This window comes from Podarcis bocagei (genome assembly GCF_964188305.1).
Source record: "Podarcis bocagei genome assembly, contig: HAP1_SCAFFOLD_209, whole genome shotgun sequence".
NCBI classification, from domain to species: Eukaryota; Metazoa; Chordata; class Lepidosauria; order Squamata; family Lacertidae; genus Podarcis; species Podarcis bocagei.
Genome location: NW_027670239.1, coordinates 9,185 through 79,526, shown reverse-complemented (window position 1 = coordinate 79,526; position 70,342 = coordinate 9,185). Strand labels below are relative to the sequence as shown.

Sequence of the window (70,342 nt, the reverse complement as noted above, 5' to 3'; positions counted from 1 at the left end):
TTCACCACTTGAGAGGCAGCAAGCAATCCCTCCCTATTGCTGCACGCCAACCCAATCTCCGTGGTGCGAGAGTCCACGGGTTCCAGGCATTCACCCAGGGTTTGTGTTTACTTTTGGGATTGAGGGGCAGCGGAGACGGTGATCTCTTGAGGATCTATGGTTTATTTACACATCTATGCAACCTGAGCCTATGATGGAGGGGTTCACACCATTGACACCCCAAGAGGGTCTTGCGTCTCCCGTAGTTGCAGAGTGTCAGGCTGGAGCAGCAAGAAGAAGGTGTTTGGGTTGGTGTGCAACAAGGGGTAGGAATTGCTTGCTGCAACTCAAGTGGTGAAAGGAAAGGCACTTTGCATATGTTCAGAGGCCTCCTTGCCTTCATTAGTTCTCCTGTCCTAAGACTGAGATTCTTTAGGGCTGAAAACACATTCTGGGGCTAAGCAACGGCAACTCCTGGAGCAAATTGAATCCAAACTTTATGGAATCTTACTATCATGATGGGCTGTTATTTGGCCAACCCCACAATTTATTTTATTCTTTTAGGGAATAAAATACACCACCCTTCGTCAAAAAAAGGAACGTATCCGGGGCAGTTCAATAACAATCTGTCAGAATGAAGGTGAGCAACCAGAGGCAGCCAGTTTGAATGCGCAGGAGTTATTTTACCTGATATTCTCCTTCGCCTCTTTGTGATCTGTAATCTTCAGGGGGCAAAAGGAAATAAAAACTCTCTGATAATGTGGCTCCTCCTCACCAGCGTTGCTAGGGGCCCCCAAGCCCCTGGAGACATGAGGTCACAGCATTATTTATGGCAACATCAGGCGTGCAATGATGTCAGTGGAAAGGAGACCTCTTGCTCACCTGGCCTGGGACAATGGGCCAGGTGTGTGCAGGTGTGGCCTTGCAGTTTCACTGCGGTCCCCCTGGGTTTTGCTGAATCCAAAAGCCATGTGAGATTTTTTGGCCAAGCAGGTCAAGGCAATATCATTATTATATTTATTAAAGTAAAATAAATTCATCAGATTTCTATGACACCCTTCATCCGAGGGTCATATGCCTGTTTCACCTCCGCACTCTAAGTTATGGGTGGCCTTCCTCTCTTGCCAGCATTCTATATAGGGATGAAAAATGCCTGGCTTGAATTTATTATTAGAATGATCACATATTTATTTTCCTGACGGGGACTCAAGGCAGCTCACGGATGAAGATAAGGCAAGCTAAAAATATTGGGGCCAGGTGGGAAAATCAACAATTAAAAAGCAATTAAACACTGGTTGAATTACAACTGTGTGTTGTTGCTGTTGTTTAGTCGTTTAGTCATGTCTTACTCTTCATGACCCCTACGCACCAGAGCACGCCAGGCACTCCTGTCTTCCACTGCCTCCCGCAGTTTGGGCAAACTAATGCTGGTAGCTTCGAGAACACTGTCCAACCATCTGGTCCTCTGCGTCCCCTTCTCCTTGTGCCCGCCATCTTTCCCAATTTCAGGGTCTTTTCCAGGGAGTCTTGTCTTCTCATGAGGTGGCCAAAGTCTTGGAGCCTCAGCTTCAGGATCTGTCCTTCCAGTGAGCACTCAGGGCTGATTTCCTTCAGAATGGAGAGGTTGGATCTTCTTGCAGTCCATGGGACTCTCAAGAGTCTCTCTCCTCCAACACCAGAATTCAAAAGCATCAATTCTTCGGCGATCAGCCTTCTTTATGGTCCAGCTCTCACTTCCATACATCACTACTGGAAAAACCATAGCTTTAACTATACAGTGGTACCTCGGGTTAAGTACTTAATTTGTTCTGGAGGTCCGTTCTTAACCTGAAACTGTTCTTAACCTGAAGCACCACTTTAGCTAATGGGGCCTCCTGCTGCCACCGCGCTGCTGGAGCACGATTTCGGTTCTCATCCTGAAGCAAAGTTCTTAACTCAAGGAACTATTTCTGGGTTGGCAGAGTCTGTAACCTGAAGCGTCTGTAACCCGAGGTACCACTGTATGGACCTTTGTCGGCAAGGTGATGTGTCTGCTTTTCAGATGCTGTCTAGGTTTGTCATTGCTTTTCTCCCAAGAAGCAGGCGTCTTGTAATTTTGTGACTGCTGTCAGCATCTGCCATGATCATGGAGCCCAAGAAAATAATATCTCTCACTGCCTCCATTTAGGCCCTTCTGTAGGGGGAGGAATGGAGAGCAGGCACTACGGCTCCCAGAAGGCAATGGGAGAGCTGGCTCCACCTCCTCCTCCTCGCTTTCTCCCCCCGCCCATTCCGAGTCCTCCCCATTGGCCGGCTCCTCCGACAACACTTTGCTTGCGCCGTATCTGGGCAAAGCCCAGGCCCCATCAGCCAATCGCAGGTCAGAGTCAGGCGTGCGGGGCGTGGCAGGTCGGATGCTGGGAGTGGCGGTTGTTTCAAGATGGCGGTTGTGGCTGCTCATTGGGCTGTGTCTTTACCTCAGGAGGGACTCGAGGTCGCGGGGTGGCGAGAGGAGAAGGGATAGCAGGGGGCGGAAAGGATCTCTTTCAGCTTCTGCCTTCTGGAAGAAGGTCCAGGGTTATAAAGACCAGGACTAGCCGCCTGAGAAACAGTTTCTAGCCAAATGCGATTTTGGTTTTAAAGGCAGTGTAAGGAGTTTCTGTGGGAGTATATTGTATTTAATTATGGGGTATCAGAGTTTTTAGGGGGCTAACCAGGCTGGGATAGCTGGGATAACAGGCTTGTTGGTTTCTGAATGTCTGGTGTAGATTTCTTCAATTTCGTTGTTCTGTATGGGACAATGACAATAAAGATTATCGTATCATATCGTATCGTAATTTGACGGCGGGCCGGTGATAAAACGATGGCAAAGGCTGCCGTGTTTCCTGAGCATGTGCAGAGAGCCGCCTCCATTGCCTCAGGAAAGACGCCCCGCCGAGTGCAGAGCCAGGCCCGGGGGTTACGGGGGAAGCCCCCACTCCCGGGGACCTTGGCCTGCCAGCCTCGCTCTCTCTCTCGCCCCTTGCCCTACTCTGCAGGGCTGTTGTGAGGGGCCGGGGAGCATCGCTTAAGATGAGTGAATGGATTTTAGTTCATGAACGATGTGAGCGTGAAGATATCAAAGGGAGAACAACAGCATATTGTATATACTGTTACGCAAACTTAAACTGGTAGTTTGTTTACATCACATGATGTGAGTAGCTGTGGGAAAGAATTTTCCCGGAAGTTCACAGGCTTGAAAACATATGGTAGCAGACGGAGGTCGATGGATCGTAAACGTATACATGAATCACAGAGGAAAGGAGTAGTGTACTGTATAAGGAACAGTATATGAAAGTAATTGCATAAACATGTGCTGTTTTGTTTTCCATGTAATCATTATCTGCATATGCTGTTCCTTACTGTCATCCTCATATACTTTCTTCTTTCCCAAGATTCATGTATATATAACCTGCTGTTGATTTCTGTTTGGTACTAATAGGCTCACATCTTTTTTGAACTAATTTGCATACATAGGTCTTCGGCTGATGTATTTAAACTAAATCTTTCCAACTAGATTTTAGTCTCTGTTTGGTTGGCCCCCTCTGGCCATGGGAGCAGAGCAAGAGCCTTCCTTTCAGCATCTAGAAGAGATGGGGTGCAAAGAACAACTTCTTGGAACGACTTTGGAGCAACGGGTTAAAATGAGATTGAGTGTCTGTTTGTAACTTTGGAAAGAGGGCTAGAAGTAAAAGAGTTCAAATGATAACTTAGGGATACAACTGTTTCAGGTCCTTTAGGGGGGCTGGAAAAATCATGGCATGCTTTTAGGCACTACCATCTCATTTTCACAGGTTCACAGCCAGCCTTTAGGTGCTCCTCCTAGAGCTAGAGAAATGGTTTAAAGCTGCCATTTAGCGTCATTTGATCTCTAGCTGCTCATATTTACATGTTTATTTACTTGCACTTAACCTTCTCTTCCATCATGGAGCCCAAAGTAGCGTGCATGCATCTGTGGTTCTCAGGCAGTCTCCCACCCAGCACTAGCCAGACCTAGACCTGCTCAGCTTCCAATAGGTCATGGCATCATGTTCCTTCTGGCCGTACCCTGGGAGTAGATCAAACAGTGAATAATTTCATTGTACGCACTGACTTCCTGACAAATTAGATGCGGGCTTTTGAGTTTCATTTGCCTGTCTGGCCAACTCCCAATTGACCCTTCCTTACTCAGAGGTATCAGAGAATAGAAGGCAGAGTATGTTGGCCTACTTTGACCTGATTTTATATTCTGTTTTTACTTAAAAAAAATATTGTCATGGATAATTTTAACAAGATAACACAGCTGACAGCAAGTCCAACGTGCTTTCTGCTCCCATTATATATATACTTTATTTACATTACAGTGGTACCCCGCAAGACGAACGCCTCGCAAGACGGAAAACCCGCTAGACGAAAGGGTTTTCCGTTTTGGAGGCGCTTCGCAAAACGAATTTCCCTATGGGCATGCTTCGCAAGAAGTCCTCCGCTGTCCCGGGGTTTTTTAAAATGCTGGGGGTGGGAAGAAAAGCCCTTGCCCCCCCCCCAGCCTTCAGAAGAGGTCGGGGGACAGACTGTCCCCGGACCTGGTCTGAAGGCGGTTTCCATAGGAACGCATTAATTGATTTTCAATGCATTCCTATGGGAAACCGTGCATCGCAAGACGAAAAACTCGCAAGACAAAGAGACTTGCAGAACGAATTAATTTCGTCTTGCGAGGCACCACTGTATATTTGCTGATTTATGATCCGGCAAACCTTCACTGAAGATGAACCAAGAAACTGTTAATGGATTGAATTTACTATTGGATTACAATTGTAAATGGAATGTAACAGGGACTTTACAAGAACTTTAGAATCTACCTATGGAGTTCTTCAAACGAAAGAATGTGTAAAATACTGTGAGGTTTTGTGGCACTGTCTCCTATGGAGAGCATTAATTTGGATTTATAATTCCTTTGGTGAGACATCAGCTTGTTAAAAATGATGGGAAGATTAAAGAACAAAGAGCTGAATGTCAGCCCTACGCCATGGCCTGATGGCAGTATACTTTTGGCTCAGATAAACAAGATGGCGATGGTTCTGACGCAGTTTGGAAAAACAGCTCTTCAAGGGAGACAACCCGCAAGAAGGACAATGGATTATAACAGGAAAGGGATTACAAAGGAAAAATAATTTACACAGAAAACTACAGGTGTTAAATCCCTCTTGCAAGTTAACGGAGAAGGATTTTTTGAAATCATTACACCAGTGGCTGCAAAAACAGAAGAAGAAGAAGAGTTTGGATTTGATATCCCGCCTTTCAAACCCTTTAAGGAGTCTCAAAGCAGCTAACATTCTCCTTTCCCTTCCTCCCCCACAACAAACACTCTGTGAGGTGTGTGGGGCTGAGAGACTTCAAAGAAGTGTGACTGGCCCAAGGTCACCCAGCAGCTGCATGTGGAGGAGCGGAGATGCGAACCCGGTTCCCCAGATTACGAGACTACCGCTCTTAACCACTACACCACACTGGCTGAGAAGAAAGGATCAAGATCGGAATTGGTGTATTTGGATTATATATGAGATTCTGTGCAGGATTTAGGAATAATGATCTCTGGATGATCAGAACATGGGAAGTCACCCAATTTGTTTAATTCGGAATGTATAATTGGCTTTATAAATTGTATTATGATTTGGCATGATTTGATATTGTAATAATGTGGCTCATAGGTAAAAGGTAAAGGTACCCCTGCCTGTACGGGCCAGTCGTGTCCGACTGTAGGGTTGTGCGCCCATCTTACTTAAGAGGCCGGGGGCCAGCGCTGTCCGGAGACACTTCCGGGTCACGTGGCCAGCGTGATGAAGCTGCTCTGGCGAGCCAGCACCAGCGCAGCACACGGAAATGCCGTTTACCTTCCCGCTATAAAGTGGTACCTATTTATCTACTTGCACTTAGGGGTGCTTTCGAACTTCTAGGTGGGCAGGAGCTGGGACCGAAAGACGGGAGCTCACCCCGCCGCGGGGATTCGAACCGCCGACCATACGATCGGCAAGTCCTAGGTACTGAGGTTTTACCCACAGCTCCACCCGCGTCCCCTGTGGCTCATATTGGTTATTAATGAAAAATTAATTAAAATATATATTTAAAATAAAATAAAATGTTCTATTTGGAGCTGTATAGCTGAGTCCAGGGTGTCGTACATTGTTCTGGGCAAAGGTGGTTGGGATTCCAGGGTAAATATTAGGCTCAACATCATTTTCTGGCATTGCAAGTTTTTGCACGCAGTGATCTCTAGGATAAGCCAGTCATGTGTTGCACTGGTACCTATAGCACTGTGTTTAGGGGTAAACTACAGTTCCCATGATTTGGGGGGGAGAGTCATGTGCTGTAATGTTACAGCATGTCCACAGCCATTGACAACAACCAAAATGAATAGTTTCTGGTGAATTTTCCTTAAATCGTCTTGTCTCAATTTTATTTTTAGGGTTTATCATTGCAATGGTGAGCTAGATACTGCAGTTTTTGGTTGTGGTGACCTGCTATTAATTATAATTAGTTAAAGTTGTTTCTATATGTAACAACAGCAGCTAAGATTCTGTATGCGCAGAAATGGAAGGAAAAAGAAGTTCCAAAGAATGGATAAGTAAGATAATGGACTATGCAGAACTGGCAAAATTATCAGAAAAATTAAGAGAATCTAATGATGAGTGTTTTGTGGCCTTTTTCACATTATAGTACGCTGAACTCGTGAGCAGGATTTTAGCTATGAGCAGCAGAAGTAATTAGATTATAATATTGTGATTATGATTTGACAGATAGAAGAAGGGATTGAGCAGGAGAGAAACAACTCCATGGAAAACAGGGTAGGAAGTCGACAAAAAATAAGAGAAAAGACAACATTGTCTTTTGGCTATACAGTGGACGCTCGGGTTGCGAACGTGATCTGTGCGAGATGCACGTTCGCAACCTGCAGCGTTCGCAACCCACGGCTGCGTGGGTTGCAATTCGCCACTTCTGTGCATACGCAAAGTGTGATTTAGCGCTTCCGATTTTCGGCGGTCCGTAACCTGCGAAAACGCAACCTGAAGCATCTGTAACCCGAGGTATGACTGTATATGTTTAAAATATTGAAACAATAAAATATAATTTTAAAAATAGTTATAACCGCTCGAGCTACTGGGCAGGTAACCTCAATGGCTTGTAAAAAGAACCCAGCTTTGGCAGAGGCCACTGTGACTTCAGAGCCAGCCCATAATAGACCTTCCAGCAGATGGAACCTGGGCTCTGTTCCGGCACCTCAGACGTCGAAGAGGTCAGCTCAAGCCCTGCTGTTTCAGAGGACTGGCAACTAATCTCAGGGCTGTGGGTTTTTGCCCCACATCCAGCAAAAGTTTTCTGCACTGAATGAGCCTCGTGGTTCCTTCCAACTCTACAATTTTATGCAAGAAGGAAGGAAGGAAGGAAGGGTGGAGAGAACAGATTGCAGATCTGGCTGCTGCTTAATTGCCTTGTTACCCTTTAACCAGGCATCAGTCAGGGCTGTCAGGTGGAGACAGGCTGCGAAGGGGAGGACAGTGACTCGCTTCAGAGTGCGCCACCAGGAGTTATGACATCTGCCTTCCCAACAGGGACTGAATCGCTTGCCTGTCGGCGACCAAGATGCTGAAGAAAGTCATCAGCTGGCTGACAATCCGAAATGAAACCATCTGGCAGGGGCTGGCAGAGGCTCTGTCCACCTTCATCCTGATGGTGAGCAGGTCAGGGGTGGAGGGTGCAGGGGTCATTCGAGGAGGGGGAGAGGGTGGCAAAGGCTGGGGCATGCACCCCCCTTCTTGTTCCTGAAAAGGTGATGTGTGTGGGTGAGGAAAGAGACAGGAAGGGGACCCAGTCTGCATCAGAAGCAGAATTCACCAAGTTTGCAAAACATTAGCGGAACCAAAACAGGCACCCCTCAAAATGTGCACATATCTAAATTTTGAGATACTATTCTCCAATCTGTCAGTGTGTGTGCAAAAATGCATCTGTTAGGTCTGATCCTGCCTCGGGGCTCTTCTGAACACTGCAGTGTTGTGTGTGCCAACTATATCTTTAAAGCACATTCAAAGAACATTCCCCTCCGCTCAAAGAATTCTGGATACAGTGGTACCTTGGGTTAAAAACTTAATTTGTTCTGGAGGTCCGTCCTTAACCTGAAACTGTTCTTAACCTGAAGCACCACTTTAGTTAATAGGGCCTCCTGCTGCCGCTGCCACGCGATTTCTGTTCTCATCCTGAAGCAAAGTTCTTAACCCAAGGTACTATTTCTGGGTTAGCGGAGTCTATAACCTGAAGCATCTGTAACCCGAGGTACCGCTGTACTGTAGTTTGTTAAAGGTTGCTGAGAACTGTCACTTTGTGAGGGGCAAACTACAGGGCCCAGAATTCTTTGAGGGAAAGGATAGGCTTCAAAGGTGCTTTAAAGGCATACAGAGTCGGCAACGGTCATCTCCACCCCTTGTTCTGGACACGAAGGATCAATGTCTCCCACACACAGGCTGTGACTCGCCGACCTGAGCACTGCTCATTAACCATGTTTAGTGATCCACCTGAAGATCAGCAAACCTTTCATATGCTAAACAGTATATTTGGAATAGCAAACAACAACCCGACTCAAAGATGATATTATGGGAGAAAACGGGGGAGGACATTTTGTACTGAACTTCAATTTGCATTAGGTATCTGGTTGTATTAACTGGTTATGGATTGGAACCCATTGTTTCATGATTTGGAGGAAGCATCTGACAAAAGCACCATTACACCCAACTTAATGAGGAACATTTCTTCAAGAACAGCTCATGCAATGCTATTTTTATTTTTTTAAGCATCTAACTGGCTAAAAATATCGTATTATTATTCCAAGGGCTGTTTAATCCATTACCACCACTGTTCAATTCAGTATTAGACACTTGGGGATTAGGCAGGGTTAGTGGCATTAGAATCTGGAAGGAAAATAATATGCTTTTGACCTGGGAGCCCAGTCTTCACATCCCCACTCAGCCCCGAAGCTCATTGGGTGACGTCAGGCCAGTCTCTCAGCCTTACGGGAGTGTTGTGGGGATGAGGAGGAGAACTATGTAGACGGCCTTGAGGTCCTTGGAAGAAAGGGTGGTCTGTAAATGTCATACATTGATGTCAGCCTGGACAGCTCAGTGGGTTAGAGCTCTTCTTTGGCAATCCCTCATAGCCAAGTAAGATTGTTTCCCATGTTAATGGAGTGTGCAGAACTGGAGAAAATGGCAGGAAGGATTCGAAACCTGTGGGACCAGAGATTTACAGAAGATTGGAAGAAGTATATGAATTATTTGAAGAGCAACTGCAATCAACAAATTACACTAGTAGGTCTAAAAGAAGTTTTGTAAGGAGAAATAGACGAAGTGTTACAAAGTAGAAAAAGATAGAGAAATTGGTTATGAGTTTGAAATGTAATAGGGAAAATAAGAAATGCATACTAAGTGATTAGACTGGAGAATTTTCAGACAGGACTGATGGAAGTCAAAAGAATTGAATAAGATGTAAAAGTATGTTTAATTATTGTTTAAAATGATATGTTAAAAAACATATATATATATATATATATATATATATATATATATATATATATATATATATATGCAGGTTTTGGTGTCTTCGGGTGTCTTCCCGTGTAAGAGTTGGGGTGTCTAGGCGACGTTTCGACGAGGTCTCACTCGTCATCTTCAGGCTGGTGCTTTCGGCTTCTTGTTACTGGAACAGAGCAAGATCTCAGTGTTTGAGTTCCTATAAATACTGTTGAGGGAGTATTTATAGGAACTCAAACACTGAGATCTTGCTGTGTTCCAGTAACAAGAAGCCGAAAGCACCAGCCTGAAGATGACGAGTGAGACCTCGTCGAAACGTCGCCTAGACACCCCAACTCTTACACGGGAAGACACCCGAAGACACCAAAACCTGCATTCTTGTACCCGTGAAAATCTACGAAAGCATATATATATATATATATATATATATATATATATATATATATATATATGTCTTCCATGATTCCATGAACACGGTTTTAACAGTGAGTCCGTAAGTGACTGTGGAGGCCAATTCTGGATCCACACGTCCTTCCATAGTGGGGACATTGGTTTCTGGGCAGGAGTTGATCACAGTGAGAGTTTGCCTAGCATGTCTTCCTCTTAGCACGTTTCTCCCTTTCATCCTGAGTTTGAGCGTCTTCAAAGCCTCATGACACCTTTGGTAAAGGCTGTTCTCCAACTGGAGCACAGGCCAGTGTTTCCCAGTTATCAGTGCCTATACTACATTTTTAAAGATTTGCTTTGAGAGTGTCTTTAAACCTCTTTTGTTGACGACCGTTATTTCACTTTCCATTCTTAAATTGTGAATAGAGTAGTTGCTTTGGAAGACGATAATCAGGCATCAGTACAACTTGACCAGTCCAATGAAGTTGAAGCTGAAAAATCATCGCTTCAACACTGGTGATCTTTGCACCGGTGATGTCCTGCTACCATGACGATGGATACCTTGACACTTCTTCCCCCTTCCCCCACAGGTTATTGGACAGGGCTCTGTTGCCCAGGTGGTAATAGGAAAGAATAGCTTTGGGGACTTTCTGAGCATCAATCTGGGATTTGGATTCGGTGTCATGTTGGGAATTCACGTAGCTGGTGGAATCTCAGGTGAGTCTGGTAGATAATGTGCCTGGAAGATCTCCCTTTTAATATCAACTGTGCAGTTTCAATCCGTTTAGATCTGGGCATAAATTGCTTTAATCCACCCCTTGCTAGTTTCTAAAAGGTTGATTTCTATATTATCTTAGTGCTTCTCCTTCTTTCCTTTTGCTGTTCCAGAGAGGTTCTGTGTTTCATAACATTTTCTGCCGGGATGGTTTTACTGCAGGCTTCCCCAACCTGGTGCCCTTCAGAGGTTTTAGACTGCGAAACCTAGCCCAGGAGAAAGCAGATAGAGAAAAGTTTTTTTGGGTTTTTTGTTTTTTATTCAAAATTATAACAAGACATATTATCCAAAAACATATTATCCTTGTCCCCCCCCATTTTTCCTCCCTCCCCCCTCCCACACAAATTCCCATTCATCCTTAAAGTCACAGTTATCCTTGTCCCATAGCTTATATGTCAGTTTTACCAGTTCTGCATAGTCCATCAATTTTTCTTGCCATGATTCTTTAGTTGGGGTTTCTTCAGTCTTCCATCCTTGTGCTACCAGAACTCTCGCGGTCATTGTCGCATACATGAAGATGTTTTTCAACTTTTTTGGCAGGTCTTTCCCTACAATCCCCAACAAAAATGCCTCGGGTTTTTTAACAAATGTTAAATGGAAAATTTTCTTCAATTCGTTGTATATCATTTCCCAAATTTTTTTAATTACCTTACAATCCCACCACATATGATAAAATGTCCCCTCCTTTTCCTTACACTTCCAACATATATTTGAACTAGTTCTGTACATTTTCCCTAACTGCACTGGTGTTGTGTACCATCTGTACATCATCTTCATGTAATTCTCCTTCAATAGGGAACAATCTGTAAATTTTAAGTCAGTTTTCCATAATTTAACCCAATCTTCCATCATAACGTTGTGACCTACATCTTGTGCCCATTTAATCATAACTGATTTTACCTCTTCGAGAAAAGTTTTTACCCCTCTTTCATGGCGCTAGAACTCATGGACATTCAAGGAAGCTTGTTTGGGACAGATAAAGGAAAGTGTGGAACTCTCTCCTGCAGGAGGCAGTGACGGCCACCAACATAGATGGCTCCAAGAGAGAGCATTAGACAAGTTCATGAGGACAAGAGGGCAATCGATGGCTATGTTGCAGGAATGTATGTATAGGTTGGGGGGGGGGATGCGCCTCCAGCAGATATCAGGCACGTGCAGCCCACTACCAAAACCAGCACAATCACTTTTGTGACTTTTGTGATTTGTCCCCACAAAACACTTCATCACAGTTTCTTCCCATCTATACAAAGGGCCTCTGCTGCACAATACCAAAGGTAAAAATTCCCTGATAAATGTGTCTCTGAACTGGCTCACAGGGAAAACTACGTATCTGAAGAAGTGTGCATGCACACGAAAGCTTATACCAAGAACTAACTTAGTTGGTCTTTAAGGTGCTACAGGAAGGAATTTTTTTATTTTGACTATGGCAGACCAACACGGCTACCTATCTGTAAAGGGAAAACTTCAGAAATTCATATAGACATGTGAGCTCAGCTACTCAGCCTGAGTGATAATTCCTGGCCTCCTAATACCTGAGTGCCAGACAGGTAGCCATTCCAGAAATAACAAACCCAGATGAAGACAAAAGGGTGTGATTAACTTGGCTGGGAAACAGGGAAATGTAAATATCTCTTTTGTTACACTTGATGGGTGTTTGGTGGAGGGCAAGGAGAACCATGGGGCAGGGTCCAGGATGCTCAGATTACTGCCACCAGACCTTCCCTTTCATGATGTAACCATGATGTATGAGTGATGTAGTTTTTTTGGGGGGGGGGTGTAACATGGGGATTAGTAGCTAATAAAAGTTTGGGGGCTCTTTTGTTTGGGGCTTCCATCTTGTTCCACCTGGTGGCAGGTGGGAGTCCTGTTGCGACAGTTTCAATAAAGACCAAGCCGACTGGCTGTTGTTTTGCTCTGGTATTCCTGGCTGGTGTCCTTGTTTTTTGTCCAAGGGAGCCCTCAGATTTCTCCGTTAACAGCTACTAGTCATGATGGTTATGTGCTGCCTCTACAGCTGGAGGAAGCAATGCTTTTGAACTGCAGTTTCTGGAAACCGCAAGGAAAGTGTGCCCTTGCACTCAGGGCCTGATTTTGGGCTTCCCACAGGAGCACCTGATTGGTCACTGTGAAAGAGGGTGCTGGACTAGACGGGCAAGTGATCCAGCAGGGTTCTTCTTACATCCTTAGTCGTTTATACAGCTGTAGACCCAAAGCACTGGAGGGCATGAGCACTGGTACCAACTCTAGGGGGCCTTCAGTGTCAGGGCACTCACAGTTTTTGTGTGTGGGTGCTCAGCACCCACACTGTGAGGCTCCGACGCAACCTCAAAGGCCCTACGAAGTCTTGGAAGTGACTTCCAGTAGAAACCGGATGTAGACGATGTCATGATGTCACGTTATGTCGTGGTTGTCATTGGGCACCCATCATCTGGGCACAAGCTTGAGGAAAGCTGTTTTCATCTTTGTGTTACATCCCTGTTTTATACGGATTTCTGTAAAGGATCTGGAGAACTTCCACACACCGGAGATCTAGAAACGTACAGATTCAGCCTTGACGCAGCCTTGAGGTTATCTCTACACTCACAGAACCACGGTTCTCAGGATTAAGAAGGAGATCCCAACACCCATTCCATGATGCGTAGAACAACTTCCATCTTCCATAATCTGGGGGCCACCTTGCTGAGACTTGCCTCCAGCAGCTGAGGGGGTGGAATAGAAGTGCGGAACTGGCTTGTTTTGCTTTTTTTATTGTTTTATTTTTTATTGATAATGTTCAGCATACAATACCATCAAAAACAAACTAATCTAAATGAAAAGGAAAACAGCCAAAAAAGAGAAAGTGCCCCTTTAGCTTTCCCATCACTTAGCATTTCCCTATGTTGTGTTTTTAGCAAACGCTCTCAGAATTGGTCTTCGTTGTGGTTTTGTCTTTGCAAAGATTGCCCTTCTAAGAATTGGCAAGGTGGAGGGGTGGCTTGCAAATGCTGTAATTGCTACTATTACTACTATTATCATCATTTACTCTCGCATTCCTGCCATTTCTTTTGCCCCTGGAAGGTGCTCACATGAACGCAGCAATTACATTTGCAAACTGTGTCGTGGGGAATCTGCCATGGTGCAAGCTTCCGGTGTATGTGATTGGCCAGTTCGTGGGATCCTTCTTGGCTTCTGCTACGACGTTTTCACTGTATTATGGTATGCTACTTCCCTTGACCCCCAACCCCGCACAAAGCCACTAGAATAGCTGGGGAGGAAGAAGAACTACCTGATTTTTTGGTTGTTTCAGTGACACACGAACACCCTTCTCTCTCATAAACACACACACACACACACACACACACACACACACACACACACACACACACACATTGTGGGTCCGTGCAAGGGCAGAGTGGTTTGATCAAAAAGCCCACTTGTAGCCTCTCCAACTTGTGCTTTTGCTGTTGAACTGTGTAATCTGGTTGCTTCCCTTTCAGAGGCCCTGATGGATTATACCGGGGGGGCCCTGAGCGTTGGAGGACCCACTGGCACGGCAAACATCTTTGCCACCTATCCGTCTCCATACATGTCGACTTTGGGCGGATTTATAAATGAGGTTGGTGCACCAGGATTGACTTTATTTATTTAGTTCATTAAAGTTATATACTTCTTGTTATATACTTAAAAAAACAACCCCAAAGTGGTTTGCTAAAAGAATTAAACAGTAGGATTAATAGGGAAAGCAGTTAAAACACAACTATTTCATAGGGAGTCATTCTATGGCTTCTAGATAATAGACACGGAGAGCTTTGACCACACTGAAATGCCAAGATAATAATTGTCCTCATACGGGTATGTCTGTACCCAATCAGTCTTCAGAATACAGGGGGTTAAGACAGGGTCGGCCCAGCCATGAGGCAAGGTGAGGTGACTGCCTCAGGCGTCAGGATCCACTGGGGCAGCGGATCCTGATGTCAATCTTTCTTCCTGCCTTCTTCCTTCACCACTTCTTCCCTGGCAGGGAAGCGGGATGCCATTTTGGTGTCTGCCTCGGGTGGGTTAAGAGGTAAGCAAGCAAGGGGAAGGGATTGTAATGACTGTTCCCCATTGGTCCCCACACCGGACTTTCCGCCACCTTGTTTTGGAGTGGCCTCTTCTGCCTCTGGGCTGCCATCTTTTATTTCATCCTTCCATCCTTCATTCCTGGCCTCATCCCCGCAGTTCATCACTACAGCTGTGCTATTGATTGGAATCCTCGCCATCAACGACCTGAAGAATGCGGGTGCTCTTCCAGGCACCCATGCCTTGAGTGTTGGGCTGCTGGTTGCGGTCATCGGCATGTCCTTGGGGATGAACACAGGCTACGCCATTAACCCTTCCAGAGACTTGCCACCAAGGATCTTCACAGCCGTTGCTGGATGGGGGCTGGAGGTCTTCAAGTGAGTTCCTTTTCTCTACCACAGAATCATAGGAGTGTGAAGCAACCCTGAGCGTCATCTAATCCACCCCCCTGCAATGTAGGAATCTCAACTAAAGCATCCAGGACAGGTGGCCAGCCAACCTCTGCTTGAAACCTCCAAGGAAGGAGAGTTCACCACCTTACGAGGGAGTTTGTTCTACTACTGAACAGCTCTTACTGTCAGAAAGTTCTTCCTAAGTTTTCATTGGAATCTCCTTCCTTGTAACTTGAAGTCACTGGTTCATGTCTTACGCTCCAGAGCAGGAGAAACCAAGATAGGTCCATCTTCCCTGTGACAGCCCTTTTGAAGATGGCTATCATATCTCCTCCCAGTCTCCTTTCCCAGGTTAAACGTACCCAGTACCCAGTTCCTTCAACTATTCCTCACAAGGCTTGGTTTCCAGACCCTTGATGATCTTCCACACACATTCCAGCTTGTCAATATCCACCTTAAATTGTGGTGCCCAGAACTGGACAAAGTACTCCAGGTGTGGTCTGACCAAGGCAGAATAGAGTGGTCCTCTTCCTGTGATCGGGACACTATACTTCTGTTGATGCAGCCTAGAATAGCATTAGCCTTCTTTGCTGCTGCATCACCATTGACTCATGTTAAGCTTGTGATCTGCTAAGACCCCTAGATCTTGTTCACATGTGCTACTCACAAGGCAGGTGTCTCCTAGGTGAATATTGCCGATCCCCACAGTTTCTGCTCCCCTTATTTGCATGGATTGATTAAATTTGATTACTGAACATTTTATTATTATTATTCCTGGTTTGCTCTGCCCATCAGGTGCAGGGTGGGCAACAACCACTTACAGTGGTACCTCAGGTTAAGTACTTAATTCGTTCCATAGGTCCGTACTTAACCTGAAACTGTTCTTAACCTGAAGACCACTTTAGCTAATGGGGCCTCCTCCTCCCGCCGCGCTGCCGTAGCACGATTTCTGTTCTCATCCTGAAGCAAAGTTCTTAACCTGAAGCACTATTTCTGGCTCAGGGGAGTCTGTAACCTGAAGCGTATGTAACCTGAAGCGTATGTAACCCGAGGTACCACTGTATTTAAATATAGATTAATTGAAACAAATTGGTTGATAGCTCTTGTGGATACGAAGGAAGGTCTGAACCTCCTCGCCCAACGTTAGGCGAAATTTGAGAAGTTAGGTCGTGCATTGAGCTATCACATTTGTTAAGGACTGGAGTAAGAGTACAAAAGGTGCTTTTGATGTGCACTCTACCTCCTCTCCAAGGAATTCAAGGTGGTGTACCTAGGATTTCCCCCTTTTAAAAGTACAAAATGAGAGTATAAAAAAGCTATGGGTGGAAACAGGTCTCCTGAACTTGATGCAATGCTTGGAAGCAGGATGGGCCAATAAACTGAATCTGAATCCTGTTTTGTGTAATTGGGGATGCAGACTGGGAGGCTGCCAGTTCTGGATGGGGTTGCACTCCCCCCCCCAAAGGAGCAACATGGGCGTACAACTGGATTCAACACTGTCAGCAGAGGCTCAGGTGGTCTTGATGGCAAGGAGCACTCTCCCGTCCCCCTAGCTCAGCTGGAACCCCTTTGGGACAGCTATGCCTTGGCCACTGCGCTCCATGCTCTGGTAACTTCCAGACTGGATTGCTGCAACACTTTAGTTGGGGCTGCCCTTGAAGACAGCTCAGCCATGGGAGTTGCACTCCAACCACCTCTAGAGGGGCAACCCTTGCGTTAAAGGAAGGCTGATTTGTGATGGACGTAATTGAGGGGCGGTACAGGCAAGTGATGGTCCTGTTCAAGGATGGGGATGAAACGGACAGAAACAATTTTGTGTGGGTCTGATAGATGCATGATTACACCCACACACACACTGCTCCTGACTTGGAAGAGGCCCCAGTATGGGGCAGAACGGGCTTATGAGTGCTCCACTGACACCCATGGGGGTCAGGAAGGGAACCTCTGCTCAAAATGGTTGTCACCTGTAGCCACCATCCAGCAACAAGAGGGACACAGCTTGCCCATCCCTGGACCAGATTCTTTTGAATACTGACACCAGGTCTACAAAGAACCAGTGGTGCTGTCAAAGAAGCAGCTGAGCTCAATTTCTGCTCTTGGCTTCTCCTAGAACCGCATAAAACCAGCTTTTCTCTCTTCCCCACCCCCCAGCGCATCAAATAATTGGTGGTGGGTCCCAGTGGTCGCACCAATGTTGGGAAGCCTCCTTGGAATTTTCATCTACAACATCTTCGTTGACTTTCACAATCGCCCTCGGCTGGATGGGAGCAGGAAGCCAGACTGCGAGGGCGACGAGAGCGTCGAGCAGCGACTGTGAAATCTGGACTCCCGTCAACCGGAAGCTGAATTTGGGACTTGGGACAGATCCATAGCAGAAAGCTGTCTGCTGTGGCCACAGTGCCCAAGAGCGTGCAAGCAGATATCAATCCATGTTCTTAGCTAATAAACAGAGGGCACTTTTTTAGGGGATAAATAAGGGAAGGCTGGAAGGTGTAAGTTCCTGCCTGCCCTGTGCTCTTCTCACTCAGCTGCTGCCAGTGAGCGGCATGTCAGTGCTCATGTAAGAGCCTTGCAAAAATCCCTTTAGGCAGGGGTGCTCAAGGGGTGTGCTATGAGACGCTGCCCTTGAAAAATACACCATCATTTCAGTACTTTCAGTTATTATAGACTGGTTGACCCAACTTTTTCCTTGTAGACAGAAGTAGCCCCAACCACCCTCCGCCGGTGCACTCAATTAGACAGGTGCAATTTGGGAACTATGTGCAACAATTGTGGAAAGATGCAGGAGAATTTCTAGGCTTGGCTATGACGTACAATCAGGTGTAAGACTCCTGGCTGCATCTGCCTGCTCTCCGGCTTAAGGAGAAGCACTGCTGTAAGACACAGAAACACCCTCTTCCTGTCACTACCATTTAACTCTTCAAACAAATTCAAATTCTTCAAAACCTGGGAGGTTGCAAGCTCTCCTTCCTTGGAGGGCCCTGTGTCATGGATGCTTTAGTTGAGATCCCTGCATTGTAGGGGGTTGGACTAGATGACCCATGGCTCCCTTCCAACTCTACAATTCTGATTGTACGCAAATCTCATCCCAAGGCAGTTTGGGATGGTGTTCTGGATGCCGTCTGCATGGCCAAAGGTCAGGGGATTACGGGAGCTGTAGCCCACAATCCTGACTGGTGCCACTGCCACTAGATCCCCGGCAGAGATCCTTCCCAGACCCTTTCCCCTTTAACTAGAGATGTTGGCAAACGAACTAGGGCCACCTGCATACAATGGCGGCCCCCTTCCCTAGATGGTCCCAGTGGCAAACATCAAACCACCAAACTCTCTTATCCGCAATCGCTCAAATTGCAGATTGTGTTTCTTTCATCTGATGCTATGCCAAGGATGATTGGGACACAATTCACGTGTGGTTTGGTTTATGACTTGAAAAGTGATCGGCTCTCAGCCTGGTGCACTTCTAGCTGTTTTGGACTACAAGGTTGCTCAAAGGATGCTTCCCAGGGGAGGGTTGCTTCCTCCCACCCTTTGTGCACTTTAGCTCCTCAGTCTAGACAGGAAAGGCGATTCCCAGGAGGAATCCCCCTTAGCCAGCCATTGCATTACGAACCCTAGACAGGCTTGGTATACCTGAAAGAGCATCTCCACCCCCATCACTCAGCCCGGACACTGGGGTTCTCCTCTTGAAGGTCTCTGGAGGTTCCCTCACTGCAAGAAGTGAGGCTACAGGGAAGCAGGCAGAGGGCCTTCTCGGTGGTGGGGCCAACCCTGTGGAACACCCTCCCAGCAGATGTCAAGGAGATAAAGAACTATACAACTTTTAGAAGACATGTGAAGGCAGCCCTGTATCAGGAAGTTTTTAATGTTTGATGTTTCATTATATTTTTATATGTGATGTAAGCCTTCCAGAGTGGCTGGGGAAACCCAGCCGGATGGGCAGAGTATAAATAATAGTTATTATTAGAGTATAAATAGCATTATTATTAGCAACGTTCACTCCAAGGAAGGACTATGTCAAACCTGAGCCCACTGGTCGCGTTTGGCACAAAGGACATTCAGCCAGAGCCTAAAGCCTTTTAAATAAATACTTTTAGATAAATACATCTTGGTCCCATTCGATGCTCCACCAGCCACAAACTAGGAGGCCTTTTCTCGGGGGAGGGGCAGTGGACCGAAGCCACGGTGGGGCGGTGCAGGGTCAAAGGACAAAGGTCAGTCAGGGCTGGGGTTCCCGTCTCCTTGAGGAGCTTCCGGCCTGCTGCGGATTCTTGGGGGCTGTCCCCGCCTGGCCCTTCTGGGAGGAGGGCGGCTGGGACGGCAGCTTCTTCTTCAACACCGGAGTTTTGCTTTTGCTGCGGAAGACCTTGTTTGGGTCCAGCTTGTTCACAAAGGAATCGGCCTCCTCAGAGAGCTGCTCCGTGTTGACGGTGATGGGCTTGTACATGTTGAACCATTGCTGGAAGAGGAGAAGGGAAAGTGAGGAGCAGCAAACACCAATCACTGCAGGGCAGGCGTGTGGTTCTGGTTGCCTCGTCTCGAGAAGGATGCTGGAAAAAGTTAAAGGGCAACCAAGAGAGAGCCAGTGTGGTGTAGTGGTTAAGAGAAGTGGACTCGTAATCTGGTGAACCAGGTTCGCTTCCCCGCTCCTCCACATGCAGCTGCTGGGTGACCCTGGGCCAGTCACACTTCTCTGAAGTCTCTCAGCCCCACTCACCTCACAGAGTGTTTGTTGTGGGGGAGGAAGGGAAAGGAGAATGTTAGCTGCTTTGAGACTCCTGAAGGGGAGTGATAAAGCGGGATATCAAATCCAAACTCCAAAATTATCAAGGGGGTGGAGTGAATCCCCTATGAAGGAAGGTGGCCAAGGCTAGGTCTTTTCGGTCAGGAGAAAAGGCAAGAGGCAGCACGATAGAAGTTTATGAGGTTTGGCATGGCACAGAGGAAGTGAAGGGAGTCTCTCGTTGGGAAATGCAGGACAGGTCAAAGAAAGGTAAACCAGGGAACTCGGGATCCCAAAGAGGCGTGGCTCTTGGGTTCAAGGGCCATCCTGACGCAGAGGAAGACTCTAGTCAAGGCAAATTGCCCATCTGATAACGCTGCTATCAAAATTGGCAATAAAAATAATGCTGCACACAGCAGAGAAGGATATATTGAGAGAAATATTGAACTGTGACCTTGGGAGTGAAAACTTTGTTTTGAGAATGCCTGAAAAAGCTAAGCAACCTGGGTGGTGGGTGGGAAGCAGATAGAAGAGGCTCAAGAGACCTCTGGAAAAAACAGACCCTAAACGAGATTTGGCAGACTTTGTAATGGAGCAATTTGCTCAAGAGAGGAAGGATTTTGGAGTACAGATGCAGGAGCTATTTCAGAAAGTGAGTACTAAGATAGAGGATAGCACAGCTCAGCTGTCACAGCAGACAGAAAGAATGGGTGCAAAGGTTAAAGAACTTGAGGAGAAATGGGCTGAATTTAAGAAAACCTCTGAACAAATAGAGCAAGTGAAACAACAAGAAGTAGTGTGTAAAGAGGCTGTGGGTGGGGTTGTGGGTAGACTGGATCTATTAGAAGATGCTGTTCCTATGACACAAATGAGACAAAATGAGAATACAGTGAAATGTGCAATTTACCAGAGCAAGAGGATAACCAGAGACTAGAGAAATATTTAGCAAAAATCTTAGCCAAATGGTTAGGAGAAAGAAAGGAGTGGGTGGAGGAGGCTATACAGACCTGTTACCAGGTCAGAAATAGAAGAAAAAGAGGAACACAGAAGCCTGGAGACTGTTTGGTTACTTTCATAACTAGAAGAATAAAGGAAACAGTTCTCCAGAAGGGATTTGAAACCAGTCTAAGGGTTGGTGATAATAGGGTTGAGATATTTAAAGAAATTCCTTTTAAATTGAGACTCAGAAGACAGAAATATAAGTTCCTGACAACCGCCCTAAAAAAAGCAGACATACAATACAAATGGGAGTTTCCAGAGGGACTCTCATTTATATACAAAGGCAAAAGGTAGAGACTTACAACAGAAATGCAGGAACACAATTTTTTTGAAAAACAAGGCAGGGACTTAGAAAGACAAGAAACAGATAGGTATGGGAATACCCCTCTGGAAAAGCAAAGGCAGGCAATGGAACGGCTTGCACAAGAAGAAGAAAAAGGTGCAGCAGGAGGTAGACTTATCTTGAGAGAAGTTGATATTGGCAAACCTTAAAATAAAGTTGGTCTTTAAGGTGCTACAGGAAGGAATTTTTTTTATTCAGTGTATCTGAAGAAGTGTGCATGCACACGAAAGCTTATACCAAGAACTAACTTAGTTGGTCTTTAAGGTGCTACAGGAAGGAATTTTTTTTATTTTGACTATGGCAGACCAACACGGCTACCTATCTGTAACTTAAAATACTGAATTGGAATGTGAATGGATTGAGCAATAAAACAAAGAGAAACAGGGAGGAACATATAATTCTCAAACAAAATCTAGATATAATTTGCCTGCAAGAGACACATAAAGCCAAAAAAAGAAAGGTAAACCAGGTAAAAGAAAGGTAATCCAGGGAACTCAGGATCCCAAAGAGGTGTGGCTCTCTGGAACGCAAAGGCCGTCCTGACGCAGAGGACTTTAGGCTCCTATCCCTGCCTGTCAAATTGCCCATCTGATAACTATCAAAATTGGCGATAAAAATAATGCTGCACATGGCAGAGAAGGAAGGTGAGCGATGGAAGGGTGGGGGTGTCTCCAGGCCTGTTATCTCCTGGCTTGTTATCTGCCGGCCGTGGGACTAGAGGCCTCAGACAGGAATCCAGCTAGATCCAGCTCAGGGACAAAAGGGGGTCTGCTTGGGATAGAGCAGATCCCCAATTTAATCCCTGGATGATCTGCTAAAATATTATTATTACCCTTTGCAAGGCTTTCTTAGCACAGAGCTGCAGGAGAGAGATCACACCACAGCATGGTAATCCTAAAATAATGTTGCATGGTGTCTTTGAGGGAGTCATGCTTTGGTGTCAGAGTGTGTGTGTTGGATGCAGAGTTCAATCCCTGGGGTCTCCAAGAGGGGCTGAGAGAGTCAGCGTTCAGAGGCATACACACCTGTACCTGTGCCCAGCCAAGCTTGCTATAAGATTTCCACCAGGGCTCCACAGGGTCAGGGAAGCCACCTGGGAACAGTCCTATTGATGTCCCAGCTCACTTGACCATTGCACAAGAAGACCAGGGTCTCAAGAACAACAGACATGCCAGCCAGAAAATCCCTTCTGATTCTACAAGTCTCTGGGGCCTGGACCATCTCAATAGAGAGAAGTCTCTGCGGAGAGGAACAGCCACTTCCTGTCCAGCTCTCCCCAGGGAATGAAATGTCCATCCAGGACAAAGGGCTTATTTTAATCCACAAGCAGACCCAGCCCAAGACATTCTGGCACCTGAGGCGGACCACAAGTTGGCGTCTCCCCACCAGGGAAGAAGGCAGGAATGAAGATTTCCATTGGGAAGAAGTGGGGGAATCAAATCAACCTCATCTTTGGGTTGAAGTGGGACTCAAAGGCCAATGTTGTAGGGTCTGCCCTCCAAATCCTGGAGAGTCAGTGTCTAAATGCCTCTCTGGGAAAGTGGGAGTGATGCAGAACAGAGCAAAGGAATGGAAGGATTCGTTCAGAGGGGAGAGCATTTATGTCACATGCAAATCCCCACTGGTATCTTCAAGGAGGGCTGGGAGAGACCCCCCGCTATGCCACCTGAAGCTCTGGAGAGCAGCAGCCAGTCAGTGTAGAGGTGGTGTGGCATAGTGGTAAGAGCAGTGTTTCTCAAACTTGGGTCCAGACAACAGCTGGGGACCCAAGTTTGAGACACACTGGATTAGAATGTCGGTCTGGGGCCTGGGACGCCTGGGTTCAAATTCCCATTTGGCCATAAAGCTCCTTGGGCCAATCACTCTCTCTTGGGCCAATCACTCACTCTCAGCCTGACCTCCTTTGCAGGGCTTTTGTGAAGGCAGAATGGGGAGGAGCAGCAGACCCTAGGAAAAGGGACGGGCCGTTTGTCGTTCTCTCACCTTAGCCTGGGGGCTGATGCCGTAGCTGGTGAAGGCATACTGCCAATGGGGCAGCCCCAGGTGGGTGATCAGGAGCCGGTAGTAAGCGGTGAAGGTTTTGGTGAGGAAATGCCAGTAGAGAGCTCGGTCCAGAAACCAGATCTCGGAATCCGGGGTGACAACTGGAAGTGAGAAGAGAGACTATTAGGCCGCAGGATGAGAAGAACGGACCGTCCCACCTCTCAGGGGGTTTTAATAAGGAACTCTGAGGCCTAGGAATGACGATCTGGGCCTCAGTGCTTTCTAGAAAGGTTAAAGGCATTTCCAAGGGAAATTCAGCCTCTGAGGCGATATACAAAGTTTATTATTATTATTATTATTAAATAATAATAATAATAATAATGGCAAATTATGAAAGCCAGGCATAGCTTGCTTCAGGAAGACTTCATCACAGGCCATCATAGACAACAGACTTTGTCAACCTGGTACCCTCCAGATGTTCTGGACTACAAAGCCCATCAGTCTCAGCCAGCACAACTGTATGGTGCTAGGAACAGTAGTCCAAAACATCTCCCACAAAGACAAAAGCTAACTGGGGTTTGCAGATGGGGCTGATTTGTGCAGGCAGCTCTTGTGCTTCTGGTATCACACAACATACCCGGCTTGGTGTTCTTGTACACAAGGCAGACCTTCCCATTCCCTCCGCACGGGTCCAGCTCAAACACCAGGCTCCGTGAGTCCAAGTGAGGTTTCTCCAGCTGACCCCCCTTACCTTTGGGGAGAAAGAAAAGGCTGAGCGAGGCAGGCAGGCATTCTCATCGGGTGCAGGGCAAGGAATACTCCAACCAGGCAGAGCTTGAGAAGCTGGGCGTCAGTGGGGCTTGTGTATAAGGTCACGGATACTTTTGGTGGGGTAGCAGGGGAGGTGGAGAGGAGAACCGAGGTCTCCCATGGACAAAGGGGTGAGGTGGGGCAGTACCTTCTTCATCGTCGGTGTCCTCCAAGTCAGCCAGCGTGGGGGCATTGGGCAAGGCATAGACGGGCGACGCTCTGACTCGGTTTAGCTTGGAGATGCTGTTGATGGTCATTGAGCCAAGCGGCATCGGGTTGTCTGGAAAAAAGGCAGCCATTACTAGGTTGCTGGCATGGATGGCTCTATTCTGTAGGAGCACAGAAGGCTCACATAAAGCAAGCACCTAACCATCACGGCAGCAAAGATGGGATTGGCAGCACGCAGAGTGCTGCTGCTGAAATAGGAATCTTCCTGCTGATGAACAGTTCCTGTTTCATTCTCCCCTTCCCAAATTAAAGACAGAACACAACTTAAGCAGGGGAAATGGGTTTGTGAATGCAAGTGTTGATCAGATAAGAAAGTGTTTATTTTGTGTGTGCTTCATAGCATCTATATACTGTTCAACTGCGAGTAAAACCCTCAGAGCGCTTATCAATAAAAGGATCAACAAAAAGTTAAAAACGGCTATTGAAAAGCATTCAAAAGTTATTTATTTATTTGCATACTGCCCATCATCTGAATATCCTAGTGCGGTTCACAGCATAAAAACACAAGGTACAAACACAACATACCCCATAAAAAGAGGAACAAAAACAAAACAAAACAATAACGCTCTCTCCATTAATTAAAATCAATGATTAGCTAAAAAATGGATTAAAACACATGCCATACTTCTTTGTGACTGGATAGGCTTGCCTGAACAATAATATTTTTAGCAACTGCCAAAAAGAGTACAGCGAAGGCACCTGCCTGTTGTCAAAAGCAGGGAGTTCTCAAGTGTGGGGGCTGCTGCACTAAAATACTGATTTATTACATATGCAGAATGAGTATTATGGGGTTTGTAATGCTGTCAGTTCCGCAGATCAAAGTGGCTGAGTGAAGAAGGCGACCTTGTGAGTAAACTGGTCCCAAGCTGTGAAAGGCTTATTCTTACCGTCAAACTTTACACTCCAAGTCATGTGGAAGCCGTCCGTCATCAGGTAGAAATTCTTTAAATCCTCGGGCAAGACACAGGCATTCTTCTGCAAGGAGAGGCAAGGGCAGGAGAAAAAGAATCAAGCAGCAGCCACTGCCTCTGTGGCAGGAATTGCTAGTGTGGCCCCGTCTAGATATGGTTGGACTCCAACTCCCATGGGGCCAGGCAGCATAGGCAAGGATCAGGGGTGATGGGAGTTGGAGCACTGCAACCCTGGGACATAGGAAGCTGCCTTATGCTCAGCCAGACTGTTGGGCCACCTAGTTCACCATTGTCTCCAGGGTTCAGATGCTCTCCAGGGTTTCAGGTAAGGAAGCTCTCTACCTGCAAATGATGGAGATGGAACCTGGGACTTTCTGCGTGTAATGCAGATGTTCTACCATTAAACTACAATCCTTTTCCAACATCTGGAGGGCATCCTTGCTTTGTGGAGTGTGCTAGCCTGCAAACAAGGGGGGGTATTATTAGTTTGTTCTTGTTCTTGTTTTTATTTTTAACTTGCATTTTGTGATTTTCATACTGTGGTTTTATGTGATCCACTCTGAGACCTATGGGTGCAGGGCAGTGTACAAATTTAATAAACAAACAAGCCTTGATGTGCAGCTGGCCCTCCTGTCCGTTATATCACTTCCAACATTTGTCTTTCTCCTATACTATGCTTGGCCCCGATGGACAGAAACAGGCCTGCAGTATCCAGCTGTTGTCTGAGAGCCCTATCATCTCTCCCCCTCAGCATTCTTGTCGGCCTATGTCAAGACTGACCCCTTGCCCTGCTGCATCTATAACTTTGCATCCGCGGAGCCAGCTCTTTCCAGGTTTGTATCGCTTTTCTTCTTGAGCTGCCTGGCTGCTGCCTGATGTCATCGCTATGTCCGGTTCTCTGCTGCCCTGGATTACATGCCCTGAAAACTCGTGCCTCCTAAACTAACAGCTATCAGAGCGGCAGCATCGAGAGGAAGGGTGCGTCGCACACACGGAGGGTGCTCTTCAAAGCAGGACCCAACAGCAGGTGAGTTTCCCGATTCTTCAGTTCATCATTATAGCCCAATTTAACAGAGGGAGAATAATCGGTGGGGACATGCCCAACACCCCTGAGAGCAGTGTTTCTCAAAGGGGGCAGGAGGGGAGAATGGCAAGTGTGGCAGGGGAAGAAAAAAAAACACATTTGAACATTTCAGTATAGTATAGTATAAAAATATTTTTTGGGAATATTGCCAGAAACTGCATGCATGCTTCTTTTCAGGAGCATTGGCTATTTTTCTACAGTTCTCCATGACCTGTTGTTGCGAAGAGGGATTTTGAACTCTAACAAATATGTAACATCAGAAAAGAGAAAGCTTTCTTTCTGTTGATAGGCATATGTTTGTCTCAAATTGCACCTAATATCAGTAACATTACACAACAAAAGCAAGCTCACACCTCTAACTGAGTTTGTAAACATACTTAAGATACGTAAGAGGCTTGCTTATAATTACATTTTGGGAATGATTTGTGCTCTTATGTAGTTGCATTGTTTTAAGCATTTTGGATGCCCCATGATCATACTATAAAGTAGTTGTTCTGCGTTGTAAATCAAGCACTGCTAGGAGTTGTTTCTTTTTGTTTTCCAATATGTTTCTTATCACTAAAAGAATTCTTGTTTTTATTCTGAAAGTGTGGCCCAGGGAAAAGTTTGAGAAGCATTGCCTAGAATGAACAACTTGAAATCAGTGCCAGAAGAGTAGCCAAGTTGGTCTCGCTGCCTGGCCTTTAAGACTCTCCCAAACCCCTATTTGCTCAGCCATCTAGCTTCACACCCTCCTTGAGTGTTTTTGCCTGGCTTGAATATGTCCCGGAGCTTATTAGACTTCTCGCTTGCCAGGATGAAGGAGAGAGAAGGGTGTGTGAAAGTGTGTAGAAAGTAGACTACTTCACAAAGGTAAAGATTGTGTTCATTGCTCTGCCCACTTTTCCCACAAGAGCTGGAGGGCATCAGGTTGGTGAGGGTGAGACGGGAAATCCAGGAAGGACGGCGCTGCCTAGTGCCAAAGGGGCAAACTGAAAACTCATTTACTACCAATAGTTTCACATCCAGAGAGATGAACTTGCTCTGCTACCAGAGGGCAGCTTTGCATGCAGTCCCATTTAAAAAAAACGACCTCACCTCCAGGTGCTCTGTTCTGATCACCTCTATGGAAAATCCAAACCAATAATACTGCAAAAGCCGACTCAAGCACCGTGGGGAAGGAGAAGCAATATGCATAAATAATAGCCAGTCTCACCTGTTCCCATGAAACAATGGCATGGCGCTCGGCTGGCACCTTCTCCACAAATGTCACCTCAGTAACTCCTGGAGAAGCTTCTGCAAAAAGAGTAATCAGTGTAAACAATACTTGCCCTGCTCTTCAACCAGAAAGATTCTCCCAAAGCAGTTTGCAGATGAATATAAACCAGACACAGATAGGTAGCCGTGTTGGTCTGCCATAGTCAAAATAAAAAAATTCCTTCCAGGAGCACCTTAAAGACCAACTAAGTTAGTTCTTGGTATGAGCTTTCGTGTGCATGCATACCACTTCTTCTGTGTATCTGAAGAAGTGTGCATGCACACGAAAGCTCATACCAAGAACTAACTTAGTTGGTCTTTAACGTGCTACTGGAAGGATTTTTTTTATATAAACCAGACAGTCCCTCTGCCTCTAGGCTTGCAACTTTAAAGAGCCACAACATGAAAGAAAAAGGGACTGGGAGGGAGGAGGAATAGCATAGTGTCGGGAAGTCAGCATGGAGTCCTCCTGATGTTGCTGCTGGACGTCCAGTTCCCAACAAGCATGGCCAACAGGGATGGAAGATGAGAGTTGTGAAGGATACATGTGGATGGATTTACTTACAAACTTTATAATCTGCCCTTTTGTAGAAATATAGTGAGTGGGAAAATAAAGACAGGAGAATCAACAAAAGATCCATTAAAAAGTCAATGAATATCAATCAATACTCATTGGTTAAAATCATGTTGCCCGTTTAAACAAACAAAGAAAGATTTCAAAAAATCTCTGAAGGTGACTGGAAGAATCCGAGACCAGGGAGAAGAGCCGGTGGAAGAAGACTGGAAAAAGTTTAAAGACTATTTACAGAAATACTGTAAAATTAATGAATGTTAGAAAAATGTTGGAATGAAGTTATATGGCTTTAGTAGAAATGTTATAAGGAATTAAGTATAAATAGATTAATAGAGTATTAAAGGGAAAAATAAGGTTAGAATGTGTTAAGACAATTATAGGATAGAAAACAGAGGAAGATGGAACGGAATTGCTGAAACAATTAATAGAAGTGGAATACAAAAAGGGAGGTGTGAGGAGGTCGTGGAAATTAGTGAAAGAAAGATAAGATATTGAAATTGGACTGTGTTTTAAATGGTTTTTGTTTTGTTTTGTTAGTTGTATGTTAGTGTTTTGTAGTGTTGTTGTTGTTTTTTGTATTGTATTGTATTGTATTGTATTGTATGTTTTTTCTTTTTTGTTTTTTTGTAGTGTTGTGTTCAATTTCCTGGAAAACTAATAAATATTATTTTTTTAAAAAAAATCTCTGAAGGAAAGGAGGGCTGGTCCCTGACAAATTTCCAGTAGCAGGGAGTTCCACAGGGCTTGGCTTGTCACAGTCAAGGGTACACCCCTAGTGAAGACTAGATGAAACTCAGGGGTGCTGGGAACCACCAGAGATTCTCAGTGGTTGCAATACTAAGAATTTGTGAAGAATGTACAACTTGTTGCTGAAATGGAATACACAAGATGAAACAGTTAAATCAGCCATGATTAAGTAGGCACAAGACATTGGTCATAACATCATGTTTGCTGACTGGGAACAGTTGTGGACCACCGGTATAAAATTTACGGCATGTAATGCCTTAAGAGAGAATATTATGAAAATGATTTATAGGTGGTACATGACCCCAGTCAAGCTTGCAAAAATCTATCATTTGCCTGATAATAAGTGTTGGAAATGTAAGGAAACTGAAGATACCTTTTTTCACCTTTGGTGGACATGCCCGAAGATTAAGGTTTTCTGGGAAATGATATATAATGAAATGAAAAAGGTACTTAAATGTACTTTTCCTAAGAAACCAGAAGCCTTTCTCTTGGGCATTGTCGGCCAATTGGTGTCAAAGAAAGACAGAACTTTTTTTTTGTATGCTACAATAGCAGCAAGAATACTTATCGCAAAGTATTGGAAGACACAGGATCTACCCACCTTGGAAAAATGGCAGATGAAGGTGACAGACTATATGGGACTGGCTGAAATGACTGGCAGAATCCGAGACCAGGGGAAAGAGACGGCGGAAGAAGATTGGAAGAAATTTAAAATTTACCTTACGAAGAATTGCAAAATTAATGAGTGTAAGGGATTACAGCTATATAAGATCAAGTAAAAGAAAAGAAAAGAAAAAATTGAATAAGATTAAGGGGAGGATTTGCTGAAAAAACTTGGGAATTGGAATGCAGAAAGGGGAGGTATGGGGAAGTCGGCGAAATAAGTTTTAAGAAAAAATGGATATGAAATTATACATGTTTGTTTTTGTGTTTGTATGTTTGTATTGTGTATTGTTTGTGTTAATATAAATTGTGAAAAACCAATAAAAATTTTACAAAAAAAAAGAGATTCTCAGTGGTTGAGGAATCAGGAATCAGGCTGGCCCTGAGATAATTTGGGTCCCAGCCGTTGAGGGCTTTTCTTTGATTCTATGACTCCAAGAGCCTTCTGGGCGTTCCCTTGGGGGTTCCCAAGATTCTCGGCATCCAGCCGGTCCATCACACCACTGCATTACAGCTTCCATCAGCTCCAAATCTGGGTCCCAGAGGTCACCAGTCTGGGGGAAGATGGAATTAGAGGAAGAAAATTGTTGCACAGCACACGGTGTTAGTAAGCTATCAAGCAGGCAAATCTCAAGTTTCTGCGTGGAAAATAGAAGAGGACAGACAGGGGGCCCCAACCTTAGGGAGCCCTTTGAAGCATCAAAGGCAAAAGATGGGCAAAATCCTATTAGGTCATTTAGTTCATCCCCCCCCCCCCCCCGGGCTCCCAGTCTTGAGGGGAAAGGAGGTTGGGGAGGTTTGGGGATAAATGTGTGTGCCTGAGATAAACTGTGCCTCATTTGCATCACACTAAACTAAACATTCACCCAATGTTAGCAAGAGCTAATGGAAAGTGTCCCTGAGCTAGCAGTGCCTTTTACCAGCTTTGCCTGGTCTGCTAGCTGCAGTAGGGCCATTCCTGGAGGGTGGTTTGTCCCATTCCCCACTCCCTATAGGTCTTCAGCCGCTCTTATTTCCCAGCAAACATATAAAAACCCTCTTCGCCTAGAATTTCACAGGATGAGACCTTTGGCGAGGCGGTCAGTCAGCCTGGCCTCCCTCACAGGGCTGTTGTGAGGAAGCGCCATGCAATGAACAAGAGAGGGAAGAAAGGCTCTTTGTGGCTCCATCCCTTGGCCGTTTCCATGGCAACCAGGGATGCCACCTCCACCTTACCTAGGATGCGGGTCACCCCCAGGGTGAGCTTCTCCAGGTAGGGCTTGGTGCTGCTGGAGCTGCTCCCGCTGCGCAGGGCCTTCTCCTCCATCCTCTTCCTCCTCCCTCCCGCATCAGCCCCTGACCACCTGCACCTGCACACCTGCACGAGCAGCCAAACGGGGGTGGACAGCACCTGGTGAGCGCGTTTTGCCCCTTCTCGCGACCCGTAGCTCAGAAGCCCCGCCGCGGTGGCTTTCGGGAATCGCAGTCCTCCGTTTCATTCAGTTCCTTTCGATGGCCGTTCTGTAGGGGGGGAGGAATGGAGAGCAGGCACTACGAGTCCCAGAAGACAATGGGAGAGTCGGCCCCTCCTCCCTTTCTCCCACCGCCCGTTCTGAGTCCTCCCCATTGGCCGGCTCCTCCGACTCCGTATCTGGGCGAACCCTTTCCCCGTCAGCCAATGGGAGCCGAGAGTCGGCGCGGGGGGCGTGGCTGGGCGGAGAGACGTTGGGGTTGGCGGTTGCTTCAAGGCGGTGGACGTGGCTGCTCGTTGGAGTAAGGACCGTCTCTTTACCTCAGGAGGGGCTCGGGGGGGCGGGAGGGGAAGGGAAAGCGTGGGGGGCTAATTTGACGGCGGGCCGATAATAAACGGTGGCAAAGGCTGCCGTGGTTCCTGAGCATGTGCAGAGAGCCGCCTCCGTTGCCTCAGGAAACGAGCCCCGCCGAGTGCGGAGCCAGGCCCGGGGGTTACGGGGAAGCCCCCACTCCCAGGGCGGGGGGACCTTGGCATGCCAGCCTCTCTCTCTCTCGCCCCTCGCCCTACTCTGCAGGGCTGTTGTGAGGGGCCGGGGAGCGTCGCTGGAGGGAGAGAGAGAGTGCTGAACATTGCTGCTTCGTGTTCCAGTACAAATGCTAGTATGTTAAATTCCCCCAGAGCTCCCTCGAAGTCTCACAGCGTAGCAACCCAAATAGTCCCGCTGAGCGGAGACTTGAACTCGGGGCTTCCCGGCTTCCCCCGTCAACTCTGAGCTGCTGCAGCTGATTTCAGCTTTTCTTTGTGGTTCCCTTTGGTGGAAGTTTTGGAAACTTTGGTGGCTGCCGTCATAGGGAAGACGGGGCTGGTGGTGGGTGGGAGACATATATTGCATGGCCCTTGAGGTGTCCTGTTTATGCATGGGGAAGACAGGGCCCTTGAGGTTTCTGTATGTCTTGGGGGACGTGTCCTGTTTATGATATCGTCTGCCTCCATAGCCTCTCCCCTTCACCAAGTGACCCCATGTCTCGTGACCCTGCAAAACAGACCCATAGCCTGTTCGTCACTCCCTCCCAGCGTCCTTTCCATCCTTGGCACCAGAATTAGACGTCCTACTCCAGCAGGAAATTGTCCTACTTCTGTATCAAGCTAGAAATGGGGGCTCAGACCTCCAGGCTCCCAGAGGCAAAGTGAGTTGGATCTTGGAGACCTCGTATCACAGTTCTACAAAAGGCGGCCATCCTGCACTAGTTACCTTGGTTGGTTAGAGCGTGGTGCTGATAATGCCAAGGTTACAGGTTTGATCCTTATAAGGGCCACCTTCATTTTCCTGCATTTCAGGGGGCTGGGCTAGATGACCCTTAGGATTCCTCCCAACTCTGCAGTTCTATGATTCTAACATCTTTAAGGGTCTGGAGGCAGGGCACACATCTTGCATCTCCAGCTTAAAAGACTAGCACCTTAAAGACCAACTAAGTACCATATTTTTCGCTCTATTGGACGCACCGGACCACTGGACGCACCTAGTTTTTAGAGGGGGAAATCAAGGGGGAAAATATTATCCCCCCCCCCAGCCCCAAAGAGCAAGGGACAGGCTGTGTGCAGCCTGTCCGCTTCTCCCAGAACTCAGGGCTGCGGGGGAAGCCTGGGTTCCCCCCCAGCCCCAAAGAGCAAAGAAGCCAAGACAGCGAGCGGGATCCATAGCCACTCAACATCTCCAGCCAGGAGCTAAACCTCTCCAGCGCAGCTAAAGAAGAAGACAAGGCAGCAAGCGCGATCCATCCCGCTCACTGCCTTGACTTCCTCTTTAGCCTTGCGCAATGGGATGGATCGTGCCTGCTGTCCACCAGGGCTGGACTAGATGACTCCTGGGGTTCCCTTCCAGCCCTGCAATTCTATGACCTTGGAAGGTGTTGGGGGTCTCCACCACTGGAGGCTTTTAAGCAGCAGTTGTGGGACCATCTTCCTGGCGTTCTTTAGCTGTAATTCCTACATTGTGAGGCGGCTGGGCTAGATGACCCTCGGGTGGCCCTCCCAACTCTATACAGTCCTACACGTCTGCGGCAGGAGATCCACAGCCACTTCGCACAATGCCCACTCCCAATTTTCATTGGAGAGACATGTGGCTTCAGTGTCTAGGTAGGTACACCCCTACCTGCCACTCTCCCCCCACCCCACTTAAGCCGAGGGAATTCCTGCCCAGAGAAGCTCCCAGGTGAGGCAAGGGTTAAGATCTACCTCTGGTAAATGGCTTTCCCTTTTCTCTTCTTCTTCTGTGCTATTTCCTTCTTTTGTGTTTTGTTTAATCTGTTTTTATTGTATACTAAAATAAAAGCTGCAAAGTTTCCTTTTTTATAATATCCCCCCCCCAACTAAAACGTTAATCTAGATAAAAACACTGATCCAGAGGAAAAGAAGGGGGTGGAGAAAGGACGAAAAAAGAAAAATAGGTAGAGATAGAAGTTGGCTTCTTTAGCCTTGCACAGCCTCCCACGACTGGAGAGGCGCAAGGCTAAGAAGGAAGCCCGGGCAGCGAGGGGATGGATCGCGCTCGCTGCCCGGGCTTCCTCTTTAGCCTTGCGCAGCCTCCCCGCGGCTGGAGAGATTGCGCAAGGCTTTTCTAGAGGAGGAAGAAGGGACTGACTGACCGCGTCAGTCCCTTCTCCCTCCTGGGGAAAAGCCCGCAAGAGCCGCACAAAGCTTGTGTGTGGCTCTTGGGGGCTTTTCCTGCTTGCCTCCCCCCCTGCATTCGCTCCATAGGACGCACAGACGTTTCCCCTTAGTTTTTAAGATGGAAAAAGCTGCATCCTATGGTGCGAAAAATACGGTATAAGCTTTCTAGGTCTGAAGCAGAGGTTGCTACAACTTTATAACTATTGATTACAGTTGCTACAACTTTATAACTGTTGATGACTGTTGGTTCCACAGGGAAGGGCAAGAGATTTTTAAAGGGATAAAAAAGGTAAAGGACCCCTGACAGTCACAGACGACTCTGGGGTTGCAGCGCTTATCTTGCTTTACAGGCTGAGGCAGCCAGCTTTTGTCGGCAGACAGTTTTCTGGGTCATGTGGCCAGCATGACTAATCTGCTTCTGGCACAACGGAACACCAAAACCAGAGCAACGCACGGAAACACTGTTTACCTTCCCGCCGGAGCAGTACCTATTCATCTACTTGCACTTTTTTGCATGCTTTCGAACTGCTAGGTTGGCAGGGACTGGGACTGAAGAATGGGAGCTCACCCAGTTGCGGGGATTCAAACCGCCGACCTTCTGATCGGCAAGCCCAAGAGGCTCAGTGGTTTAGACCACAGCGCCATCCACGTCCTTTAAAGGGATGGATCACCAAAATTAGCTTTAGCGTGTATATAGTGGTACCTCTGGTTATGAACTTAATTCATTCCGGAGGTCCATTCTTAACCTGAAACTATTCTTAACTAGAGGAGTGCTTTTGCTAATGCGGTCTCTTGCTGCTGCTGCGCCACCGGCACATGATTTCCATTCTCATCCTGTGGCAAAGTTCTCAACTTGAGGTAACTCTTCCAGATTAGCGGAGTTTGTAACCTGAAGCATTTGTAACCTGAGGCCTTTGTAACTCAAGGTACCACTGTAATGGTACTTGAATCCAATATCTCTATTCAGACCAGGTCTCTCCATAGTTTTTAGTTTGGTAATTCAGAATATCTGAAGAAGTGTGTATACACACCAAAGCTCATACCTAGAATGCTTATACCTAGTTGGTTTTTAAGGTGCTACTGGATTTTAAAAAAAAAATGGGGAAAAGATTCTTTTAAAGACTCTCTTAAGACAAAGACTTGATTCTCTTAAGGGAGTTCTTTTTGGATATCTTTTAATATATTTCTTTTAAATCTTTCATCTTGTTATTTATTATGACTACGACAGACCAACACACCTGCCTACCTACCTACCTGAACCTTTAATTGAAACTACCATGAGTTAATAAATGACTGCTAAAGATTTGCAGTCTGATGGCAGTCTGGATGGTCCAACATGGAAGGGTCCCATGGTATGGTCTTGCGGGTGCAGTTTACCCAGATTTCTCTCCTGATCCTCAAAAACCAGAACCGGCTTGTAAGAGCCCCAGATAGCTTTTTTAAAAATGTGTGAGTGTAAAGCTTAGTCTCCTGGTGTCCATAATAAGAGTCTGAGGAGCATGCATTGAGTGTATAGCCTCCAGGAGTTGCTTTTATAATCAAGGCTAATACAAATAAATGTGGCTCATTATCTCTGTGATTGAGCTAGTTACAGGGTCTTTAATAAAAGACAACCTTTTAAATGAGGTCCGTTTAAGAGTGGATTTACAGAAATGCTGGCTTTGGTAGTCTCCCGGTCAGTGTTTCCCACTGCTTCTGAACTTTCAGTTTTTATGCAGAAGAATATTCAGGCTGTAAAATGTAGAATGCAACAAACCTTTTGCCCTTGCTTTCCTTGAATGAAATTGCACTCAGTTTCTGATGAAAAGGAGCTCTAGCTATGACCTTTGAACGATTGCCAAATTTAACTTGACTTGTTGGGTAGTGAATTGGGCCAGGACCTGATTCGGATTCACTCTGTGCATACGGCACATGCACTCTTATCTCAGCGACTTTGGAGCAATGGGTTAAAATGAGATTGGGGGTCTGTTTGTAACTTTGGGGAGAGGGCTAGAAGTAAAAGAATTCAAATGATAATTTAGGGATACAAGCTTTTCAAGTCCTTTAGGAAGGCTGGAAAAATCATGGCGTGCTTTTAGGCACCACCACCACAATTTCACAGGTTGGCAGCCAGCCTTTAGTTACTCCTCATAGAGCTAGAGCAGGCATGTCCAACCAGTGGATCGCCATCTACCGGTACATCCCCAGCTGATCCTGGTAGATCACGGGACCCTTATTGATTGTGGGATTAAATAAAGTTTACTGAAAGTTAACAAATAAAAGCTCAACAACTCTGGGCAATCCATCCACCCCACACACGCTCCTCATCTCTCCAATGACAATAGGTAGTTTTTTTATACTGGGAGTAGATCACAGTCTCTTGGGAGTTGGACGTGCCTGAGCTAGAGAAATGGCTTAAAGCTGCCATTTAGCAACATTTGATCTCTAGCTGCTCATATTTACATGTTTATTTGCTTACATTTAGCCTTCTCTTCCATCATGGAGCCCAAAGTAGCGTACATGCACATGCGGTTCTCAGGCAGTCTCCCACCCAGCACTAGCCAGACCTAGACCTGCTCAGCTTCCAATGGCATCATGTTCCTTCTGACCCTACCCTGGGAATATATAGATCAAACTGTGAATAATTTCATTGTATGCCGACTTCCTGACAAATTAGATGCGGGCTTTTGAGTTTCATTCGCCTGCATAGCCAACTCCCAATTGGCCCTTCCTTACTCAGAGGTATCAGAGAAGGTGAGGCAGAGTTTTGTTGGCCTGCTTTGACTTGCTTTTATATTCTGTTTTTACTGAAAAATATATATATTTTCATGGATAATTTTAACAAGATAACACAGCTGACAGCAAGTCCAATGTGTTCTCTGCTGCCATGATAAATATTTTTTGTCAGTACCAGAGACTAATTGTGCTAATTGCTGCCACCCACTTCTTGGGTGCTGGATGGGCCCTTCAAAGCCAGAAAGAAGTCCAAGGTGCAAGGTGCTTGGTGTTGGGCAGGGTTATAATTGGGCCTTTTCAAGTGTGGGCTGGTTTGTTTTTGTTCATGAAGAGTTTTTCTTGGGCTGGGCAGCTGCCTAAGCTTTTTTTTTTGGGGGGGGTGCTGTTTTCATATCCTCTTCTTGTGGGAAGCTTCAGTGTGGGAGGTGCTTTGTAAGAACAACTCAAAGTTTTCCTGATCTTGTCTGTTCAATCTCTAGGTATTTCCACAGAGAGGAATTTTAGAGCAAGACTCCTGCTGAAAGGTCAGAAAGCAGAAGTGAAGGCAAAGGTGCCTGCAGCTGCTGCTCCAGCTCCAATGGATGGCTGGAAAAGTGCAGGCCAAGCACCTGGGCAGCAGGTCAGTACGGAGAAGGGCAAATGAAACCAGAACTCTTGAGAGATTTGTCACAAAGAGGCATGTCCTTCTGCTCCCCCTCTTTGGGGCTGGAAGGGAGTGGGAGGGGGCAGATTGGCTGTAACAGCAGTAAGCATTACAGTCCCATTTCATCCAGTTCCTAGGAGAAGGAGGTACATCTGGGGTCACCAGTTGTGGTTCTTGTGGCATCCACGGTATCCCCTCCCCATTAGCCTGGTGCTGAAAGGTTATAAATGTTGTCACCAGGCAGACCTTCCTGGAGAGTAAGTGCAGGAACTGCGGTGAATTGTTTTTTGCCTGTATCTTCTCCGTTCTTGTGCAGGATTCTTTCTGAGAGTTGATTGCATAACCTCAGAAGCGAAAGAAGGGGCATTTCTGCCTGAATCCTGTGGATCTTGGTGGCTTGGTAAATCCTCGTTTTGCGATGCTGCTTCAGCTGCCAGATTCCACCTCAAATGTCAAGGTGAAGAGGAAACCATGCTGTTTGCTGTGCTGTTCTCTGCACAAAGTACCAGCAAACACCAGAAAGTAGAGAAGAAGACTGTGCTAACCTAGCTTTGGCCAAAGCAGAATGACCTCCTGGCATGGTTGAGATTGCATAAACAAGCAGTTGGTAGCCTCAGCCTTCCGCCCTCCTCTCCTCCTCTCACTCATGGCAATGCCATGCCTCTCATTCTGCTCTGTATGTCCTTTAGCAAAGTTCTCTCCATGGCTTAAAGAGCTGTCAGCCATTTCTGGCTTGGCTTAGCCACCCTTCTGGTCTGTGTGCTGCTCCTATATTGGAGCAATGCATCACTTACACTTACATCATTTACACAACAACATACAGTGCAGAGCTAATAATTTTATTAGCTTTTGAAGACTTCTTTGAAAGGAGTAGCTGAACCCAGAAGAGCATGGTTTCTTGGTAATGTCTAGCCACAACTCCCAGTCATGCTCTTGAAGAGGCATCACATAGAAGAGATACATACCCTTTGTTCATTCTTTGTGATCTGTGCCACAGGCCTCTGTTGGCAAGAAATGGCAAGCTCTTCAGAGGGGAAAAAAGCATTGTGTTGTTAGCCTTTGGCCAATGTAAAGTGGCACCTAAGGGGATGAAGACATCCATGTGTTTGAAGACTCAAAAGATGAAAGGGATCAGTTCTAAAATCACTGAAGACTGCCTTGTATTTGATGACTTGCCTAGTAGCCACAGGCAACCAGGATTTTCATGCAGGTAACTGAGCAGCCAGCTCACTTGATTTCTTGGCTAGCTATAAAGGAAGAGTAGCCTTATCTCATCCAGAGTCAGCACAAAAACACAGTGGACTATCAGAGTGTCTCTCCTCCACCATCCATCATGGAAGAAGGCACTTTTTATTGTATTTCCATGCTGACTTTGGAGAAGGGGGCAAAACAAATATTGCAGGCTAATAACTTTTTGACTTACAGTGGTACCCCAGGTTACAGATGCTTCAGGTTACAGACTCTGCTAATCCAGAAATAGTACCTCGGGTTAAGAACTTTGCTTCACGATAAGAACAAAAATCGCGTGGCGGCGGCAGTGGGAGGCCCCATTCGCTAAAGTGGTACCTCAGGTTAAGAACAGTTTCACATTAAGAATGGACTTCCAAATTGAATTAAGTTCTTAACCCAAGGTACCACAGTATTTGTAAGGCTAGCTGAAGAAGTACCCTTCTCCCCTTTGTGTACAAAATGGAAGCAGCAGGATGAAGGAGAACTGCTGCTGCATCCTTGTTGAGCTCTTCTTGTCCTGGCAAGAGTACAGCTATGGGGCTGGGGCCCTGTGCTGTAGGATCACCCTATACTAGTTATTAGAGGGTTGAGATGTTGTCACGTCACCAGAAAAATGGATGGTTGTTTTCAACTCTTGCACAAAGCAGAGACACAAATACCTAGACAGGGGCTGGGATCTAAGGAATACCCATGTTTATATGCATGTCTGTATTGTGTATATATGTGTTTGTGTCAAAAAAGGTTCTAAAATTTAAGCTCCATTGAAAAACGTTCTAAATTTAAATATATTTGTATTAAATTTTTATTAAATTTTCAACAAAAGTAACAAAAATAAAAAACAACAACAACCACAAACAAATACACACACACACACACACACACACACACACAAGCAGCATCCAATCTATGCTTCCTTGCAGGAATCCCTTGCAGTCAACTGCCGTGTGTGGAGATAGAGAGTGAGGTTGTGCATTAATAGCAGCCAGCTTCTGTTTGAGGAACGAGCAAGGGAAGCAGCACCCTGCCAGGAATAGGTGGGGCAGTGACAAGCTGTAGGGGGACTGAGATGTACCTCCCTGTACTTAGGTCATGCATGTGATGGTCTCCAGGGCTTGGCAAAGGATTTCGCTGGAGAAAGACCCCAGTGGCTCCTCTTCAGTAACTTCCTGTTGTGATGGATCAAGTTGCAGGATTCCTCAGACTTGGCCCTCCAGATGTTTTGAGACTACAATTCCCATCATCCCTGACCACTGGTCCTGCTAGCTAGGGATCGTGGGAGTTGTAGGCCAAAAACATCTGGAGGGCCGAGTTTGAGGAAGCCTGGTCAAGTGTCTCTGGAAGCATTATTTCATGGCTCAGACTCTTTGCCCTCAAATCCTTTAATCTGGCAGTCCCATTTTCCTCCATTCAGGTCCAGTCACCTGGCTCTCTGGTGCTCGCATGGTGGTCCCAGCTTTGAGCGTCAGCTTCAGGGATGGCAGTGAGAAGATCGTCTTTATGCTTTTCCTCACCAGCTCTGACCTGAGCTGTAAGTCTATGGGTGGTCGCAAAGCATAGAAGAGGAAAGAGAAAGAAGGGGAGAGGAAATGATCCAAAAACCACAGGAAAAGTGCTAATTCAGCAGCTGTGGAGCATATTATGGGCAAGTCCTGGTACAACATGCACCCAGCAGCAAGGGAGGTGCCAGAAATAGGTAGGGCAGTGACAAGCTGTAGGGAGACTATAAGTACCTCCCCGTACTTACGTCTTGTGGGTGATAGTGTCCATGGCTTGGCGGAGGACGGAAACAGAGAAAGACCCCAGTTGCTTCTCTTGTATAACTTCCTGTTGTGGGGGAAGCACACAGCATGTCAGAGAACTGGAGACACCATCTCTGCCACCACCACACCAAGCGCGCTCGGGGGTCCAGCACCAGCGGTTGCTTGGTATATGATAAAAAAGAAAAACACTACCGGTATTTAATTCCCTGAATCTAATTGACTTTTTTCTTTTTCTCTCCAATTTTAAGGGAGCGGCTTATATATCACTCCCCCCCCCCCGAATTTTAAAGGTGCGGCTTATCTGCGGATGTGGCATACATCTGGGCCAATATGGTATAATCGAGAGAACAAACAACAGGAGTCCATGGGGAAATGAGAGCCATACCTTCCTGACGCTACGGAACTGGAAGAGGACTTCTGTCACAATGACCACAGGTCTTCTGGCTGCGCCCCAAACGCCATTTTCCCATAGGCAAGGATGATACAGGCATTCCTCTCGACCATATTCTGGACGGAAAGATTGAGAAAAGTGTGTTTGGAAACCTTAAGTGCAGTAGGAAGAAGTCACCATTCAGTTGGGACCTTTTAGCAGTTGGGAAAATATTAGTGGGCAAAAAAAATGAGAGGCACAAATACAAGATGGGTGACACCTGGATTGAGAGCAGTACATGTGAAAAGGATCTAGGAGTCTTGGTTGACCACAAACTTGACATGAGCCAACAGTGTGACGCGGCAGCTAAAAAAGCCAATGCAATTCTGGGCCTCATCAATAGGAGTATAGCATCTAGATCAAGGGAAGTAATAGTGCCACTGTATTCTGCTCTGGTCAGACCTCACCTGGAGTACTGTGTCCAGTTCTGGGCACCACAATTCAAGAAGGACACTGACAAACTGGAACGTGTCCAGAGGAGGGCAACCAAAATGGTCAAAGGCCTGGAAACGATGCCTTATGAGGAACGGCTAAGGGAGCTGGGCATGTTTAGCCTGGAGAAGAGGAGGTTAAGGGGTGATATGATAGCCATGTTCAAATATATAAAAGGATGTCACATAGAGGAGGGAGAAAGGTTGTTTTCTGTTGCTCCAGAGAAGCGGACACGGAGCAATGGATCCAAACGACAAGAAAGAAGATTCCACCTAAACATTAGGAAGAACTTCCTGACAGTAAGAGCTGTTTGACAGTGGAATTTGCTGCCAAGGAGTGTGGTGGCGTCTCCTACTTTGGAGGTCTTTAAGCAGAGGCTTGACAACCATATGTCAGGAGTGCTCTGATGGTGTTTCCTGCTTGGCAGGGGGTTGGACTCGATGGCCCTTTTGGTCTCTTCCAACTCTATGATTCTATGATTCTATGAAGTCATGGAGTTGTTGTGCAGACTTACAAGATTCATTTTTTCCCTCCAGGAAACTCATACTACTGGCAAGTCACGTGTCTCCCATCCTATATTTGTGCATCTGGTTCTTCCTGCCTAAATGTAGAACCTGGCATTTGTCCCTACTGTATTTCGTTTTGTAAGTTTGGGCCTTGTTCTCCAATCTGTTGAGGTCATCTTGAATCCCGATTCTGTCTTTTGCGGCATTGTCATCTGCAAATTTGTTGAGCATCCCCTCAATTTCCTTCGTCCAAGGCATTTATTTAAAAATAGGTGATCAACAACAGGCCCAAGACAGAACTCTGGGGCAGGATTCATTCTTTTCCAATTCAGCTCTGTTTTTGTAGATAATAGGAACCCAGAGGCTGTTTCATATGCTTTGGTGTGAATGTAAACAGCAGCTAAGGACCCAATTGAGGATCGTCTCAACCTGGTGCCCTTCAGATATTGTTGTGCTACAGCTCCCATCGTGTCTAACCACTGGCCATGCTGTCTGGGGCTGATGGGAGTTCCAGTTCAAAACATGGATGGGGAAGGGGCACCAGGTTGGGGATGGCTGACCTACACTCTTGCAATGCTCCTTTTTCATTTGGCACCCTTACCTCAAGCATCTCATTCTTCCTAGCTACGACTGTGTGGCCGAATTCCTTCAGTGCCATCAATATTCGAGATATGTGGCGATATGAAGCCTAAGGAAAATGATGTGTGTCAATCATGTCATTTTCTTTATTGCAATCAGTGATCATGAGGGATGGACGATAAATCTGATTGCGTAAGCACTGAAAGACAAACCTATCAAGGGGGCCCGCTAGGGGCACCTTGGAAGATGGCCGACAATACCATCTATCCAGCTTGAACGAGGTACCGTATTTTTTGCTCTATAAGACTCACTTTTTCCCTCCTAAAAAGTAAGGGGAAATGCGTGTGCGTCTTATGGAGCGAATGCAGGCTGCGCAACTATCCCAGAAGCCAGAACAGCAAGAGGGATTGCTGCTTTCACTGCGCAGCAATCCCTCTTGCTGCTCTGGCTTCTGAGATTCAGAATATTTTTTTTTCTTGTTTTCCTCCTCCAAAAACTAGGTGCGCCTTGTGGTCTGGTGCGTCTTATAGAGCGAAAAATACGGTAATTAGAGGCTGATTATGGGGAGTAAAATCAGTCTCCCTCGTCTCCCTGGGAAGGGGAAGACGCTGTACTCACCCGCGGATGCCATAAATCACCCCCGAGTTCGATTGAAGGAGGGGGTGAGGCACAGGATGGAAAGCCCTCAAACAGGCTTGGAACTCCTGGAAGCTACTTTCAGGAGCGAATCTGGTTGCGTTGCTTAAAAAGAAGAAACAATTGGAGAAAGTAAATGCACATGCTTCAAGAGAGGTCAGGAGTGTTTTTATCTGCTAATTATTTTACCACTGAGATGAAGAAGATTGGGACGGAAGGAATAGAGATAACATCAGAGAATTGCAGACATGTTGGTAGGAGGAATGGAAAGGGGGGGGGAGACTTTTTACTTTCTTATGTGATTAATTTAACAACCCTCCCCCTTAAAGAACTGTCTGTTTTGACCTGCTAATAATTTTACCACTGAGAACGGGACGGAAGGAACAGAGATAACATCAGAGAATGGTAGACATTTTGGTACACGGAACGGAAAGGGGGGGAAGACTTTCTACTTTTTCATGTGATTAATTTAACAACCCTCCCCCTTAAAGAACCGTCTCAACGACTAATTTGCAAGAGGGTTTAAAAATGAACTGTGTAGGGAAAAAATATGAATTGAAGGTTTTATTCTGTGAAAGATTTGGAAAAGAAAAGAGTCTCTCTCTGTGACGCAGTAAGAAATTGGACTCGATATGGACAGGCAGACCTTCGCTGCAGGATATAGGGTCTAGGGAGGAAAAGCCGTGGACCGGTTATCAGCTTGGGATCGTAAAACTTAAAAGGCTACCCTCCTGGAGGACTAATTTATGATGCAGCGGGTCTGGAAAGTTAATGAGCGGACATTTAGACTGTATTTCATCGGAGTGACAAGATCGAGTGTCTGCTTGAACGAATGTCCTGATTATTGGATTTCTGCGAGAGATTTACGAGAGACCATTACAAAAGCCCACACAGAGATATAAACTTTCTTTCAACCCACTTGTGGAGAGAACTCGGAGGTGACAGAAAAGGAATATGAGTAACAACAAAGAGTTGAGAAGATGGGACTGGAAAACATCAGAAAAGCAGCAGAAATATAGATGTATGGACTCCGGCCAATCGAGAAGCATGGGTATCCCCCACAAAAATTTATAATCCGGAAAATATTTGGACTTTATGATGTGGACTGATATAATTTGGACTAATTGGTATGATATGTGTAATTTGGTAAATGGAAACTTAATAAAAATCATTTTAAAAAAGGAAAGAAAGACAAACCTATCAAATCTACACTTTCAGAAAGAATATTTGAAACAAAATACTGCTGTCTTTTAAAATTCGCACAGCTATGATTTTTGCAATGTACTCATACAACCTGTGTTTGCATAAATGCACATATTGGGGGAAGTGTGCATTTTTAAAAATGCATAAATGTGCTACATTAGTGGGATTTGCTCGCAAAAACATGTTTATCAGGAGAAATTTGCACTAAAATTATGATAAATTTTCATGAGCATTTTTTTTTTAAAAAAAAAGATTTGATGATTGCTGCAAAATGTGTGGAACTGAATCGAAGAGTGGAGAAATGAGACACTGAGAGAACCAATTTGGACAGATCCTTCCATCCCAGATAATAATAGGGGTGGTTTAAATATCAGTATTTGTGGATTCTGACCAGACCACACCTCCCAGACTCATGTGCAGCTCACAATGCAAAGATGCCTTGCATTTTGACTCCTTTGAATCTTGTGATACAGTTCTTGGCTTCATTAAACGCCAAAATACATTAACATGCATCATTTATTCACTGGAAGTATTTGTAATCCACCCCTCACGCAGAGGCACCAGAGCAGAAATATACAACATCTAAATCAGGGTGCTCCAATTTTTCATATCAAGTGGGCCACAAGAGTAGTTCATCACGGAACCTGCTGCACACTGTGGGAGTGGGGAGCGAGGCCAAAATTTGACACACACACCCCGGCCCTCATGCTGCCTTCTCAAAGGTAGACAAGTGAGGCACTGGGATTTGGGAAGGAGGCACAAGGCCCTGGCAGGACCTAGAGCCTTCCCACCCTCTTCCCAAAGCTAGGAAGAGCTAACTAAGCTTTGGGAAGGAAGCTGGAGGACTCTAGAACCCTGACAGATCCCTCATGCCTCCTTCCCATGCCCAGCACCTTGCTTACCCAGCTTTGGGAAGGCAGTGCAAGGGCTACAGGTGTGTATGGGCGCCTCAAAGGTTGCTGAGGGCTGCCAAGAAACGCATTGAGGGCCACATGTTGGCTGCTCTGATCTAACCCAAAATTATGAAAATCTGCCCCAGATACAGGGAATGCTGAAAAGTGGTTCCTACTACAAGGGGCATTGAGGGTGTGACTGTGTGGGTACGAAATCCTTGGAGGGTGATGTAGTTGGAGGAACGAAGGTCACGAGCAGAGACCAATTGGGAAATCAGGACAGAGGGCTAGTGGGGTTTGTATGGTAATGTCAAGGACTGGCTGGATGAGTAAGAGTGGTGGGCACCGCCTAGCCAGGAGGACCTCAGACGACGACCCCTAAACCCTGGATCATGGTGGGGAGCAGCCTGGGGAAGGGAGGAGCTGGGAGGCGCTTGAAGCAGGAGGTTTGAGCCATCAAGGAGGGTTCAGAAGAAGGAGGCTCTTCCAGGACAAGGCCTGAGGTTGAGAGTCTCAGTGTGAGCGCAGACATGGACAGAGATTGCATCTGCTACTCAGTGGCTGGGCAGTCCCAGTCATGCTGGCTCTCCTCCCCGCTGACATCCCTCTTGAGGAGAGACCTGCACGTTGCTGAGTGACAGGCCAGGCAGGCTCAGAGGAGCCCACCCCTTGCCTCAGTCTACATCTGCTGTTTTTGTTTTGGAACAGAATTTGTTTCCCATCCCTGCCAACTGTCCAGGTGTGTGTGTGGGAAACCTGGCATGGCTTCCACCTGAATCTTGAACAGAAATTTGATCCACACTGTGTACTGCTTTTCACAGCGTGGAAGAAAGCCTCACTCCTGCAGAGCAAGCAGTTTCCAGGAGACAAAAAGTTGGCAGCTCTACTTGAAAAACCTGGGAGATGCCCCAGAGTTGGGAAATCTCCATCCGTGGCTGATGGGCTGTGGCCTGGCTTGGTGGATCGCAGGTTATGCAGGGCATCTGAGATGCCCTGAGATTTGCAAGCAAGATGGATATATCCATCAGTAACTCACCTGGTTGGCATGTCACCAGGTGGGCTTGGTGTACATTAGGATTAGAGTAATTTTAAAAATAAAATAAAAATAATATTAGCGGGATTAATGACTCATCTCTTACTCTTCACATTCCAGAGAGCATTCCAGAAGGATGTCTACCACTGAGTTCTTCCGTTTTGAGACGAGGTTGCACACTGCAGTCTTGATGTGAGGTGGCCACTGCCATAAGTGTCTTTTTTTTTTGTCTGTGATCCTGTGGAGATGTCTGTAAATCTCCTTGACAATCATGGGCAGCTGGAAGAAGATAAAAGAAGACCAGGATGAGAAAGTGTGGTGGACCTGAATGAAAACGAGGAATTTTGGGGAACGGAGGGACTTCCGGTCGGTGCCAGCGCTTAATGGCGGTCCTAGCTCCGAGCTCCGGAGAAGGACTGCTTCGCAAGTTCGGGTCTTACCCGCTACGGCAAGCGGGGGACCCCTAAAATCCCAGGCGCTGAAGCCTGAGAACAAGGAGACTCGGTGGGCACCTTCGCGCCCCCCCGGTACCGTGAAAGAGCCTTTTTAAAGGCTACGGATCGACATCGGGAGTGAGCGCGGTGCTGAGAGTCGCTACCCAGCCTGCGAAGTGAAGCCGCGTCGCCATAAGCGGAGAGCGCCGATTCCTTCCTGAAAAGAAATTCGGACTGATTCCCCGTGAGTAAGAACTGAAAAATAACCGGGACTCTTTCAATTTTAAAAATTGGGCTAAAAACGGGGGAGATTTAAACAAAGGAAGTCTGCCTCCCCCCGACTGCATGAAAGCGAAAGCAACGGAGCTCTAAACCTGCATCCGTTTAAATCCGTCCTTTGATCAGCTAAACCGGACATTTAAACCTTTGATCTCCCCTCTAGCAAGCAGGGCAGAGGGGAGGCGAATCTGACCATTAACTGCATGACTTATTTGGAGGAAAAAAACCTCTGCTGTCTCATTTGTTTGAAAGTACGAAACGGTCTGCCTTCTTAGTACACTGAACTGACTTTTCCCTGTGAAGTGATACTTTGATACAAAGTTTCCACACTGCCTGACTATTGCATATTATAAGAAGAAACAGTATAAATTGGGCAACTGTGGCAATTTGAAGTTACAAGTATTTAGTAACATTGACTTTGACTGTGTTAATCTCCCTTTTTCTTACTTTTTGGATTGTCTCCTTTGTTTTGGTACTTGGAAATTTCGCTCTATGGCCATTTTGATTTGCTCCCTCTAGAGGATAAAGTAAAGTTCGGCACGGCTTAAGACAGTGGAATTTTCCAAGGGAGAACAAATCCCGTGGGAATTGACCTTGACATGAGTGGCCCACAAGAAGAGATAGTCACAAGAGCCAAGATCAAGCAACAACAGCAACAACAACAGTTGCAGCTGCAACAGGCAAAGAAAAGAGGCTCAATCTCAGGCGCAACAGCCGGATCAGCAGGAACAACAGGTCAAGACAAAGGAGCAGCCGTTTCTATGGAAGCTGTGACAGAGGCCCTGCTCAAGATAAACCAAACCCTGGAGTCTTTGACAAAACAGACTTCAGAGAACACACAAAAATTAACAGAAATATCAACAAGATTAAACCAGAATACAGAATCTATAAATAGATTGGTAGAGGAGAACGCCACCACGCGCCAAATTGCCGAGGAGGCCAAAGCCACTGCCGGAGAGACACAGGAGAAGCTAGAGCCGCTTGCCAAGAAGGTCTATGAGCATGATGCAACTTTGGCCTTGTGGGAGTTACAGAGGAAAGAGAGAAATTTAAAATTAAGACTGATTCCGGAGAACGAAAGAGACAGCCTTGTGGAATACTTGACACGGGAGTTTGCGGATTGCTGGGACCTTGAGGAAGACGAATTTAAAATTACGACTGCCTTCAGATTGGGTAAAAAGCAAGATAGAAAGACACCGAGAGACTGCTTGATTACACTCAGATCCAAGGAGGAAAGAGACAAAATATTAGGATTACACTTTGAAAAGGCCCTGCAAATTGGAAATTCAGCTGTACAGATCTTTAAAGACATCCCAAAATACATTTTGGATTTAAGAAACTTTTACAAGGACTTGGTTCTCTTGCTAAAGAAGAACACTATTCGCTTTAGGTGGGAGTTTCCACAAGGACTGTCATTTGACTTCAAGGCAAAGAAAGTGAAAATAAAGACAATTCAAGATAAAGACAAATTTTTGGCAAGATACCAGGAGGATTTACAGAAGGGGACGGTGGACGTACTTGCAGAACAGAGGAGAGCACTGGACATCCTGAATCTCTCGTTTGGACAAAAACCACCACCATCAGAAGAAGAGCAACAACTTGGAGCTGTTGGAGGAGCCTTAAGAAAATAACAAGATGGCTCTGCAATTCCTTAGTTGGAATTGTAATGGGCTCAATGGGCCTTTGAAGAGAAGACAAGTATTTCATATATTGAATAAAGAACAATTGGACTTGATATGCTTACAAGAAACTCACATAACCAGAGCCCACAGGAGATTACTTTCAAATAAAAGGCTAGGACAAGAATTTATTTCATCAGACAAAGTTAAGAAGAGAGGAGTTGTAATATATGTGAAGGAGAAATGGGCTCCAAAAATGATATTCAAAGATGAACAAGGGAGATATCTGGCTGTGGAGATACAAGTACAAGGAGAAAAATTCTTAGTTGTTGGAATTTATGCACCAAATGAAGGCAAATCTGACTTCTTTAAGAGACTTCATGAAACTTTGACGGACTATTTGGATTACAATATGATAATCATGGGAGACATGAATGGCGTGGTCTCCACTAATATGGACAAGGCACAAAGACTAACAGTCACTAAAGAAGGGAGACTCCCTAAGACTTTTTTCGAAATGACAGAAAACATGGACTTGATAGACATCTGGAGAACAAGGAACCCTCTGGAGAGAGAGGGAACCTTTTTCTCCCAAGCAATGATGACCTGGACCAGAATTGACCAAATCTGGGTTACTAGTGGACTGGCTCCAAAGATTAAGAAAGTGGAAATCTGCCCAAAAACTTGCTCCGACCATAACGCCGTGAAGATGGAGATGAAACTCACAATAACTGGTCAATTTAGATGGAGAATGAATGACACCCTCTTTCGAGATAAGGAGATTCTCACGAAGGCCCAAAAGACCCTAAAAGACTATTTTGAAATAAATTTGAGGACCGACGTGGAGAAAAGAGTGATCTGGGATGCAAGTAAAGCGGTTATGAGAGGATTTTTGATTCAACAAAATTCAATAAAGAGGAAAAAACAAAATGAGAAAAAAGAGAAGATCTTGGAAATGATAAAGGAAGGAGAGAGGAAATTAAGAACAAAACCAAAGTCTCAGGACATTTTAAGAGAGATCAAGTTATATCAAACTCAATATATGGAATTGATGAACCAAGAGATTGAATGGAAGATAAAGCAAATGAAGCAAAAAACTTTTGAATCAGCAAATAAATGTGGTAAACTTTTGGCATGGCAATTGAAGAAAAGGCAGAAACTAAATACAGTTACAAGCCTAGAGGTGGATGGAAAGAACATATCTAAACCCAATGAAATCAGAAATTGCTTTTTAAGTTATTTCAAAAAACTCTACACTCAAGGCCCGCAAAATGAAGAAGATATAGACAAATTCCTTGGAAGATATGGATTACAAAACATCTCTCAGCAAAGTAAGATGGACCTGAACCAGAGAATCTCAGAACAAGAGATAGAGGCTGCCATTCAGAATATGCAACTGGGTAAATCTCCGGGACCAGATGGACTGACTTCTAGATACTACAAATCGCTGAAGGAATGGTTGATTCAACCATTAAAAGAAGTTTGTAATGAGATCCTTGAAGGAAAAAGGGCACCTGAATCGTGGAAAGAGGCATATATTTCACTCATACCAAAGTCAGAGACTGAAAAGACCCAACTCAAGAACTACCGCCCAATATCATTGCTCAATGTGGATTACAAAATTTTTGCAGACATTTTGGCAAAAAGACTCAAAAGAGTTTTGATGGAGATGATTCATAAGGACCAAGCAGGCTTTCTCCCTAAAAGACACCTGGCAGACAATGTAAGGAATGTTATAGACATTCTGGAAAAGCTAGAGGTGAATATAAACACTAAAGCAGTATTGATCTTTGTGGACGCGGAGAAAGCCTTCGACAATATTTCTTGGAGTTTTATGAAGAAGAACCTTCATAGGATGGGGGTAGGCCGGGGTTTTGAGAATGGTATGGCTGCAATATACTCTGAACAAAAAGCCAAACTGATTGTAAATAATGTTGTGACTGAGGAGCTTAAGATAGAAAAAGGAACACGACAGGGGTGCCCGATTTCCCCATTACTCTTTATTTCAGTTCTGGAGGTGTTGCTGAATATGATAAGAAATGACCAGCAGGTTAAAGGTGTGCAGGTCGGAGCTAAACATTACAAGTTAAGAGCGTTCGCAGATGACTTAGTATTGACTTTGCAAGAGCCAAACACTAGTACGAAAAAGGTATTAGAAATAATACAACAGTTTGGCCAGGTAGCTGGATTTAAGTTGAACAAGCTAAAAACCAAAGTTTTAGGGAAAAACCTAACAGATATGGAAAAGGAGAAATTTCAAGAGGAAACAGGTTTGACTGTGGTCAAGAAGGTCAAATATCTAGGGGTTTATCTAACATCCAAGAATCAGAATTTGTATAAGGACAATTATGAAAAATGTTGGTCAGAAATTAAAAAAGATTTAGAAATATGGTCAAATTTGAAACTGTCAATGTTAGGCCGAATTGCAGTAATTAAAATGAATGTATTGCCTAGAATGCTATTTTTGTTTCAGACCTTGCAGATTATTGATAAGATGGAATGTTTTAAGAGGTGGCACAAAGATATCTCGAAATTTGTCTGGCAGGGCAAAAAGCCCCGAATTAAATTTAAAATATTGACAGATGCTAAAGAAAGAGGGGGTTTTGCCCTGCCGGACCTAAAATTGTATTATGAGGCAGCAGCTTTTTGCTGGCTCAAAGAATGGATGCTCCTCGAGAATACAGACATCTTGGATCTGGAAGGTTTCAATAACGCTTTTGGTTGGCATGCATATCTTTGGTATGATAAAGTTAACAGTGCCTTCAAAAATCACATTGTCAGAAAAGCATTGTTTAATGTTTGGATAAGATATAAAGATCTATTGGAAAACAAAACCCCTAGATGGGTGTCACCAGTGGAGGCTAATGCAGTGAAAAAACTCAATATGGAGGTCGGATGGCCGAAGTATTGGGAAATTTTAGAACAGGATGGAGATAAGTTCAAATTACAAAGTCAGGAGAAATTGAAGCATAAAGTGGAAAATTGGTTCCAATATCGTCAAATAATGGAATTTTTTAAACAGGACAGGAAAGTCGGCTTCCAGGTGGAAAAATCAAAATTAGAAACCGAATTGTTAGAACCCAATACTAAGAATTTATCTAGAATGTACAACTTGTTGTTGAAATGGAACACACAGGATGAAACAGTTAAATCGGCTATGATTAAGTGGGCTCAAGATGTTGGACATAACATTATGTCAGCTGACTGGGAATGGTTATGGAACACCGGTATAAAATTTACGGCATGTAATGCCTTAAAGGAAAACATTATGAAAATGGTATACAGGTGGTACATGACCCCAGTCAAGCTGGCAAAAATCTATCATTTGCCCGATAACAAATGTTGGAAGTGTAAAGAGACTGAAGGTACTTTTTATCACCTTTGGTGGACATGCCCGAAGATTAAGGCCTTCTGGGAAATGATCTATAATGAAATGAAAAAGGTACTTAAATGTACCTTTTCTAAAAAACCAGAGGCCTTCCTCTTGGGCATTGTCGGCCAATTGGTGACAAAGAAAGATAGAGCTTTTTTCATGTATGCCACAACAGCAGCAAGAATACTCATCGCAAAGTATTGGAAGACACAGGACCTACCCACTTTGGAAGAATGGCAGATGAAAGTGATGGACTACATGACATTGGCCGAGATGACAGGCAGAATCCGTGACCAACGAAAAGAGACGGTAGAAGAAGAATGGAGAAAATTTAAAAGCTATCTTAAGGACTACTATAAACTTAATGAATGTTAAAATGTCGTAGTTTCCAGAAACAAAGGGGTACAGGGACATAAGGTCAGAGTGTAAGAGAGGACTAAGATGATAGAGATTGGAAAGTAATAACTGGGAGTTGCTAGTTGAACTATGGACATTGGGATGCAGAGAGGGGGGGTATGGGGAAGTCCTAGAAAGGAGGTTTATGAAAATATGTTTGAAACTATACGTGTATGTTTGTCATTTTTAATGTTTGTCTGTTTTTCTCAAAAATGTTGTAAAACCAATAAAAATTTTATAAAAAAAAAAAAAAGGAATTTTGGGGAACGATATATGACTTTTTTCTGTTCAGAGTGATTATACCCCTCAAATGAAAAAAACAAAACAAAACTGAAGCTTTTGGGGTTATAGGGCTAGAAGTTCAAAAAAAGATGGTTATTTGTGTATGTAACTACAGCAGCTAGGATTCTCTATGCACAGAAATGGAACAATGAAGAAGTTCCCAGCAGAAAAGAATGGATAAGCAAAGAATAGATCAACAAAGCTGGCAGCTAAAATAAGAGAACTTAACCATGACTGATTTATGTTTAATGGAAGTCTTTTTAGGACTATTTGAAGAAATATTATAATATCACAAATTCGCGAGCAGGATTTGAACTATGAGCAATGGAAATAATTGGAGATGATTGTATTTTTGCTATGATACAAAAGAGTGAAGTTGGGGTGCAGCAATATGATAGAATAAAGAAACACCATGGAAAATGGGATGGAAAGTAGGAAAAAGAAAGGAAAATTTATTATCTATTGGAATTTTATGTACTGGAGACTGCATCTGCTGCTCAGCGGCTGGGCAGTCCCAGTCCTGCTGGCTCTGACATCCCTTTTGAGGACAGACCTGCAGTTGCTGAGCGACAGGCCAGGCAGGCTCAGAGGACGAGCCCACCCCCTCGCCTCAGTCTCCGTCTGCTGTGGGAGACTGGGCTGTGTTGTTGCTTGCTGCGCATAAAAGCTAATTCCATTTTATGCCTCTTGTTCTTTCCTGCCCCATGAATGGCCTGTGCTCGCCCCCTACAGCTCCTTGACAGGTGTCCTGGCCTGTTCCAGAGGAGGAGCCCCCAGGAAACAGCTGGCCAGAGACTGCAGCGCCACAGATTGCTCCAAGGACGCACTGAGGCCCTTTCAGACTCTGCTTCTGGTCTCCCTCACCTGGCCTCTGCCCTTCTTCAGGCTCTGGAACTTCTTGAGGAAGGAGGTCACCGTGCAAGAGAGGAAATGGCCCACTGATTGGTTTGCTCATTTGGAATCCCTCTGGACATAAGGACATCAGAAGAGTTCTGCCGGGACAGAGGGGGGTTTGCCCTGCCAGACTTAAAACTTTACTATGAGTCAGCAGCTTTTTGCTGGCTGAAGGAATGGCTGCTTCTTGAGAACACGGATGTGTTGGACCTTGAAGGGTATGACAATATATTTGGGTGGCATGCATATCTTTGGTATGGCAAGGTTAAAGCACATAAGGCATTTAGAAACCATATTGTCAGAAAAGCATTGTTCAATGTCTGGATAAGGTATAAATATTTTTTAGAGAGTAAAACACCAAGGTGGCTATCACCTATGGAAGCGAAAGCTTTGAAAAAACTGAACATGGAGGCTAAATGGCCAAAATACTGGGAAATTCTAGAACAGGAAGGTGACAAACTGAAACTGCAGAGTTATGACAAGCTTAAGGAGAAGGTGTGAGACTGGTTACATTATTTTCAAATAAGAGAGGTTTATAACTTGGACAAAAAAATTGGTTTCCAGGTGGAAAAATCAAAGTTAGAAACAGAATTGTTAGAACCCAATGTAAAGACACTTTCGAGAATGTATAATCTGCTGTTGAAATGGAATACTGAGGAAGAAACAGTAAAATCGGCAATAATAAAATGGGCACAAGACATAGGCCATAACATTATGTTCGCTGACTGGGACAAGTTGTGGACCACCGGGATTAAATTCACGGCATGTAATGCCTTAAGAGAGAATATTATGAAAATGATGTATAGGTGGTACATGACCCCAGTCAAGCTTGCAAAGATATATCATTTGCCCGATAATAAATGTTGGAAGTGTAAAGAAATTGAAGGTACTTTCTTTCACCTTTGGTGGACGTGCCCAAGGATTAAGGCTTTCTAGGAAATGATATATAATGAACTGAAAAGGGTATTTAAATATACCTTCCTGAAGAAACCAGAGGCCTTCCTCCTGGGCATAGTTGACCAATCGGTGTTAAAGAAGGATAGAACTTTTTTTATGTACGCTACAGCAGCAGCAAGAATTCTTATAGCAAAACATTGGAAGACAGAAGATCTACCCACCGTGGAAGACTGGCAGATGCAACTAATTGACTACATGGAGATGGCGGAGATGACTGGCAGAATCCGAGACCAGGGAGAAGAGCAAGTGGAAGAAGATTGGGGAAAATTTAAAATCTATTTGCAGAAATATTGTAAAATTTCTGAATGTTGATGACATTGAAATGAACTGTGGGGGTTCTAGCAACAAGATAACAATTAAGATTAAACCAACAACAGATAAATTAAGGGCTATGAATTTGCTGAACCAAATTTTAAAAGGGATACAAGAACGGGGGATGTGAGGAAGTCAGGAAAATATGTGAATTTAAGATATAAAACTAAGGAAGAGGGAATTTTTGTGTTTTTCCTATATGTCTTTTTTCTTTTTTACTATTAGTTTTTTAATGTATGCATTTTTGTATTTTTGTGTTTAATGTTTGTATTGTTGTATTTTGTAGTATGTATTTTGTATTTTTATATCTCTTTTGTTCTTGTCTCTGTATTTTTTCTTTTATACTGTGTATTGTTAAAACTTAATAAAAATTTTTTTTTAAAAAAACCCAGAAGAGTTCTGCCGGATCCAGCCAACAGCCCATCTAGTGCGGTATCCTGCTCTCCCAGGGGCTGGCCTAATGCCTGTGGGAAACTCGCAAGCAGGATCCAAGCAAAGGGCAATTCTCCCTTAGGGAGAGTCTGGGACAGTTTAAATGGGGAAAGACACCGTTCCTCTGGCTATCCCTGACCTTCTTGCCAGCTAGGTCAGGAAGATACATAACAATTCACTCCTCCTCAGTAAGCTAGGTTGCAACAATGGCTATGGGATAATTAGTAAGCAAAAGGTCCTGACGCCTCCGCTTTAAGATTCTGGTGCCAGGTTCCTTCAACCAACTGGGAATGCCATAGAACTGAAAATACAAACTAGACAGAATAATGGCACTTCCAGGATGAGTCAGGCCACCTCAGGTCAGATCACCTGCACACTCACAGGTGTGCACACTCACAGTTTCAGGAGCACTCCAGCAGGTGCCAAGAGAACTAACTTGTGACTATCTTTCTCATTAACCTCCCCTGTTTAATTTGGACCCTTATTTAGAATGCTTATTTTAGAAAGTTAGAATATTGCTTTTATATGTGCCTAGAATTGTGTGTATGCTGCTGCACTTTGTTGATAAAACTTTGTTGTTTAGTCGTGTCCGACTCTTCGTGACCCCCTGGACCAGAGCACGCCAGGCACTTCTGTCTCCCGCAATTTGGTCAGACTCATGTTTGTAGCTTCGAGAACACTGTCCAACCATCTCGTCCTTTGTCGTCCCCTTCTCCTTGATAAAACTACCTTTATAATAAATGTCTTATTTTTTATATTATTTTCATGTGGACTCACCTTTGTCGTTTGGGAGGGTTCAGATACACACATTAAGGACAGCACTCTGTGTGACTCCCACTAAAGATCCTTTGGGAGGGAGTGTGCTCTCAGGACCACATGGGTGCTGGTTTCACAGAGGCCCCATGTTAGTATGTCACAGTCCAAAGCAAGAACTTGTAGGTGCTTGGGGGGAAGCAGCAAAGTGAGATAGGGCACAACTTTTCAGGCCATCCATGACACAATGGGGACAAATTTTGTAGGAAACCCTTTGAAGGCCTTCCTTAAACAGCAGCAGTCTCTTGAAACAGAGAGAGGCAGACAACCGCTCCATGCCCTACTTGATCATACCTGTGCCAGCAAGGAGTGGTCATATGCTTTTAATAAACATGAATGCTTACATTTCATAACAGTAATTGGAAAGAGTCTCATCTTAGTCATGATTAAATGGGCACAAGATGTGGGACACTATTCAGATGGAGGAATGGGAAAAACTATGGAAGAGTGGGATTAAATCTACAGCATGTGTAGCGATTAAAGAAAATTATATGAAAATGATGTATAGATGGTATCTAACTGTAGTCAAATTAGCAAAAATGTACAAATCTAAAGAAAATAAGTGTTGGAAATGTAAAACAACGGAAGGGATGTTTTTTCATGTGTAGGAGGAATGTAAAATAGTAAAAAAACTATTGGGAAATGATTTATAATGAAATGAAAAAAATGTATAAAATAACTTTTGTCAAATTACCAGAAGCATTCCTACTAGGAATTACAGGAGTAGATATACCTAGATAACAAAAGAACTTATGTATGAGACTGCAGCCACACGAGTATTGCTTGCACAACATTGGAAAGAAGGTGTCCCAACCAAAGTAGATTGGCAAATTAAATTAATGGAATATGCTGAAATGGCGAAAATGACAATGAAACTAAGAGAAAGAGATGGCAACGAATTTAAGGAAGAATGGAAGGACTTTATTGCATATTGTCACAGCTGCCTCAGGTCCCAGCTCACAAAGGACCAACGCCAGTTGCTCTTTATATACAAAAGTCTTTATTGAAATCCATTTGCGGTTTGACAGTAGCGGCGCGCAGCCATACGTCTGTAAGCCTGGACCGTTGAAGCTCCCTCTGAGTCGGTCCCGCCCCGACACCAGTTTAAGATCCTTGCCTTGCTCCACCTCCTCCTTCGTTCCCTCTTCCGCTGGGTCCTCCTGCCCCTTGGGGTCTCGCCCTTCCTAGACTCCTCTGACGCTGAAGATTCCCCGGATTGTTCCCCCTCCCTCCGGCGGGCTTTAGGACCTGGCTCCCAATCTGGGGGCTCTGCTGTCCCGCGCGCCTGTACATTTGAACTTGGCGCGCGCACCCAGCCCCCAACCTTTCTTCTGACCGTTACACTACTCCCGTCACTGCTTTCCCTCCCTTCCGGGAGGATGGCTGGTTCTGACCTCCCCTCCATTCCCCCTTCCTCCGATGGAGGCGCGGTCACCCCTGACTCATCCCCTCTCCCTGCTGGAAGGGACGCTGCCCCTGGCACACAGGAACCTTTCCCCCCCCCCCGCTATGCTCTGGTGGGGAAGCTGGTCCTGATCTCCAGCTGCCGCTCTGGGAATCCCCGCTGGCCCCTTGTTCCTGGTGCGTCCCCCCGGCACCCCCCTTGTCCTGACCACCGGCGCCCCCTTCTGGGAATCCTCTGATTCGCTGGAGAGACTCATGGAATCCCTCTGATCACTGTCATTCTCCTCCCCGCTGTCCCCAGATTCTTCCCATTCGCTCTCCATCTCCTCTCTCCGCTGTGCCTCCGTCCCTGAACCCCTGACATCCATCCCCCCCTCGAAGCCCCCCTTCCCCCTCCCTCTCCTCGGGTGCGGGTTCTGGGTGCTCCATTGCTGTGGGGGTTAATGCTGGAAACTGTTCGTTCTCCCCCGTGTGCCGCTGGTCATCGGGATCCGGCCAGTCCGTAGTGTGCTCGTCTGCGTCGATCTCCTCTGCTTCCATCTCTGTGTAGTCGTGCTCGAACCCGGGATCCTCCCCCAACACGTCCATGTCCGTTTCTCCCCCCGTTACCTCAGGTGCTGCTGCGTGCCAGGGCCCCCTTAACAGCTCTCTGCGCCACCCCACCTCCGGCTGATCGTCCCACCAATAGGAGCGGTCTGTGTCAACCCCCGAGCAGGATCCCCTCGGGGGGCTCGATTCCGGGGTAGTTTCCTCAGCGGACGAGAACCCCTGGAACGTGCTGGCTGAAAGTGTGAGTGTGAAAAGCCAATCGTGGAAAAAATCTGCTGGCATGGGTCTGTGTGGGTAGAGTGCATGGAACTCGTCTTTGAGACACTGCTCATCCAGGGCGTAGTCCGGTACCCAACTGTTGGCGCTGGCCGGGGTACCTTCCCTGGCGAGGAGATATTCTACTCCCTCCTCCCCCCATCTCGAGTCCAAAATCTCTGTGACCTCGTTGAGTGGCGTCGGCCTCGGCGACTTCCCCCCTGCTGGTGATTTTCTGCATGGGTCTGGTGCGGTCCCTGGCGCCTGAAACCTGTGCGGTGCCTTGTAGGGTGTGAGCACCGACCTATGAAAGACCGGGTGCATTCTGGAACCTTCCGGTAGAGTCAACCGGAAAGCCACTGGATTGATTTGTGCCTCGACCTGGTACGGCCCTAGCTGCTTGTGTCCTAGCTTCTTCTTAGATAACGATTTGGCCGGCACCGCCTGGGCCGCTAACCATACCCAATCCCCCACCTGAATGTCTTCCCCTGCTCTCCTGTGTCTGTCTGCCTGCACTTTGTAGGCGTGTTTAGCTAGTTCCAAGTGCCTTCTGAGTTGCTCGTGGACCTCCTGTAACTCTGCTGCTAAGTGCTCCGCTCCCTGCGGCTCCCCCTCCGCCGTCGTCTCTAAGCCCGGGAAGGTTCTGGGATGCCACCCATTGTTGGCGAAGAACGGTGTCACCCCCGTGGACCCGTGCTTCGTGTTGTTGTAGGCAAACTCGGCTAGCGGTAGATAGTCCACCCAGGTCGAGGGCTGTTGATTCGCATAGCATCGCAAGTACTGCTGCATGATGGTGTTGACCCTCTCCGCTTGTCCGTTGGTCTGCGGATGTCTCGCCGACGCTAAGTTGATCTTGACGTTCAGGATACCCAGCAGCTTCTGCCAGAAGCTGGAGATGAATTGACGACCCCAGTCGGACAGGATGGACCGTGGCAAGCCGTGAACCCTGAACACGTGGTCTATGAACAGCTTGGCGGTCTGTTCCACTGTGGCCACCTTCGCGCAAGGAATGAAGTGCGCCATCTTGGTGAACAGGTCTACAACCACTAGTACCGCCGTCTTGCCTCGCGAACTGGGCAGATCTGTGACAAAGTCCAGGGCCACCTTCTCCCACGGCTCTAGCGGCGTCTGCAGCGGTTCCAACAGTCCCGCCGGCTTCCTGTGCACTGGTTTGGCTCTTTGGCAAGTGTCACACCTGGCGACGTAATCCGCGACTTCTCCTCGCATCTGGGGCCACCAAAAGTCTCTGGCTACTAAGTCCGCCATCTTCTCCTTGCCGAAGTGTCCCGCGCTGGGCGCGCCGTGCAATTGCTGCAGGACTTTCGCGCGTAGGTCGTCCCCCGGCACATAGAGAGCACCTTTGCGGGTAAGCAGCCCGTCGCGTATCTGGATCTCGTCGTCCTTCGCTGTGCCACTTCGCACATCCTCCATCTTGGATTGTGCGAAGGGATCCGTCTGCAGCGCGCGACGCACCGCGTCCAGGTCCACGGTAGCTGAAGCGCATGCCCACGCCTGCGGTGCGAAAATGTGTTTGGCCGCCACCGGTGCCGCTTCCTCGAGATACTGCGGTTTCCTGGAGAGTGCATCTGCAATGACGTTGTTGTCTCCCGGGATGTATTCTATCCTGAAGTCGAAATCCGCAAAGAACTCCGACCAGCGTATGTGCCTCTGGCTCAGGAGCTTCGCCGTGCGCCAATACTCCAGGTTCTTGTGGTCTGTGCGCACCTGCACGGTGTGTCTGGCTCCGATGAGGAAGTGCCGCCACGCCTTGAAGGCCGCATGAATGGCCAGCAACTCCCTGTCCCAGATGGTGTAGTTCTGTTCCGACTTGCTGAGCTTCCTGGAGTAGAAAGCGCAGGGCCTCCAGTTCCCTTGCGGATCTTCCTGCAACAGGACCGCCCCCACCGCTCTGTCTGAGGTGTCAGTCTCAACCCGCATTGGTTTGTTGGGATTCACGTGTAGCAGCTGTTCTTTGGACGCGAAGAGGCTCTTGAGTCTCCGAAAGGACTGTTCCACCTGGTCCGTCCAGGTGAACTTTTTCTTCTTGGAACTGAGGGTGTCTGTGATAGCCGCCGTCTCTTTCGCGAAACCCCTGATGAACTTGCGGTAAAAGTTGGCGAAGCCGACGAACCTCTGGACCTCCTTCCGATTGCGCGGGCTCTTCCAGTCCAACACCGCGCGGACCTTGGCGCTGTCCATGGCGAGTCCCTTGTCGGACAGCCTGTAGCCCAGAAAATCCACCTCCGTCACGTCGAACTGGCACTTCTCCAGCTTGGCGTAAAGTCTGTGCTCCCGTAGTCTCTGCAGGACCTCCTTTACGTCACTCTTGTGAGCCTCCTGCGATTCCGAGAAGATCAGGATGTCGTCGAGGAAGCATACGCACTTCTTGTAAAGGAGTCCCGCTAACACATGGTGCATGAATGCTTGGAAACAGTGGGAGCCATTTTGGAGACCAAATGGCATAACTTTGTATTCATAGGTGCCTAACGGCGTAAACATGGCCGTCTTCCACTCATCACCCTCCCGCATGTGTATGAGATTGTATGCGCCGCGCAGATCCAACTTGGTGAAGATCCTCCCCTTCCTCACCGTCGCGAGCAAGTCGTCAATCCTGGGCATGGGAAAGGCTTTGGGCTTTGTCTTCAAATTTATGAACCTATAATCTACGATCAATCTCTTTTGGGGCGTGTCCTTCACAAAAAACACGGGACTGCCCCCCACTGCCTTGGATTCTTGGATGAATCCCCGCTTCAAATTGTGCTCTATGAACTCCCTGAGTTCCTGCATCTCGTCCTCGGACATGGAATACAGCTTCGCTGTCGGCAGCGTCGCCCCTGGTAAGAGGTCAATTGCGCAGTCGTAGGGCCGGTGGGGAGGTAGCTGGTCAGCTTCCTTCTCGCAAAAAACCTCCAGAAACGCCTTGTACTTGTGGGGGACCGCCTGCACCATGCCGAGGTGTAGCTGCTGTGCATCCTCGCGACCCTCCTCTTCCTGGCCAGTCTGGATGCAGTGTTCCGCGCAGTAGGAGGAGCTGAAGGTCAACTGCCGCTGGTACCACGCTAATGCCGGACTGTGCCTATCCAGCCAACTCATGCCCAACACTATGGGCGTGTCTGCCAGGTGGGTGACGTTAAAGCTGATGACTTCTCAATGATTTCCAATTTGCAGCACCATAGGAGGTGTTTGCTGTACCACCTGCCCGCCCAGCAGCTTCCTGCCATCGACTGTGATGACGTGTAGTGACAGCGTGGCCGGCAGAAGCGCTATACGATGCTGCTTGACGAACTCCACCCCCACAAAGTCTGCGTTACTACCAGAATCGATGGTAATAGGGACTTCCAGGGTGGATCCATTCGGCAACTGGAGCAATGCGGTGAGCTGCACCACTGGCTTGGGTGGGAGGGGGTCTGTGGCTTGTAAGATCTCTGGGGACTGCTTCACTGACTTGCCTGGCTGGGCCCCAGTGCTTCTGCTTCCAGCCAGGCATTGTCGTTTCCCTGAAGCTGCTCCCCCTGTTGCACTGCTCCTTGTACTGTTGCCAAGGCTGCAGTGTGCTTCTGGATCCTCTGGGGACACTCTTTGGCCAAATGTCCTGCACTATTGCAGATGTAGCAGTTCCTGCTTCCTCTAGGAGTCGTCGTCTTGACTGCTCCTGGCGCTAGGGCTCTGGCTGCTGTCTGAGCCTTGGCACCACCAATCTCCATCGGTACTTCTCCCTCCCCCAGCGGAGGCGTGGAGTGCGCGCTCCCTAGGTCCCTGGGCAGAAAGGGAGGCGCCCTGGGGGGGTGCGCATGCCAGACGACCCTCATCCCTGTGCCAAGGGCGTTCTTCCTGGCGTACCCCTATCGTGAGCGCTCTCTGTACCACTTCTGCTGTGGTGCTAGGTCTGTCCCCTCTTGCCAGCTCATCCTTCACGGAATCATTTAGCCCCTCCCAGAAGAGATCCCTCACTGCCGTGGAGTCCTTCTCCCAGCGCAGCACATTCAGTAACTCAAAGAAGCGAGAGTGGTATTGTCTCACTGTAGCTTTGCCCTGCCGCAATCCATGCATCTCCCGCCTCGCGACGTCCACGTCCACGGTAGATTGAAAACAAGTGTCCATGGCCGCTATAAAAGCATCTGAATTCCTAAGGGCGGGGCCATCTTCGCGCCACAAATTGCGCAGCCAGGCTTTAGCTTCCCCATACAGGTGGGTTATAATGAAACCCACTTTCTCCTCCTCATCTCTAAAGTCTTTCCGAAGCAACTTTAGCGCATAAACAACGTCTGCTCTGAAGCTGGGATAGTGTTTCAGGTCCCCATTGAAGTGGGCTACTAGGCTGCCCCCCCCCGTTTTGCGAGGCCAAACCCCTCCGCCCGGGACCTCAGGAGTCCTTCCTTGCACACAAGTTCCCACCTGGCTTGCAGATCCCTGCAGCGCGCTTCTGCTTCCTCTTCATTCTTTCTGGAGACCGCTACCTCTGCGTAAAGCTTCGAGACTGCCTCCTGCAGTGTAGCCAGCTGCTCCTCCGTAGTCATGCCTGCCTTTCTTCGTGAGCTTGCCAAAAAAAAAAAAAAAAAATGTGGAAAGGGAGCTTACTGTCACAGCTGCCTCAGGTCCCAGCTCACAAAGGACCAACGCCAGTTGCTCTTTATATACAAAAGTCTTTATTGAAATCCATTTGCGGTTTGACAGTAGCGGCGCGCAGCCATACGTCTGTAAGCCTAGACCGTTGAAGCTCCCTCTGAGTCGGTCCCGCCCCGACACCAGTTTAAGATCCTTGCCTTGCTCCACCTCCTCCTTCGTTCCCTCTTCCGCTGGGTCCTCCTGCCCCTTGGGGTCTTGCCCTTCCTAGACTCCTCTGACGCTGAAGATTCCCCGGATTGTTCCCCCTCCCTCCGGCGGGCTTTAGGACCTGGCTCCCAATCCGGGGGCTCTGCTGTCCCGCGCGCCTGTACATTTGAACTTGGCGCGCGCGCCCAGCCCCCAACCTTTCTTCTGACCGTTACACTACTCCCGTCACTGCTTTCCCTCCCTTCCGGGAGGATGGCTGGTTCTGACCTCCCCTCCATTCCCCCTTCCTCTGATGGGGGTGCGGTCACCCCTGACTCATCCCCTCTCCCTGCTGGAAGGGACGCTGCCCCTGGCACACAGGGACCTTCCCCCCCCCCCGCTATGCTCTGGTGGGGAAGCTGGTCCTGATCTCCAGCTGCCGCTCTGGGAATCCCCGCTGTCCCCAGATTCTTCCCATTCGCTCTCCATCTCCTCTCTCCGCTGTGCCTCCGTCCCTGAACCCCTGACACATATATACAGAAGAAATGTACACAGGTTAATACATTGGCAGGGTTCTAGGACCACTTGTAATTACATTATGAATGAACAATAATTTTAATAGTTTTTATTTTACACTGGACATGTGGTATGTTGATAAACATTGGAACCAAGGAAGGGACTAGGGGGAAGTCAACCTTTTTGTTTGATACTGAATTTGTATTGATGTTTTATTTTTGTTATATTTGGAAATTAATAAAATATTTATAAAGAAGGAAAGAGTCTCATCCTAAACCTGATGCATTATCAGACAGTTTATCCTCACCTTGCAAGCTCCTTAATTAAGTTTGCCAAGTGCCTCTTGTCTTCAGGACATAAATCCTTTAGAGAAGCACTCTTCATTCCTACTTTGTCAGGGACCTGAAAATTAAAACCAGCATTTTAAAAAGCAATCATTAACATGGAAGAAGTGTTTCTGAATCTACAATAAAGCCACAGGCTGTATATTCAGCCCCAGGTGAATTAAGAACTGAAGAGGACACAAGTTTTTAAACAATAAAAAACCAACCAATTTGCCCCCTTTTTAATCCTTATTAATGATGTTATTTATTAATTGGTTGACAATGCAGTTTTTCCAGGAGCAAGACTGCTGTGCCCAAGGTGCTATTGACAAAAGTGTACAAAAGTCAACCCATGAATATATCATATAACTATCAATACAATATGTGTGAATGTTAAAGGCTACCTTGCTAAATGCAGTAGTATGGGGGAAATGCTTACAATAAAAAACAGTTTATCATTTCAATAAATGCTATTCAAGGTTTAAAATGCTTGATTCCCCCCCCTCTGTGGTTATTTCAGAATTCAGCATTTAGTTCACTATCAATCCGGTGCAGTTCACAATTCAACATGCATTCCACGGCTCAGTCAAAGCTGATGCTGCTCAAAGACTTAAAGCGAGCTCCAAAACCCTCACAGTCGATAGAACTAATGTGCCTGCCATATCAACCCCACTTTGCTACTGTGCAGGGACCAAAGGAAACTGAAAACCTCAGGTTACTGCAGCAATGAAAATGTCACTGCCAGTGCTTTGGTCATCCTCCCTTACTGTAAGAACTGGCTAACTTTGCACTCCTTGTCCGCCAGAGGGCATTTCATGCTACATGCACAGTTCCCTTCAGCTCTCTGCATGCATGTAACAGCTAAGTCTTGAATTTTCACAGCTAATACAATGTGCACCTTCAGAGAGCTGAGTTGGGACTCTTCCATTATATTCTCAATTTCAGTCGTGTAATAGCACCTTTCTCCACAGTGAATAACAGCAGCATCAGAACAAAAATACTGAGAATGAACTATAAATTAATGGATTATGATATGAAATCCACGAGTAATTAATGACTAATGCTTGAACAAAACAGTGGTTTAGAGGTTCGGGAAGGATCTTTGCAGAGAAGGTCCCAATGTACAACCTGCCTCACCTTGCACAAGCCGCTACTGCTAACCTGTTGGAGCTTAAATTTTAAAAACTGTTTCAACACAAACACATACATACGGTACACAATATGGACATGCATACAATGGTACCTCGGGTTAAGTACTTAATTCGTTCCGGAGATCCGTACTTAACCTGAAACTGTTCTTAACCTGAAGCACCACTTAAGCAAATGGGTTGCCGCCGCGCCCTGTTGCCGCCGCGCCGCCGGAGCACGATTTCTGTTCTCATCCTGAAGCAAAGTTCTTAACCTGAAGCACTATTTTTGGGTTTGTTGTTGTTTAGTCGTTTAGTCGTGTCCGACTCTTCGTGACCCCCTGGACCAGAGCACGCCAGGCACTTCTGTCTTCCACTGCCTCCTGCAGTTTGGTCAGACTCATGTTTGTAGCTTTGAGAACACTGTCCAAACATCTCGTCCTCTGTTGTCCCCTTCTCCTTGTCCTTTTTGGGTTAGCAGAGTCTGTAACCTGAAGCGTATGTAACCTGAAGCGTATGTAACCCGAGGTACCACTGTATAAGCATGGGCATTCCTTAGATCCCTGCCCTTGTTTAGGCATTTGTGTCTCTGCTTTGTGCAAGAGTTAAAAACAGCCATCCATTTCTCTGGTGACGTGACAACTCAACCCTCTAATAACTAGTATAGCACGATCCTACAGCCCCGTAACTCTACTCTTGCCAGGACAAGAGCTCAACAAGGATGCAGCAGAAGTTCTCCTTCATCCTGCTGCATCCAATTTGTATGCAAAGGGGAGAAGGGTACTTCTGTCAGCATCGCCCTAGAGCCAGTGCGCCAACTGGACTCATGCACCTCAACCCCGACTGGGCTAGGCGAGCTGGGTAGCACCGCCAGAGACCTCCTTTTCCCACAGGAACAGGTCACAGTGCTGTGGACTCACAGCTTAGAGCTGAGAGCACCGGATTCACTGTCTCAATAATACAGTCGTTGTGCAGCAGAGTTTTGCAGAGTCTTGCAGAGTATAAACCACTCGGAGAGCAGCTCTGTAAAATATCTTCCTTTTATTCTATAACTACAACTATGATACAAAGCTATATACAGAGCTGAATATTCTGAGCATAAATCAATGCTACACTGAGAGTCTGCAGCTGCTCTTAGCAGCAATCTTATCTCTAGGATCTCTAACACTCTCACTCTCTCCGATACACTGACTGACTAACTCTCACACACACAGATATGTTGCTGGGCAGAATAAGTAGATAGGCAGGACACGCCTCCTTCTCTCTGTGGAGAGTCAGCAGAGACCATCAGGAGATGGTCAGGAGATTCTTGGGTATGGGAGGGGTGAAATCTCCTCAACTTCTTCAGCTAGCCTTACAAATAAGTCAAAAAGTTACTAGCCTGCAATATTTGTTTTGCCCCCTCATCCAAAGTCAGCATGGAAACACAATAAAAAAAAGACAGAAAAATGCCTAGATGCCTTAGACTTGCTTCTTGGTTGTTTTATCTCTTCCGTTTCGAGCATAAGCCCTTTAGAGAGACATGTTTCATTTGTAATACCTGCTGCTCACCCTCAACCCTTGGGTGGGATAGGGTGGGAAACAAAACAATAAAAACAAATTGAGATATCAGTTCTTTTCTGAAATAATGCTGTACTTTTCATTTGCACCACCCAATCAAATCACATCTTGATTTATGATGCAGCAATTGGGCAACAGTTCCTCTTTGGAAACAAGGGCTTTCACACTTTCCAATTTGCCCTGTAAGACAAATCGGCTTCAGGGAAAAGAAGAAGTAGAGGACTAATTGGTTTATCATTAGCATTGTATAGAGGGTGAGCTAACATGAGGGGGTGAACTAACAGTCCTGCTGAGTTGAATGGACTTGCAGGTTAAATCTGCCACAGATTGCAGCCTCAAGAGTTCTGGTTTCATTTGCCCTTCTCCGTACTGACCTGCTGCCCAGGCACTTGGCCTGCACTTTTCCAGGCATCCATTGGAGCAGGAGCAGCAGCTACAGGCACCTTTGCTTTCACCTCCACTTTCTGACCTTTCAGCAGGTGTCTTGCTCTAAAATTCCTCTCTGTGGAAATACCTAGAGATTGAACAGACAAGATCAGGAAAACTCTGAGTTGTTCTTACAAAGCACCTCCTACACTGAAGCTTCCCACAAAAAAAGAGAAAATGAAAGCAGCACCAAAAAAAGAAAAAAAGGTGCTTAAGGAGCCCAGGAAAAACTCTTGATGAACAAAAACAAACCAACCCAGACTAGAGAAGGCCCAAGGATAACCCTGCCCAACACCAAGAACACTGCACCTTGGACTTCCTCTTCCCGTCAAGAGACAGGGACCGAATGCTTGGTTTGAAGAGTCCTGCATGGTTACACCATAGACCAGGGGTAGGCAACCTAAGGCCCGTGGGCCGGTTGCGGCCCAATTGCCTTCTCAATCCGGCCCGCGGACAGTCCGGGAATCAGCGTGTCTTTACATGAGTAGAATGTGTCCTTTTATTTAAAATGCATCTCTGGGTTATTTGTGGGACCTGCCTGGTGTTTTTACATGAGTAGAATGTGGCCTTTTATTTAAAATGCATCTCTGGGTTATTTGTGGGGCATAGGAATCTGTTCATTATTTTTTTTCAAAATATAGTCCCGCCCCCCCCCCCCAAGGTCTGAGGGACAGTGGATCAGCCCACAGCTAAAAAAGTTTGCTGACTCCTGCCATAGACCAAAGATTAAGAGTCTTTTTATAGACCCCAGTTATCACATCAGCTGCCTGACTATTCTCAACATTTTTATAAGAATAAGCTCAATTATTTTGTATACCAAACAGATTTTTAATGGCTTTGAAGGTACTTAATAAAGTTTTATAATTCCATGAGCAACTAGCTTATCCTTCTCCCTACCATTTCTTTTACAATTATGAAGTTGACAATCACAACACAGAACCAAAGACCAGGGAGAGGAGTAGAGAGGAGGACAAGACTAATTTTTGCTGCCTTGTTCCTATACCCTTCACAGGGCAATTAGAGAAAGTTTCCTTACTTCTGTCATTTGGGGCTGGAACATCCTATAGTATGTAAACATACTATAACATACTATGTAAACAGTATGTAAAGGGACCCCTGACCATTAGGTCCAGTCGTGGCCGACTTTGGGTTGCAGCACTCATCTTGCTTTATTGGCCGAGGGAGCCAGCGTACAGCTTCTGGGTCATGTGGCTAGCATGACTAAGCCGCTTCGGGTGAACCAGAGCAGCGCACAGAAATGCCATTTACCTTCCCGCCAGAGCGGTACCTATTTATCTACTTGACCTTTGACGTGCTTTTTAACTGCTAGGTTGGCAGGAGCTGGGACCAAGTAACGGGAGCTCACCCCGTCGTGGGGATTCAAACCGCCAACCTTCTGATCGGCAAGTCCTAGGTAGGCTCTGTGGTTTAACCCACAGCGTCACCCATGTCCCCCTATAGTATGTAATTCACTACATATCAATGTGGGGTGGCTGCTTTGGCGTAGCCAAGCTTCTCTCTGGCTTTGAAGGACCCAGCCAGCACCCAAGAAGTGGGTGGGTGGCAGCAATCAGAACGATACAAAGAGACTGCAAGCTGATCAACCAGGGCTGATCTACTGAATCATCTGCCTGCAGAAGAAAACTTCTTGGATATGAAACATGGAGAAAATTAAGGCACAGAAAATTCATCTACCTTCAAGAGACATATGTTTCTTGACATGGCACTAACTTCAACTTCTAAGGGTCAATACAGAGAACACATTTTCACACAAACAGGAACTGTCTCTGGGGCTGACAAAAATATGTATCATCAAAGCAGCACATCGGACTTGCTGTCAGCTGGGTTAAGTTCTTGAAATTATCCATGAAAATCTTTCATTCTTTTCTCAGTAAAAACAGTCAGAATATAGAAGCAGGTCAAAGCAGGCCAACAAAACTCTGCCTCACCTTCTCTGATACCTCTAAGTAAGGAAGGGCCAATTGGGAGTTGGCTAGGCAGCTCTAATTCATCAGGAAGTCAGTGCATACAATGAAATTATTCACAGTTTGATCTATATATTCCCAGGGTAGGGTCAGAAGGAACATGATGCCATGACCTATTGGAAGCTGAGCAGGTCTAGGTCTGGTTAGTGCTGGGTGGGAGACTGCCTGAGAACCACAGATGCATGCACGCTACCTTGGGCTCCATGATGGAAGAGAAGGTTAAGTGTATGTAAATAAACATGTAAATATGAGCAGCTAGAGATCAAATGTCGCTAAATGACAGCTTTAAACCATTTCTCTAGCTCTAGGAGGAGCACCTAAAGGCTGGCTGCCAACCTGTGAAAATTAGATGATGGTGCCTAAAAGCATTCCATGATTTTTCCAGCCCCCCTAAAGGACCTGAAAAGGTTGTATCCCTAAGTTATCATTTGAACTCTTTTACTTCTAGCCCTCTCCCCAAAGTTACAAAATCTCATTTTATAACCCGTTGCTCCAAAGTTACCAAGATAAGAGTGCATGTGCCGTATGCACAGAGTGAATCCGAATCAGGTCCTGGCCCAATTCACTACCCAACAAGTCAAGTTAAATTTGGCAACCATTCAAAGATCATACCTGGGACATAGACAGGTGGCTGCTCTTCGTCAGAAACTGAATGCAATTTCATTCAAGGAAAGCAAGGGCAAAAGGTTTGTTCCATTCTACATTTTACACTCTGTAAATATTATACAGTGGTACCTTGGTTTACAACCATAATCCATTCCGGAGGTCCGTTAGTAAACCAAAACAAGTTGTAACCCAAAGCGCTTTCACCAATGGGGCCTCCCCAAAAAAGTGTGTGTAATCCAAAAAAAATAGGTTGTAATTCAAAAAAAGTTCGCAAACCGGGACACACACTTCTGGGTTTGACGTGTTTCTATTCCAAAACGTACGCAAACCAGACTGCTTGGAAACCAAGGTACCACTGTAGTCTGAAAAATCTGCATCAAAATAGAAAGTTCAGAAGCAGCAGACAACTGACCAGGAGACTACCAAAGCAAACATTTCTGTAAATCCACTTTGTTATTACTCTTAAACGGGCCTCATTTAAAAGGTTGTATTTTATTAAAGGCCCTGTAACTAGCTCAATCACAGAGATAATGAGCCACATTTATTTGTATTAGCCTTGATTATAAAAGCAACTCCTGGAGGCCATACATTCAATGCATGCTCCTCAGACTCTGATTATGGACACAGAGAGACTAAGCTTTACACTCACACATTTTTTAAAAAGCTATCTGGGGCTCTTAGAAGCAGGTACTGGTATTTGAGGATCAGGAGAGAAATCTGGGTAAACTGCATCCTAGTCAAGACCATAATCTGGGACCCTTCCCTGTTGTATCATCCAGATTGCCATCAGACTGCACATCTTTAGCAGTCACCCATCAATTCATGGTGGATTCAATTAAGCTAATAACAGCCCATTGCCAACTACTGGCAGCAAGTTACATCCAATAAGTTGTTCTCTGCACATCAACTCTTCTAGATGCTGAAAGGAAGTTCTTACTCTGCCCCAGTGGGCCAGAGGGGAGCAACCAAATGGAGACTAAAATCCATTTGGAAAGATTGTGTAAATACATCAGCCGAAGACCTATGTATGCAAGTTAGTTCATAAAAGATGTAAGCATAATAATACCAAACAGAAATCAACAACAGATTATATATAAATGAATTCTGGGGAAGAGGACAGTATATCCGAATAATGAAAGGAACAATATATGAAAATAATGATTACATGAAAAACAAAATAGCACGTTTATGCAATTACTTGCATATACTGTTCCTTATAAAGTACACTGCTCCCTTCCTCATGATTCACTTACTTACAATATTCTGTTGGTCTCTCTTTGATGTCCTAAAGCTCACATAGTTCATGAACTAAAATCCATTCACTTATCTTCTGCCAATATGTTTAAAATTATATTTTTGAAATAGATTTCAGCTTCTTGGGCCCACTTACTCTCATCCACCAGGGCAGATTAGAGGTCTTATTT

At 46.0% G+C, this 70,342-nt stretch overlaps 2 protein-coding genes and 1 long non-coding RNA gene across 7 annotated transcripts; 1 reads left to right on the top strand and 2 right to left on the bottom strand.

The window, feature by feature from the left end:
• Positions 1–7,307: 7,307 nt before the first annotated feature.
• Positions 7,308–17,590, top strand: LOC308579573 (aquaporin-7-like). Of its 3 annotated transcripts, none has more exons than XM_081214133.1 (6): positions 7,561–7,701; positions 10,526–10,652; positions 13,768–13,905; positions 14,187–14,305; positions 14,911–15,128; positions 17,295–17,590. In XM_081214133.1, exons 1-6 carry the CDS (start codon positions 7,612–7,614, stop codon positions 17,458–17,460), a joined length of 858 nt encoding a protein of 285 aa, XP_081070259.1. In that variant the 5' UTR covers positions 7,561–7,611; the 3' UTR covers positions 17,461–17,590. The 3 variants fall into 3 exon arrangements, with proteins under 3 accessions (XP_081070260.1, XP_081070259.1, XP_081070258.1); XM_081214132.1 differs by lacking the exon at positions 7,561–7,701 and adding an exon at positions 9,036–9,326; XM_081214134.1 differs by lacking the exon at positions 13,768–13,905 and having other exon boundaries at positions 7,308–7,701.
• A 1,624-nt stretch (positions 17,591–19,214) lies between these two features.
• Positions 19,215–30,935, bottom strand: LOC308579571 (tubulin polyglutamylase complex subunit 2-like). Of its 3 annotated transcripts, none has more exons than XM_081214129.1 (7): positions 30,799–30,935; positions 27,417–27,496; positions 25,114–25,201; positions 24,147–24,278; positions 23,826–23,939; positions 23,189–23,349; positions 19,215–19,599 (listed from the first exon to the last, which is right to left on the bottom strand). In XM_081214129.1, exons 1-7 carry the CDS (start codon positions 30,917–30,919, stop codon positions 19,360–19,362), a joined length of 936 nt encoding a protein of 311 aa, XP_081070255.1. In that variant the 5' UTR covers positions 30,920–30,935; the 3' UTR covers positions 19,215–19,359. The 3 variants fall into 3 exon arrangements, with proteins under 3 accessions (XP_081070255.1, XP_081070257.1, XP_081070256.1); XM_081214131.1 differs by having other exon boundaries at positions 30,832–30,934; XM_081214130.1 differs by having other exon boundaries at positions 30,657–30,913.
• Positions 30,936–41,807: 10,872 nt separating this feature from the next.
• LOC308579570 lies at positions 41,808–69,125 on the bottom strand. The gene is made up of 3 exons (XR_014004542.1): positions 68,925–69,125; positions 63,199–63,293; positions 41,808–41,968 (listed from the first exon to the last, which is right to left on the bottom strand). It is a non-coding gene; the product is annotated as an uncharacterized lncRNA (long non-coding RNA).
• Positions 69,126–70,342: the final 1,217 nt, after the last annotated feature.

What these genes read in the sequence shown, in the direction of transcription:
- LOC308579573 (XM_081214132.1), top strand. Translation starts at nt 9,195, where the DNA reads ATGTTAATGGAGTGTGCAGAACTGGAGAAAATGGCAGGAAGGATTCGA. An exon ending in TGGGCGGATTTATAAATGAG is followed by an intron (nt 14,306 to 14,910) that starts GTTGGTGCACCA and finishes TCATCCCCGCAG; the next exon opens with TTCATCACTACAGCTGTGCT. An exon ending in TGGGGGCTGGAGGTCTTCAA is followed by an intron (nt 15,129 to 17,294) that starts GTGAGTTCCTTT and finishes CCCACCCCCCAG; the next exon opens with CGCATCAAATAATTGGTGGT.
- LOC308579571 (XM_081214129.1), bottom strand. Translation starts at nt 30,919, where the DNA reads ATGAAACGGAGGACTGCGATTCCCGAAAGCCACCGCGGCGGGGCTTCT. An exon ending in TTGGAGTGTAAAGTTTGACG is followed by an intron (nt 24,279 to 25,113) that starts GTAAGAATAAGC and finishes CCTTTTTTCCAG; the next exon opens with ACAACCCGATGCCGCTTGGC. An exon ending in GGACACCGACGATGAAGAAG is followed by an intron (nt 23,940 to 24,146) that starts GTACTGCCCCAC and finishes TTCTCCCCAAAG; the next exon opens with GTAAGGGGGGTCAGCTGGAG.